Source organism: Raphanus sativus, chromosome 6, assembly GCF_000801105.2.
Source record: "Raphanus sativus cultivar WK10039 chromosome 6, ASM80110v3, whole genome shotgun sequence".
NCBI lineage: Eukaryota > Viridiplantae > Streptophyta > Magnoliopsida > Brassicales > Brassicaceae > Raphanus > Raphanus sativus.
The window spans coordinates 23,576,801-23,648,340 of NC_079516.1; the positions used below are offsets into that span (position 1 = coordinate 23,576,801).

The 71,540-nt window shown below is 33.7% G+C and overlaps 7 protein-coding genes and 2 long non-coding RNA genes across 18 annotated transcripts; 3 read left to right on the forward strand and 6 right to left on the reverse strand.

The window, feature by feature from the left end:
• Positions 1 to 1,953: 1,953 nt before the first annotated feature.
• On the reverse strand, positions 1,954 to 13,107 carry LOC108806049 (retrovirus-related Pol polyprotein from transposon TNT 1-94). 10 transcript variants are annotated; one of them, XM_056988767.1, is made up of 8 exons: positions 12,972 to 13,107; positions 10,049 to 10,104; positions 9,609 to 9,863; positions 9,372 to 9,521; positions 9,199 to 9,282; positions 8,977 to 9,114; positions 8,813 to 8,881; positions 1,954 to 4,082 (listed from the first exon to the last, which is right to left on the reverse strand). In XM_056988767.1, the coding sequence occupies exons 3-8, from the start codon at positions 9,721 to 9,723 to the stop codon at positions 1,954 to 1,956; spliced, it is 2,685 nt and encodes an 894-aa protein (XP_056844747.1). In that variant the 5' UTR covers positions 9,724 to 9,863; positions 10,049 to 10,104; positions 12,972 to 13,107. The 10 variants fall into 10 exon arrangements, with proteins under 10 accessions (XP_056844747.1, XP_056844749.1, XP_056844751.1 ...); XM_056988769.1 differs by lacking the exon at positions 12,972 to 13,107 and adding an exon at positions 10,209 to 12,566; XM_056988771.1 differs by having other exon boundaries at positions 8,977 to 9,122; positions 9,199 to 9,232; positions 9,609 to 10,104.
• LOC130496584 (uncharacterized) lies at positions 12,986 to 13,847 on the forward strand. The gene is made up of 3 exons (XR_008935743.1): positions 12,986 to 13,118; positions 13,231 to 13,600; positions 13,725 to 13,847. It is a non-coding gene; the product is annotated as an uncharacterized LOC130496584 (long non-coding RNA).
• Positions 13,848 to 19,260: 5,413 nt separating this feature from the next.
• Positions 19,261 to 21,268, reverse strand: LOC108813796 (uncharacterized). The gene has a single exon (XM_018586452.2). The coding sequence runs from the start codon at positions 21,084 to 21,086 to the stop codon at positions 19,395 to 19,397; it is 1,692 nt and encodes a 563-aa protein (XP_018441954.1). The 5' UTR covers positions 21,087 to 21,268; the 3' UTR covers positions 19,261 to 19,394.
• Positions 21,269 to 22,559: 1,291 nt separating this feature from the next.
• LOC108813374 (hexokinase-1) lies at positions 22,560 to 25,929 on the reverse strand. The gene is made up of 9 exons (XM_018585912.2): positions 25,463 to 25,929; positions 24,822 to 24,972; positions 24,545 to 24,727; positions 24,377 to 24,451; positions 24,151 to 24,306; positions 23,983 to 24,081; positions 23,765 to 23,895; positions 23,231 to 23,312; positions 22,560 to 23,151 (listed from the first exon to the last, which is right to left on the reverse strand). Exons 1-9 carry the CDS (start codon positions 25,732 to 25,734, stop codon positions 22,801 to 22,803), a joined length of 1,500 nt encoding a protein of 499 aa, XP_018441414.1. The 5' UTR covers positions 25,735 to 25,929; the 3' UTR covers positions 22,560 to 22,800.
• A 13,726-nt stretch (positions 25,930 to 39,655) lies between these two features.
• On the forward strand, positions 39,656 to 40,345 carry LOC130495663 (uncharacterized). The gene has a single exon (XM_056987094.1). The coding sequence runs from the start codon at positions 39,656 to 39,658 to the stop codon at positions 40,343 to 40,345; it is 690 nt and encodes a 229-aa protein (XP_056843074.1).
• A 1,523-nt stretch (positions 40,346 to 41,868) lies between these two features.
• On the reverse strand, positions 41,869 to 43,446 carry LOC108810107 (uncharacterized). Its single transcript, XM_056986817.1, has 3 exons — positions 42,976 to 43,446; positions 42,394 to 42,871; positions 41,869 to 42,318 (listed from the first exon to the last, which is right to left on the reverse strand). The coding sequence occupies exons 2-3, from the start codon at positions 42,519 to 42,521 to the stop codon at positions 41,958 to 41,960; spliced, it is 489 nt and encodes a 162-aa protein (XP_056842797.1). The 5' UTR covers positions 42,522 to 42,871; positions 42,976 to 43,446; the 3' UTR covers positions 41,869 to 41,957.
• A 141-nt stretch (positions 43,447 to 43,587) lies between these two features.
• Positions 43,588 to 45,153, forward strand: LOC108810860 (vacuolar protein sorting-associated protein 32 homolog 1). Its single transcript, XM_018582936.2, has 7 exons — positions 43,588 to 43,734; positions 43,843 to 43,966; positions 44,076 to 44,175; positions 44,263 to 44,348; positions 44,433 to 44,524; positions 44,609 to 44,717; positions 44,800 to 45,153. Exons 2-7 carry the CDS (start codon positions 43,892 to 43,894, stop codon positions 44,980 to 44,982), a joined length of 645 nt encoding a protein of 214 aa, XP_018438438.1. The 5' UTR covers positions 43,588 to 43,734; positions 43,843 to 43,891; the 3' UTR covers positions 44,983 to 45,153.
• Positions 45,154 to 52,483: 7,330 nt separating this feature from the next.
• LOC108805610 (zinc finger CCCH domain-containing protein 20) lies at positions 52,484 to 53,953 on the reverse strand. The gene has a single exon (XM_018577534.2). The coding sequence runs from the start codon at positions 53,872 to 53,874 to the stop codon at positions 52,804 to 52,806; it is 1,071 nt and encodes a 356-aa protein (XP_018433036.1). The 5' UTR covers positions 53,875 to 53,953; the 3' UTR covers positions 52,484 to 52,803.
• A 15,692-nt stretch (positions 53,954 to 69,645) lies between these two features.
• Positions 69,646 to 70,329, reverse strand: LOC130496524 (uncharacterized). Its single transcript, XR_008935681.1, has 2 exons — positions 70,169 to 70,329; positions 69,646 to 69,938 (listed from the first exon to the last, which is right to left on the reverse strand). It is a non-coding gene; the product is annotated as an uncharacterized LOC130496524 (long non-coding RNA).
• Between the last annotated feature and the right edge of the window lie 1,211 nt (positions 70,330 to 71,540).

A 71,540-nucleotide genomic window follows, 5' to 3' on the forward strand; every position in this document is an offset into this window, starting at 1 on the left:
TTAAAACCAAAATCATATTTTATCAAAACAAAAACATATTTCTGCTAAAAACTGTAAAATTATATTTTTAACAGTTATAAACTTACAATTTCCGCGAAAAGTCGTTAAATCTCATATTCCAACAATTACAAAACTGTTATAAAATAACTTACAATTTTATAGTATCGAAAAATTTAAATAAGAAGGAAATTTTATACCCACAGAAATAAAAGAACACTGATATAAGTATAATAACGAGAGAGAGAGTAAGTTATATGAGGAAGAAGAGAATGGTGTAAAAGTGCGTATTACAATCGATCGAAACAATCGTTTATATAGAAGTAAAAAGAGAAAGTTACTGTGTGTGCATAGTGGCAGTGGGCTCAACATAATTTACTTCACACGATCATTTTCAATGATCGGTGCTTCCTTTGTTGACATCCTATTTTTCACGTTTATAACACTCCCCCTTGGAGACCAGTGTCACTATCTCTTCTTGCTTAACGTTTTTGTTGCCTCGTTAAAAACCTTTCCAGGAAAACCCAATGGAAAAAACCATAGTAAGGTAAAAAGAGTACAACCACGTAAGCTCCCCCTCGGATGAGCAGTCATAGATCATTCCGATGACGCATTCCAATGTTATGAACATGTTTTCTGAATACCGAGGTATGAAGTGATTTAGTGAAGAGGTCAGCTGCATTGTCGCTTGATCGAACATATCTTACTTCAATCTCTCTCTTCTTCTCGAGCTCTTGAGTGTATGAGAAGAACTTCGGATGAATATGCTTCGTTCTATCGCTTTTGATATATCCTTCCTTTGTTTGAGCAACACATGCCGCATTATCTTCATATAGAATAGTTGGCTCCGTATTTTCGTCAATTCCACTGCTTGAACAGATATGTCGGCTTATTGATCTTAGCCATACACATTCTCGACTTGCTTCATGGAGTGCGATGATCTCAGCATGATTTGAAGAAGTAGCCACGAGTGTCTACTTTTGAGAACGCCAAGATATGGCAGTGCCTCCAATAGTAAAAACGTATCCCGTTTGTGATCTAGCTTTGTGTGGATCTGACAAATAACCTGCATCTGCAAAACCAATCATTTGACCCTTTGAATTTTTAGGGTAAAATAGACCTAAATCAATGGTCCCTTGAAGATAACGAAAGACATGTTTAATTCCATTCCAATGTCTTCGTGTGGGGGATGAACTGAATCTTGCTAAAAGATTGATGGCAAAAGATATATCTGGTCGAGTACAATTTGCAAGATACATAAGAGCTCCAATTGCACTTAGATATGGAACTTCGGGACCAAGTATTTCTTCATTTTCTTCGGATGGTCGGAATGGATCATTTTCAACATTAAGTGATCTAACTACCATCGGGGTGCTAAGAGGAGTTGCTTTATCCATGTTAAAGCGTTTCAATACTCTTTTGGTATATGTAGATTGATGTAGAAATATACCCTTTTGAGAATGCTCAATCTGTAAGCCTAGACAATATTTTGTCTGTCCGAGATCTTTCATCTCAAATTCTCTTTTTAAATAATCTGATGCCTTTTGTATTTCTTCTTGAGTTCCGATAATATTAAGATCATCAACGTACACCGCGATTATCACAAATCCGGTTGTAGTTTTCTTTATGAAAACACAAGGACATATAGGATCATTTGTGTATCCTTCTTTTGTTAAATGCTCACTTAGACGATTGTACCACATACGTCCTGATTGCTTTAAGCCATATAATGATCTTTGCAATTTTATTGCACATAACTCTTTAGGTTTGGAACTTAAGATTTCTGGAATTTTAAATCCATCTGGGATTCTCATGTAGATATCAGTATCTAATGATCCATATAAATATGCCGTAACCACATCCATGAGACGCATCTCGAGATTTTTATCAGCTGCTAGACTCATCAGGAATCTAAAAGTGATTGCATCCATAACAGGAGAATATGTTTCCTCATAATCAATTCCCAGGCCTTTGAGAAAAACCTTGGGCTACGAGACGAGCTTTGTATCTTGTAATCTCATTTTTTTCATTTCGTTTTCGGACGAACACCCATTTGTATCCAACAGGTTTCACATCTTTGGGTGTGAGCACAATAGGTCCGAATACGTTTCGTTTGTTAAGGGAATCTAGTTCGACTTGAATTGCATCTTTCCATTTCATCCAGTCATGTCTCTTTTGACATTCATATACAGACTTTGGTTCTGGATCTTCGTTTTCTTCATTTATTTCTTGTGCTAAGAGATATGAGAAAACATCATCAATGTCATCCATCTTATTTCGTTTCCATATCTTTCCATTATGGATGTAATTGATAGAAATCTCGTGATTTCCTTCAGATTCAATATGTTCTCTATTGTCGTTAGATTCACAATTTTCTTCTTCCAAAATATTTTCTGTTATTTTGGGAGTATCATGCTTTTCACCTTCCTTACGTTTCCTAGGAACTTTATCTTTCGAACCAATAGGTCTACCGCGTTTCAAACGTGTTCCTGATTCACGTGTATCAACTGCCGCTCCATATTTTTGTGGTATTTCAATACGAGCAGGAGTATTTACAGCTGGTATGTGTGATTTAGTTACCATTTTGGTATCAGCAAATGCATCGGGTAATTGACTTGCTATATTTTGTAACTGCATGATACGTCGAACTTCTAGTTCTGATTGTTTCGTAGGAGGATCAAGGTGTAATAAAGATGGCACATTCCATTTGATTTCCTTTCCTACTTGATTATTGTCTCCCCCTAGGGTTGGGAACTCTTTCTCATTGAAATGACAATCGGCAAATCGTGCCGTAAACACATCACCAGTTTGTGGTTCTAGATATCTTATTATTGATGGAGAATCATAACCAATATATATTCCTAACCGTCTTTGTGGTCCCATCTTTGTACGTTGCGGTGGTGCTATTGGGATATAAACTGCACAACCAAAGACTTTTAGATGAGAAATATTTGGTTCTCTACCAAACGCTAACTGTAATGGGGAATATCTATGGTACGCACTAGGTCTTATCCGAATGAGTGCTTCTGCATGCAGAATGGCATGTCCCCATACAGAGGTTGGAAGTTTTGATCTCATGATCAATGGCCTTGCAATTAATTGCAATCGTTTAATTAGTGATTCTGCCAAACCGTTTTGTGTATGAACATGAGCAACTGAGTGCTCTACTTCAATCCCTGATACCATACAGTAATCATTAAATGCTTGGGATGTGAATTCACCAGCATTATCTAATCTAACTCTTTTAATTGGATGATCAGAGAACTGAGCTTTTAATTTGATTATTTGAGTTAAAAATCTCGCAAATGCCATATTTCGAGATGATAATAGGCAAACATGTGACCATCTACTCGACGCATCGATTAATACCATAAAGTAGTAGAATGGTCCACATGGTGGATGTATTGGTCCACAAATGTCACCTTGGATTCTTTCTAAGAATTTTGGTGATTCTTTATCAATTTTGGTTGGTGATGGTCTTATGATTAATTTCCCAAGAGCACATGCAGCACATGTCATTTTATTACTTTGATATAGATCTTGGGTTTTCATTGAATGACCATGTGAACTTTCAATGATTTTCCGCATCATTGTAGTGCCTGGATGACCAAGACGGTCATGCCATAATGTAATATCTTCTGGATTTCTTTTGACCACAAGGTTTGATTCTATCGCATTAATATAAGTCTGATGTAATCCAGAAGGAAGTTTTGGAAACTTTTCCAGTACAAGATTTTTGCCTGATTTTTCAGAAGTTATATACATATATTTCTTTCCATTCTCAGTTGCAGACTGAGTTTCATATCCTTGAAGGTATATATCTTTGAAACTCAACAAATTTCTCTTTGAATTTGGAGAATACAAGGCATTGTTTATGGAAAACTTTGTTCCATTAGGCAACATAAAGTTTGCTTTGCCAATTCCCTCGATCAAATCCGTAGGACCTGATATTGTGTTTACAGTCATTTTTGCTGATTTTAAGTTAGAGAAATATCTCTTATCTTTCAGAATAGTATGTGTTGTACCACTATCTGGAATGCAAACTTCTCTGCCAATTTGCTTAGTTGTTGTTCCATTATCCATTTCTGTAATACACAATTAATATTAATAAAGAAAATAAATTTTCATAAGTAAACATTATATAATTATACATTGATTATAAGCACACACACTTATACATTAGACTATAATTATACATTAGTTGTTTCGAAAAACAATTTTATTCTAGAACTGAAAATACATAATAGTAATAATAATTTATGACATCACTGGCATTATTGGGCTTGATTACTATAAGCATTTTAATTATCTTGATGAGTGGCCTCGTCGACATCGTCCATAAAGTCAGAAGATACTCAAGGTATGTAGATGTTGTACCCTCGAAGTGCTCATTGAGATTAACTTCCTTTGCTTTGCCTTTGATGGTTTCTTGGTACAACTTACATAGATGCTGAGGAGTTCGGCATACTTGAGACCAATGCCCCTTCGATCCACATCTGTAACAGACGTTCTCGTTTTTACGAGTAGGGTTTTCTTGGGCTTCATTCCCTTTTCCACGATTGGATCGATTCCATGTGTTGGATCCCCTTCCTCTTGGGTTGTAACTCCTTTCATTACCACGATTAAATCGATGGCCACGACCACGACCGTGACCACGACCACGACCACGACCACGACCACGATAGGAAAAATTTCCTCTTTCCGGATTTTTTACATCCGTCGCATTCACTCAGGAAATGCTTTGGTTCCCGTGGGTCGGGTATTGTGATTTTTGATAAGGAGTTCATTATTTTTCTCCGCTATCATGAGCGCTACAGCGAGTTCAGAGAACCTCGTGTATCCACGGTTTCTGTATTGTTCTTGTAGAACATAATGGTTTTTGTGGAACGTTTGGTAAGTCTTCTCAAGCATTTCTGCTTCCGTTACGGGCTTACCGCAATATTCTAATTGCGCCGCTATCCTTAATATAGCGGAATTGTACGTTTCCACCTTTTCAAAATCTTGAAATCGTAGGTTCGCCCACTCATCGAGTGCATGGGGAAGAGTTATTTTTTTCTGGTTATCAAACCTCTCCTTTAGGGCTTTCCAAAGATCTAGAGGATCTTTTACCCTCGCATAGTCATGCGTAAGATTTTCATCTAGGTGTTTTCTCAGAAATATTACGGCCCTAGATCTTTCGTGAGAAGCTGATTTATTCCCTTCTTTTATTGTCTCGAGTATTTTCTCCGAGTCTAGATGAAGCTCCATATTAGTTATCCATGCCGTGTAATTTGCCCCAGTTATTTCCAAAGCCGGAAACTGGAGTTTTTCAATATTTGCCATTTCTGAATTTCCAAGACACAAAATAGTAAATTTTATTAGAATTTTATAATATTTAAAATGAACCGTTTACATTAATCATGCAAGCAATTACAAATAGAAATAGTGTATAGAAAAGTAAACCGATATTCATCGTAAATTCCCCCGGAGCAAATTCTCCAACGAATAAACCGTAAATAGATACACAAATTAGAATTGCAACTAAAATCAAAAACGCGCGAATCATCTTTCTTGGAATGAAAAACCGGAGGAGAGCGATTTGAAAATATTTGAGAGATAATGAAATGTTTGGATGAAGAAAATGAGTGAAGTATGAATGTATTTATAGATGTAAAAATACTGTTCATAGCCGTTGTAAAAAGGTAAAATTTTTGAATTTTTTTCTTTGTGACCGTTGGGGTTAAATCGTTAAATCGAAAAACAGTTTGAAAATATCGTAATAATCAGTCAATCAATTTTAGTAAATTTCACTATATATATATATATATATTTTTTTTTTTTATAGGTGAGCAAACATTTGTATAATAAAATTAATATAATACACAAATAAATATTAATCGTATTATGGTGATAGATTAATTTATATTTTAATATTGAATAAATTTTGCGGCGGCACAGCCAAGCCAAATGATAATGGTGTAATTAACAATCAAGGTTTATTAACGAGGCGACATACCGCCCGCATTAATATAGATAAATAATAGTGAATTAAAACAAACACTATAAAATAATAAACAATAATATAGGCGGTATACCGGCCATTATAGCAGGGTAAATATGATACATATAAACTTTACCGAATTGCAGAGTGATCGTGCTGATAACGTGTTATAAAATAACTTACAATTTTATAGTATCGAAAAATTTAAATAAGAGTGAAATTTTATACCCGCAGAAATAAAAGAACACTGATATAAGTATAATAACGAGAGAGAGAGTAAGTTATATGAGGAAGAAGAGAATGGTGTAAAAGTGCGTATTACAATCGATCGAAACAATCGTTTATATAGAAGTAAAAGAGAAAGTTACTGTGTGTGCATAGTGGCAGTGGGCTCCACATAATTTACTTCACACGATCATTTTCAATGATCGGTGCTTCCTTTGTTGACATCCTATTTTTCACGTTTATAACAAAAACTAATTTTTTGGCAAAGCAGTAAAATCATATTTTTTTAATCAGTACACATTTTCCATCAAAACTGTAAAATCATATTTTCACCAATCCATAAATCATATTTACAATTAAACCCAAAAAGTCTTTTTCATATTTATCATCACCACATTAAATTTCAAAAAAAAAAAAATATGACATTAAATTAATTACGACAGTTTTTTAATAAAAATATATATTTTTGATAAGGATTTTTAATATATATAAATACTATTAACTCATATATCACTATTAATTTATCTTTTTATATATATATTTGTTTTGGCAGAACTATTTATATATAGTAATAATAAATAACTCATATATCATCATTAATTAATTAAATATAACTACGAATATATATTTTACATCAACTATATATATATATATATATATATATATAATAAAATTTAGGTGATAAGTTTGCATCAACAAATATAAACTAAAGTACACTAATAAAATATTTCTTTTGATAATTAAATGATAAAATTTTATTTAAATTTCTCAGTTTACCATATTCATTAAAAAATTATTTTTACCTGTTTAACATATTTTAATTAAAGCAATTTTTTTTAGGTTTATTAGAATTGATATATAGACATATTTAAAACTAGCTGATAAAAGACATATTTAAAATAAATAAAAATTAAATACAATATAACATAAATTAAAATTTTATTTTTTTAAATGTAATCTTAAATATATTGAATTTTGAATATAATAAAAGTAAAATAGTTAAACCAAATCAAAACAAAAAAAAAAGACTACAAAAGAATACATTTATAGTTTTTTCTTTTCAAAACTGTGAAGTTAAAATATGAAAATAATAATTTCCAAATTTAAAATATTTTTTTATTAAAATTTATTATTTCTGTGCATGGCTCATGAATATAATATTATTAGAATTTTATATATACATGTATCTAAATATAGTCATATTTAAAATTAGGTGATAAGAAACATATTCAATATAAATAATCGTTATATATAATATATTATAACATTATAATACAAATTTTTGTTTTCATAAAAATGTAGTTTTTAAATCTACTGAAATTAAAAAAAAATCAAAATGAAATTGTTAAACTAAATTAAAAGAAATAAAACTACAGAAATTATTTTTATGGTTTTTTCAAACCAATAAAATCAAAATAGAAAGTTGATGTAACTTCAATTTGAAGTAATAAATAAGACATTAAAAAAGTTTGATGTAAAAAAGGTTAAAATAGAAAATTCGCTATGTTTATGACTTTAACGGCCTATCATGATTCATGATTCATGATTCCTGATACTAATCTATTAACCCGTATTAGATCTTTTGTCTGTGCTTAATCTATTTACCTTCTATTAGTTGGAAAACCTTTTGCAACAAATAAATCTACATTCTTCCAGACATTAAGTTTTGCTACATGCACAATCATATACATGTCCATTTTATTTACTACACTGAACATTTAAATAAAACTACTTGGCGGCCATGAATCAAATAAAATAGAGGGAACAAACGAACGTAGAATCTAGAACAAGTGGAGCAATCAGTTTGGTAGTATAAGCCTTTAAGACTGAGACTGGTGAATTAATCCAATCGTATGATATAGACTATCACTGATCCTTTTGTTTGTCTTGAATATGCATTTGCGTTAATCTATCACAACAATAAGATATACAGTACATCTACAAGTGTTTTCTTACAATACCTGTATTTTCCCTGTCAAAGCATTAAAGAGAGACATTTGAACGATCGACAAAAAGCAAAAACTTGAACTAACATGTCTATGTAACTTACCTATACATCTTTGCTATAATTTTTGTTTCCATTTCTGAATGTTGGAAAGTTTAAGAAAACATAATAGAGAAATCAAGAAAGATCTGTTGCACATGCTAAATAAATACACCAATGATTCAATATATCTTCAAACCATCAACGCTGTACAACCAAGAGAGTAAGGATAAACACTAGTACCACAACCAAATCTATTTTTATCAGCGCACATTAAAAACTTATGTAAATATCACTCGGACAATATAATACAATAATCTCAAGTATATATAAATTATGATGCAGAATGACAGAATTTCTCAGACATACAAATTTAATATAAGATTGCAAAGAAATGATACATGATGCAGAAATTTGAGGACATATGCAGAATGCAGAATTGTAAAGACATGATGCAGAATGCAAACATCAGAATGCAGAGTGCAAAATCCAGAATTGTGAAGACATGATGCAAGGCGGTGCAAGACGGAGATTGTTTCCATTACAATGACATACTTAGTGCCAATTCTACTACTAGAACACAAAGAACCAGTTGAGAAGATTATTAAGTGTTCCAATAATCATACCTAAAGCACATAGCCTCCACAGTGTTATGAGGTAACCATACTCTGCTCTGATTAGAACAAAGGTGCCACCTGCAAAATCAAAGTGAAAAAAAAAACCGTATAAAAAGGAAAGCTTCAACGAGCAAATCACAATCATAGAGAATGAAGTCTTTAGTAAATTCTACTTCGAGTGTCATTGCTGGTTCGCCAGAGAAAAGCTGGCTCGTCTCTGAAATCGCCAAAATTGGTGACCGGAAGCATTCTTCTAGCTACTCGTAACACATCCTCTTCACTCAGTTTAACCTCTCTCCGCTCTGTCTCTTCTGTTACCCTTTAAGATGTAACAAAACTTCAGTGACAAGCTGTTTCATCTCATGTACAAGAAGAATCTGAAAAAAAGATTGTACCTTTGGCGAAGAGAGTGTGACAAAAACGAAACCGCTGAGAAAACACTTCAAACACACACACAATGAGAGACCGCTGAGAAAACACTTCAAACACACACACAATGCTTCATCATGAATATGGCAAATGACAGAAGCTAGAAATGATCAAAATCTATAGAGTGAACTCAATGTACCTAAAGCTGAATCCTTTAGCAAAGCAAGAAGACATGAAACAAAGCACCCGAAACCGAACCAAAGTGTCGACTTTGCAACATCTCTCCACATGATTAGATCGTTGATATTCTCTCTAATCCGCTCCAAATCACCTTGACAAACATCTTCACCTGTTATTACAAAAACCACACACAGTTATTTACTACAACATAATAGCAGAACAAAGACAAGTGAGATCACTAGAGTTAGGACCCTACTTAGATCTGAAGATAGACAAGGAGGAGAAGGCAACAGAGGAACCGAACTCTGTTTCTCCTTCTTAGACAGACCCGTCTTCTTATGATTCCTCGGTTTCGCCCCTTTCTCATCCATCAACACAACATCAGGCTTCGGCTACTCCACCACCACCACCTCCGATGATCTCCGTCCCGATCTCTGGAAATTCCTCAGCGAGGCACTACCGAAAAGACCGTTCTGCCCTCCCTTCGTCTTGCACCGCCTTGCAGCGCACACTCATACAACAACCAAAATTAAATTATAAAATTACAGGAACGTATCATACGTGATCACTAAGGGTTAGTGGATAATACAAATAAAAATATCTCAGACATATAAACTACAACCACAAACTACAGAAGTCTCACATACCTACAAAATATATATCTACGTGAGACTCAACAAAATCAAAGAGACGTACCTGTCACATAAGTCTTGCTACACTTGCAATCTCCTTCGACCTTCTAAAGCACAAACCTGGAAAAAAAATCAAATTAATTAGTTTTTACTTGCATGTAGTCTTATTAAAGATTTTTTTTATTAATTTGTGTTTGATTCTAGTCTCTGTCTTGAGACAATACTTTTTGTAAGTCTTTTGTCTAAATACTTTTGTAAGCCGTGGGTAAACTTTTATAAGCCGTGGGTACTGTGAACTAGTGAAGTACATATCTTCTATGTTTCTGTCCAAAGACTTTTAAGACTTTTATAAATCTTTTGTCTTAAGACTTCTGTAAGCCGTGGGTAAATTTTTATAAGCCGTGGGTACTGTGAGCTAGTGAAGTATGTCTTTTTTGTCTTTTAAAGACATGTTTTGTAAGCCGTGGGTGTGAACTACTGAAGTATGACATCTATGTCTTTGTCCAAAGACTTTAAAGACCTTTGTAAGTCTTTTGCCTTAATACTTTTGCAAGTATTTATCTTGAGACTTTTATAAGCCGTGTGTAGTGTGATCTATTCATAAGTCTTTGTCTTGAGACTTTTGTAAACCGTGGGTAGTGTGAACCCGTGAAGTGTATGTCTTTTTGTCTTTTAAAGACAACTTTTGTAAGCCGTGGGTAAACTTTTACAAGCCGTGGGTAGTGAAGTATAAGTCATTCTATGTCTTTGTCCAAATACTTTAAAGACTTTTATAAAGTGTTAATACTTTTTTAAGTCTCTGTCTTAAGACCTTTGTAAGCCGTGGGTAATGAACTAGTGTGTCTGCTTTTAATTTGTAGTCTCTTTGTCTTAACCCTTTGATCAGTCTATCCAACTAATCAAAAAATTCTTTCTCAAGCCGTGGGTAGTAAAGACTATTAAGCCGTGGGACTTTTAATTGACATGTCTGATGTCTTTGTCTTTATACTTTTACTTTTGTAAATCTGTGTCTTAAGGTTCTTGTAAGCCGTGGGTAATATAAGGAATCGGTTTTTTATTTGTAGTCTTTGTAAGACTTGTAAGTGTTTGTCATCACACTCCATTCTATCCAAAAATAACCGAAACCGATTTTCTTAAGCCGTGGGTGGTAAGGACTTTGAAACAGTGGGTCTTTTTAACTGACAAGCCTTATACATCTTTGTCTAAGACTTGTAAGCCGTGGGTTTTTTAACTGACATGCCTTGTACATCTTTGTCTAAGACTTGTAAGCCGTGGGTTTTTGTGGGTTTTTTTGTAAGCCGTGGGTAATAAAATAAGGATCTATTTCTGATTTTTCAAGTCTCTTGTCTTATGGATTTTCTTAATCCCTTGATCCTTATAAGTTATAACTTATAGCTCCCATTCCATCCAAATATATCTTCTCAAGCCGTGGGTAAGTAAAACAAGGATCTTTTTTTTATTTTAGTCTTTTGTAAAGACTTTCTTAATAAACAGGAACCTCTCAAACCGTCGGTAAGTAAAACAAGGATCTGTTCTGTTTTTGATTTTAGTCTTTTGTCTTAAAGACTTTCTTAATAATCAAAAACAAGAACCTCTCAAGCCGTGGGTAAGTAAAACAAGCATCTGTTTTTGATTTTGTCTTTTGTCTTAGAGACTTTCTTAGTCCATTCCATTCAAAAACAGGAACCTCTCAAGCCGTGGATACCAAAATAAAGATCTGTTTTTGATTTTAGTCTTTTGTCTTAAAGACTTTTTTAATCCATTCCGTTCAAAAACATGATCTTCTCAAACCGTGGGTACCAAAATAAAGATCTGTTTTTGATTTGTCTTTTGTCTTAAAGACTTTCTTAATAATCAAAAACAAGAACCTCTCAAGCCGTGGGTAAGTAAAACAAGGATCTGTTTTTGATTTCGTCTTTTGTTTTAAAGACTTTCTTAGTCCATTCCATTCAAAAACAGGAACCTCTCAAGCCGTGGGTACCAAAATAAGATCTGTTTTTGATTTTAGTCTTTTGTCTTATAGACTTTTTTAATCCATTCCGTTCAAAAACATGATCTTCTCAAGCCGTGGGTAAGTAAAACAAGGATCTGTTTTTGATTTTAGTCTTTTGTCTTAAAGACTTTCTTAATAATCAAAAACAAGAACCTCTCAAGCCGTGGGTACTAAAACAAAGATCTGTTTTTGATTTTAGTCTTTTGTCTTAAAAATTTTCTTTATGCATCCCATTAAAAAAACATGAACCTCTCAAGCCGTGGGTACCAAAATAAAGATCTGTTTTTGATTTAGTCTTTTATCTTAAAGGCTTTCTTAATCCATTCCGTTCAAAAAGATGATCTTTTCAAGCCGTGGGTAAGTAAAACAAGGATCTGTTTTTGATTTTTGTCTTTTGTCTTAAAGACTTTCTTAATAATCAAAAACAGGAACCTCTCAAGCCGTGGGTACTAAAATATAGATCTGTTTTTGATTTTAGTCTTTTGTCTTAAAGACTTTCTTAATAATCAAAAACAAGAACCTCTCAAGCCGTGGGTACCAAGATACAGATCTGTTTTTGATTTTAGTCTTTTGTCTTAAAGACTTTCTTAACCATTGGTCGTTATAATAATTCCATCCAAATAATCAAAAAACAGATCTTTCTTAAGTTGTGGGTTAGTAAAGTCTTTCTTGTCTTAAAAGACTTCTTTTAAACCATGGGTTATATGTTTCATCTAGGGGCAGCGAAGGGACAATGTTCCCAAAATAAGAATCTGACAGAACACTATAAGATTGGTGTCTGTCTAAGATATTTTTGGGTGTCTGAAGTGGAAAACCAATACATCAAAACAAAACAAAAACAATCGATCTTAGGGTTTTGAAAAAACCATAAAATTAAAGGCTTTCTGAAATCTTCTTGTTGTTGATGTCAAAATCATCAAGACATAAGTGGTTTAAAATAAAGAAAGAAACTCAAGACTGATGGGGAATTTGTAGCATAGAAAGAGTTATTTACCTTAAAGGAAAGGTTTTTCACACGGATTCACTGCAAAAAACATTCTGCTGCTATAAAACCCATGTATGTTGTTGTTCCGCCTTTTCAGATCTTCCATCTCTCTCTCGTCACACTGTTTCTTCTCGTGTGAAGCTCACTGAAACAGTAGTAAGATACACCATAACCACTAAAATAAAACTACAAAGAATAAACAATAGAATTATTAGCTAAGAAGTTGGAAACAACAAAAAATCGCACTAACTAACCCCTTCATATGCAGTTTCTCAAGAATAGAGATCGCTTCCACTGCAATACACGCCACCATGTTTGGAGACATCCTACACATATGACAACAAAATTAGAATATCTGCATGAGCATGTATGAGATGAAAATAAGTAATGCTTACGATTGAGCTATAAAGAATTCCAAAACATCCCAGAGGCTCTCGTACTTAAAGCTTACCAGAATGTAAAAATCTCCTTGACGACCCTTGTGATGTACAGCAGGAATTCCATAACAGCTATGAGCGTACTTTACAGCAGAAAAAAAAAGAGAAAGAACAGATAAGTAGAGACAAATAAGGAGAAGAGAAACTAAGAAGGACATGTAGAACATGCAAGTCTTACTTGTACACTTGCCACTCGTAAAGGTGGGCCGAAATTGCATCCTTTACTATTTCGGTGTCTTCAAGTTTCAGAGCTACCTAAAAAGGAAGAGAAAAAAACGTTTTCAAAATATCACTCTTTTGGTCTAACCCCTATGATTTTAAACAGTTTTTTTTGCAGGTAACAAGCAGTCAGGGAGCACGGAAATACCACTTCTGGCCATGTTAGAACGTTCTCTCCTGATATGGACTCCACGCTAGGTTCTTCAAATGCACACTGTTTAGCTCACTGCATCATTGCAGACACTGCAAACAACATGAAACATCATTAGGGAAACCTTACTGTGAGATGCTTCTTTTCACTTTATAATAATACTTGGCTGTATCTGATTATCTAGTACAAGTTCCCCAACATAAAGGTGAGTGAGAAGCATACATTTTAATTGACCCTTATGATCAAGTAATACCATATGTTTACTCCTTAAGCTAAGGATCAGGACTATCAAAGCCATGGATGCTATCATGATCACTTAATTTTATCAGTCTGATCTGTCTAGGAAATAAAAAAAAACTCTCGGCCTAGGATGATGAGGGATATGTCGAGCTTATTAGAAATATCACATCCACATTAGTTTGAAAAATAATTACTCAGTTTTAGCTATAGTATACTAATCAAATTTAACGTAATCATTGTCTCAACGTTCAAGTTGATATAATACTTACTATCGTTGCGCCAAAAATCAATGCTATGACTGTATCTGTCAGGGTGTGATATAGGTGCCATGTACAACTGTCAACAGAAAGTAATTAACAAAATATCAAATGTTGCCTTGTTTCGAAAATTCATTACAGCATACTGTGATGTAGTATTTAAAAGGGATCATAATCATACTGTTGCATGTGATGGGAGAATTAAACCTCCAGGCTTCAACCAGCGATCTCTAGCTGTAATAACACTTCCCAGCATACTCTAAATCACTTCAAAAAGGAATAATAGAGAATGAGAGACCCGGGAGAATTAAGAAAAAAGTAATAAATCGGTAAGGTATCATTTGACCATCAACATAAAAAATTATACATACAACATTACAAAATAAGGAATAACCTCATACAAGAGCATGTAAACCATCCACTCTGAAATTATTACATCAACCTCCTCGTCGATTTCAACATCCTGGAGAACATTACAGCAAAGAAGAATTACTACAGAGTACTGAATGAAGGTTTGCATACAAACTTTATTGTTGCCCCAACTAATCTCTCAAATAGAGATGTAGATATATAGACAATCCCAAGATCTCTGTTACATTCATATATTTTGCACCTTTCTGGATAATGTAGAATGACACTAATTTATCTTTTTGCAACTTATATAGACATCAACCTTAAGCAATGTCTAATATAGCATGGCAAGACGAACTCAGGATTTATAACAGATAAGGTTTTACCTCCACTCTCCCATGCAAAACAATGACCTTGTCAGATAAACCGTTGGCTTTTACAACTTCCTTTGCCTGGTGATATTAGGAAAAAGGTTAAATCCATTAGTGCGACTCACGAAAGCATTTTAATTGTGATAGGGAGCAAAAACAAACGAAATCATATGCAGAGCTAAAACACAAGACTCGTAAATCGTAATAAATTCTATGTTAAATAGAACTTAGATCAACTTCACAGATCCTAATATTTCAGAAACAGTCTCAAAATTTCTTTTCTTGATTCGATTGATGTCAAGGGCGATGCAATCCATGAAGCAGTGAATATATTTTAGTTTTAAATACAAAAAAAGTGTGGGCTAGGGTCAGTAAACTGCGAAAATTTCAAGACAATAAGACGTACTATCATCACACCCTAAGCATACTGCCACTAAAGGGAACATGCAACATATTATATAATTCCAAGTTCAAGTTTTTAACATATGGAAACATGTTTTGATGAAATTACATAATCCCAAACAATTCAAATGTAATATAAAAATGCAGAGATAGAGGCTAAAGACGGTAATGATGAGAGAAATCATTTATGCCCAAGGAACATGGTAAAAGAAACATCTGGAGTAATACCTGGACTGCAATATCACTTGCATCTACAGCATATACCTGTAAGAAGATAAACTTCTGTAAGAAATACTTTACAGACAACAGACACATGGAGAAGAAAAAAACTTAATATCCATATGGAAATGCTATATTTTTTACAAAGGCTCAATATAATATTGCATACATACCCGTTTCGCACCCTTGAGCACAGAAGATTGAAAGGATGCATCACAACCTGTTACAACAAGCAATCGATGCATCAAAATATGTTTTCAAAACAGTACTAACACACCACATTAAGAAAAACAGCAGGCTAGCAAAAACTAAACCACATTCCCAAGTTAAATCCCTTTCTTAAATACCATTAGCGAAGATAAAAAAAAGAAAAAGGAAAAGAGCATCGTTCAGAAAGAGACAGCAGGGAGAGAGTATTTACCTTGCCTTGGATGAAGCTATGATGCTGCTTTATAGCTTCCTTATAAGTTTCCGTCCTAGCCCGCCCGATCCTGAGTTTCAACAACCCAATAACGTTAAGTTAAAAATCCAAAATCCCAGCAATGATTTAACAAGATTAAGATTCAAAAACCAACTTAATTTGATAGTCAAAAGAGAGACCTTGATCATCTCTTCGTGATTCTAACCCCTATGATTTTAAACAGTTTTTTTTTCTACCTCAGCTGCATCTGCTCCGACTCCGATCATGCTGGAATCTTCTTTCAGTGACGGGGCCCATGCTGGAATCTTCTTCCATTCCTTGCGCAGCAAAATCCTGATCAGCTGCCCCTCCAACTCGATTTAAAGCAGCAGCTGGACGAACCTCCTAAGGTTCAGGCTCTAAGTCAGTCAACTTGATACCCCTTCCCCTACCGGCACCTTTGGCTAAAGCAGCATTCCCATTAACTAACGACATTGCTTGTGATGTGAGACCTAATAACACAAGAATAAGAATTTGAGGAAAAGCTAATGAAAGAGTACAACAAAACATGGGTTTTCTATCGATTCTTAATAGTGAGTTTAGTACCAAAAACCAAAGACAAATCAGGATCGAATCTGTATAAAACTATAGACAGAAATCGAATAATAAAGATTCACACGAAACCCTAACATAGAGCGAGAAACCCCAAATCAATCGCGACGGAATCTAAAGAGAACGGAACCCTAGAAACAAAATCGCGATCGAAAATCCTCAGAGAGTACACAAATTGAGAGAGAGAGAGAGATCGAAACACTTACTATGTTAATGAATTGGATCCGTTTCTGCAAAATTTGGAAGAGATCGAAACACTTTCAAAGGTTGAGAGTTCTTCAAAGATTTTTTTTTCCTCCAAAGAAAATGTTCTCTCCAAATTTGAGTCGATATCTTCTGAATTCAAACTGCATTCACCACTTAAACCGAACCGGTTCCTTTTCCACGATGTAACGGTAACCTATTACGCCGTCGTTTCCATGTCTCGTAATTTGTTTGGCAATTTCCATTTTTTTTCCTTTTTTGTAATTAAAAGTGGAGGGTAGAGCTATGTTTTGCAAACAAAAATATTTTTTGTGAATATTATTTCCTTTTTTATCTATTTTCTTATTTAGATGCACCCACATCATAAAATCTTATAAATTAAATTTTAAAGGGCGGATATATATTTTTTTTAAACTTTTTTTGAGAAATTGAATTTTTTATATTTATGTTCTTTTGTAATCATATTATGTTTAATATTAATTTAATTTAATACTATTTTGGTAATTATATTAAATACGTATTATTGAATAATTATACACTTGTGACATATGCATTTTCAGAAATTATTTTTATAGTTTATTCTTAAAGTTTGCAACATATTAAATTTTTTTAATAGTTATTTAACATATTTAGTCAAGAATATTTATACCTAAAAAACCGACTCGGAATCAACCCGAAAATCAAAATCTCATACTCTTTTAGATCTAGCATATATACTTGAATGACTCTTATAGTGTTATATCAGAATATCGATATCAAACCTAGCCCGCCCGAAAACCGAACAACATTTTTGAAAATTGTTTGAAATTTTTTAATTTTAATATTTTCTATTATATATATATATGTAAATCAAATACTATTTTTCAAATCGCACTCTATTCAAAATAATAAACCAACGATTGGACAATGTTAGTGACAGAAATGGGTCTCCATTTTCGTACAGTTGCTATAAAAATGGAGTTGCAGAAAATAAATAGGGAGTTGCAGGATTTTAAATCGGGATTTTAACTTCAAACCCAAAACGTGCAGTTACAAAAAATAAAGAGTAATATTTCATTTATGAAATATATAAAATAAAAAGTTGGACACAACATATATCAATTGGTTATATTTGTGTTTTAATAGAATAGATGAAAATTTCTACAACTACAATTCAACCAATCATTTCATCATACATAAACATCAATTTTTCAGAAAATATTATGCTTATTTAAGAAGTTTTTCTTAAACTCAAATTCAACAAGATGTGATATACATTCATAAATATTTTCTTAAACTTTCTAAAGAAAATTGTTACCTAAAACTTCTGAAAAGAAAAATTCAAATAAATGTTTTCATTTTTCTAAATCATGTTAAAATTTTATTTGAATATTTATTTTATATATCAATAGAACAAAGTATAACTGTTATTTACCTCTTCAGTGAAACAATTTTTTATCATTTTGACATTCAAATACTTGTTTGAAAATTGTCGGAAGAAAAAGAATGATATATAGTTTGATTGAAATACTTTATTCAATTTCAGCAAAAAAAAATACTTTATTTAATAAATGAGAGATTTGTTGTCAAAAAAAAAAAGAATGATATAGGGGTTGATTGGAATTAATTGTAGTTTTATATTTGTTGTTGTGAAATTTTAAATTATTGAGAAGTTTGTGAAATAACTGCTTCGGTGACCGAATATTTGAGTTTTACTGGTACACATAGTTTTATATATTTCCAAATGCACTAAATTCCACCTTGAAAATATATCTTTACAAAACTCTTTATCCCGTCTATCTTCGGAAGGTAACCTGCTTTACTTATTATCTTCAACCAATATGCAGCAAATCCATGCAATGCTTGATATTGATTTCCTTTTTATTTTGCAAAGAAACATTTTTTGAAAATTTTTAAAATTTTTAAAAATAAAAAATAAATGGTGATTTGGCATATTTCTTGGTTAAAAATAATAATATGTGGACATTCTCATGATTTATTGCACCAACTCATATGTAGTATTATATTATTTGTGAATATTTTCCATATCATAAAACGTAAATTTTAAAATCACATGTTTTAGATTTATATAGTTATAATTGTTTGAAAGTCTTGAATTTTTAAATTAATAATTATTTTTCTAGTTATTTTATGTTAATAATGAAAATCTATTATTTGCTAAGTTAAATGGTATATAATGTTTTTACTTTTGTAAGTCTACCTTATTTGATATTACGTTCTATTTTATTTTGAAAAACAAAATTAGGAAATATGGACATTTTTTGAAATAGCAAATTAATAGTTGTAAAAGCAAACATCAAACACTAATGGTAGGAACGTTTTTGTTTTGCATTTACAATAAGCAGACCACACTGCGTATAATGCAAAGAAAGATTATTTTTTGTATAGATTATATATGACGCAAGTTATATATCTCTCCTTTGCTAAATGCAACATAATAAAATAGCTTTTCGGATGTAAAGCAACCAGGAAATGATCGGAAAGCCAACCAATAACAACTGAATTTTCCTAAACAACAACCAAGTTTGCTGTAAAAGTGAAATTGTTTAGAAGAACGCACACCACAGAATCAAACACTTGCTTTGTTTCCTATCAAGTGATGAAGAAACAAACCAGCTGCAACACTCACGTTCAAGCTCTCCACAGCTAAGAAAGATCTGAATCCTTCCACTTCCCCACCATCTTCAGCCTCTGTAGCAACTGGAACATCGCTAGCTATATTCCCGCTAATCCGAACTAAATCAGTACATGATCTCTCCACCAATGGCCTCAAACCAGTCCCTTCATTCCCCAGCACAAGAATCGTCGGCCTACCGGGTGAAACCTCGCTCAAAGCAACAGCCTTGTGAGAAACAGAACCACCAACCACACGCCAACCGTTCTCAGCAGAAGCTTCCAAGAACTGCATCATGTTTTTGCAGTACCTAAGCTCCATCACTTCAAGCGATCCAGCGCTTGCTTTACTCACCACCGCACTCAACGGAGCTGAGTTTTTAGCGCATACAACAACACCAGTGGCTCCAAAGAAGTAAGCAGACCTTACGATCGCCCCCAAGTTCTGCGGATCAGTGACCTCATCTAAAGCTACCCAAAGAGAGTACTTCTCTTCTTCCTCTGATGAAACCTTATCTAGCTCTTTCACTTTGACCAGCTCCAAAGGTGAAGCATCCAGCACCAGTCCTTGATGAGGTCTGTTATCAGCAACCATGTTGAGATCATGCTTCGAAGTCTCCTTGATGTCTAACCCAAGCTTCTCAGAGAGTTTCAAGACTCTCTCGAAACCTTTCTTGTCTTTCTTCTTCTTGTTGTTACTGCTCAAATCCAAACCTTCTTGAACATAGAGAGCGTATAACTCTCGTCTCCCAGCGGATAGTGCAGCTAAGACCGGACTCACTCCATAAACCACTTCACCGACCATCCTAGGCACGCTTGACTCTGTCGCCTCTTGCCACGTCCTCCTTCCCCAGCTCTCTTGCCTGTTCCAGTTCTGGTACGCTGCGTTGCCACGCCCTTCATCTCTCCTTACATCATACCTATTGAACCTATTCTTGATCTCAGGCCACCTAGCATCGTTTGGCTCTTCTTCAATCTGCTCTGTTCCCCCTTCTTCATCATCTTCTTCTTGAGCATAACTCACTGTCTCATCTTGTTTCTCCCAAGATGAACGGTTAGCTCTCGGACTCTCCTCTTTCACCGGTTTGTTGTCATTAGCAACCCAAATGGAGTTTCCACTAGCTTTCTCGCTCTCTTCATCTCTCCTAGAACGAAAAGAATCTCGCTTTCTTGTTTCATTACCGAACCTACTTCTCCTATCAGTAGAAAACGAATCGTTTCTTCCTCTGCCATCTCGTTTCTTCTCCCAAGATGATGATCCATTATTAGCTCTATCATCAGACTTCACCCAGATGGAATCTCCACGGCCGTTCACGTCACTTCTCTTCTCTCTAAAAGCTTTTGATACTAATCCAGATCTTCCTCTACCGCCACTTCGTTTGCCAAATCTCTGAGAATCAAAGCTGGAATAGTCTCTAACACTTTCAAGCTTCCCTAACATACTAAGGCGAGAACTAACTAAAAGACTCCTTTGGCTCTTACCTCCGCACGAGACATCTGCAAAGGCGCTTCCTTTGGGGTTTAAGTGAAACGTAACTGGTAAAGACGAAGACTTTGAGAGATGGAAACAGCTTTTAGCTTTGGTTTGTTGTAAGGAGACCCTAATCGCAATTGGAAACCCTTGGGTTCTTGTCAAGTTACAGTACATGTTTTCGGGTTAAAGAGAAGAGAAAAGAACGAACTCTTTTTGGGTGGAGAGAGAGATGGGTTGAGCTCTCAGAAAGGTGAATCTCCCATTGATGATAAAAAAATCAATGTTACTATCAGATTGCTAGGGTTTAAGGCAAAGACCAGAGGAAGGGGAAGATAAGAGAAGCAGCTGCGAAACAGAGAGGTTAAGCAAAACGGCATCGTTCTAAGAAAACTTACACCTTCGCGAAAAACTCCACAAACACTTTAAAAATCGGTTAGGGTTATTCAATTTTTGATTTTCGGTTAGCTAGATTAACACAAAACTGTGATGAAACTAAACAAAAATTGTTTCAGTTTAGTTCCACATTTAATTAGCTCGGTTATTAGAATCTCTACCAAAATTAACTTTTTGATTTTGGTTTAATATCAGTTAAGCTTTTAGTGTTTTTAGTTTAATTACAGTTAGTTATTTACATCAGTTCAAAAATTGGTTATTTTGGCTAGATTAGCATAGTACTGTAGCTTAGTCCTGGGAAAAAAAATACAGAACAAAAAATTGAATTGGAATCAAACCAAAATACTTAAAACCGAAATCTTCAAATATCCTAATGGTTCATATATTTCAATATTTGAATAATCGGAACCGAACCAAAAACCAAATAGATAGCTGAACATCCAAAAAAATAAATTCAATCTTCTGATATAAGGTAAAATATCAACAAGCCCATTTGAACCAGGATTCGACATGAGGAGTAAGAACATTGTTACTACCAGAAAACATTATCTTTTATCTATTTTTTGATATTATAAATATATGGCATTTTAATTTAAAATATAATAAATATTTATAAAATTAATATTTTAGTGACTCGAATTCTGGTTGGATTGATGAATATGCAAATGTATAATACTAGATCATTTAGATTAACATGTTTTTTTAACGTCTAATTAATTATGCTATTACAAGGATGAGAATATTACATAGACGATTTTACAGCCGACAATTCTACCACTCTATAAAAATACATATTAAACGGGTATCCGCAACCGGAAACCAAAGTATAAGTATCTATTGTGAGAAATACCTGGAATAATGTATCCTCTACACCCGGAATCGAATAGTTCCTACCCGAAGAATACCCGAATTCTCAGGGATAGTTCAACTCAATTATGAATTTTTCCTAAAAATGGAAAAGCAACTAGCAACCGATTTATTATCATTTTTATTTTATAATCTACTGAATTGAACCAAATTTATAACCGAATTTGAATCTGAAACAAGAAAAATAAAGTTTGGTTAGGCCGGTTCAGGTCAAAATCCCAATCCTGCTCACAGCAATGAATTTTTTGAGAATCATGAGTCCAAAAGTATTTATGAATGTAGAAATCAAGATCATCGGATTGTTTTTTATTTTATATTTTACATCAAGATCATCGGATTGTCAAATATTGCTCTTTTTTAAAAGAAATCAAACCTTTTCAAAGCAAGTGATGAATAATGATCATTTTATATATAGAACTCAGAAATATATAGTTCTACAACATTTGGCTAATTCTTCAAATTTGCCATACCCTGAAGAAGAAATCATCCAGGGTTTATTACTGTTCTCGTACTTCGATAACAGAAATAAAAAAAAAACTTTCCTCAAAAGGGCTTGACCTTTTTTCTCTCTTTTATTTGTTTAAACCCTAAAGGCAAACAAAAGAGTCTTTGATAAAGATCTTTAAACTTAACCTGTTTCAGAGTCCTCGAGGTACTGAGAGTGCGAGGCAGCGAGTAGCGCAGCTCCAACGCCAGATCCATCATTCGAATGAATCACCTCCACGCTCTCTGATGCTTCATCTCCAAGCAACTCTTTCAATGAGCTCTCCATACACTCGCTGAACTGAGTGTAGTGCTCAAACAGTCCACCGTCCATGGCTATCACAGATTTCTGTGTTTCTCCGTCTTTTGGTGTGTCTCTTCCTATCTTCTTGAGGATTCCGTAGATCCCTGCAGCTGATAGACGAGCTCCTCGGGAAGCAATGATGTCACAGAGACGGATCACAACTTTTCTCATTTTCAGAGAAGTGGTAGGGACCTGAGAGATCACCAAAGAACATTCATTAAGACATTCATTATATAGGTTAAGTGTGAATCATATAGGAGGAGATTCTAACCTCCAATATGTCCTTTAACTTGCTTCCAACAACCTTCAAATCCGGAGAAGTGTCGCTGTGCATAGCAGACATGTTTGGTGTCCTGCATATACCGTAAAGTGATTATTAGACTTCTCATTTCAAGTAAGTAGGGTCGCGGTTATTACCCGAACCGACTTGCCCAACCTTACCAATCCGAAAAGTTCGGTTCAGCTCGGCAGCGAAAAAAGTTTATATATATATATATTTCTAAACAGTACAATCTTAACCGAAATCTGGACCGAACTAACCAAAATATGAACTGAAATAATCTAACTAACCGAAATAATTTAACCAAAAAAATAGAATTTTATTCAATTTAAACCGAAAAGTTACCAAACTAAACCAAAAACTTTGGTAAAATTTTTTTGGAACTGAACTAACTGAAAACCGAACCAAAATTTTTTGATTTACTTCGGTAAGATTTTGACCGACCCGAGTTTCAAACTAACCGAAGAAACCAAACCGGCAGGCCTAGAAGCAAGAAAAACTATATGTAAAAAGAAGTTAACAAACCTTATAATGAATGGTATTCTCAGCTTAGGTGGGACAGAGTCACCAAAGAAAGCAGCCTCGTCAGCCATTTTCAGAAGAACTCTCCGCAAGATTTCTCCCAGATACATACCCGAAATGATTTTCTCAAGAATCTGCGTAAAAAAAAGCCAGATAATATCTTAGTGAGCTATAAACCGAAGATCTTGAGAAAACAAAAAAAAAAGTAGTGTTTCATATACCTGTTCACCAGGATTCAGACTGTCGAAATCAAGCAAGTGGTCGTACTCTGTCAACGGAAGATGTGATGACCTGAAGTTTCCCCACTCCATGTTGATCACCTACATTGCAGTACATACTAAGATCCAACTAGTTCAATGATCAGTTGGAAGTCAAAATTACACACACACCATTTCTCCGGATTTGGGAAGTAAGCCGTGCCATTTTGGAATGGCATGTGCACGTTCGACATAAGCTGCATTAGTGCCAGTGCCTAAAATAACAGCGGCTACAACATCCGGGTTATAGTATCTACCACCAGCTAGTGTTCCAACCGTATCATTAACCTGCAAAGTTTACAAAGAGATTAGGACATAAGCTAGGTTGAAAGAAAAAAAGAGAAGAGGAAAAACTTACAAGGGCTGTGACGTTCATGTCAAGCCCAACTCTTTCCATAGCTTTAACAAGCTCCCCCACCACATCTTGTCCAACCTACACCATCATCCCCAGCAACAGGTAGAAACAGAGTTCAGAAAGAGCACTATCTTATGTAATAAAGTTGAAATAAAATGATCAAAGCTCAACTGTATCTTCGATGGAGAAGCCTTTGGTCCACTTGATGAGAGTGCCAGAGGACAGAGATGTCTGCTTGACCGGAAACGAGAAAGTGAAACCTAACTCCCTTTGTCTACCCTCTGGGAGATGAAAGTCCTCGCCTTCTGTAGCCACGAATTTCGCAAGCGCCTCAGCTATAAAATTGAACAGTTCCTGGCTCCACAGAATATATAAATCAATACACAAAAGACATATAGATCATCAACCAAGACTAAAGATTCAAAACTATAGTGTCGTGATAACTGACATCTGAACCGCTGATCATCAAATGAGGAGGAATAGAGACTTCTTCGGATTCTTGTTTGACAACACGGCCTTCTTTGCCACCAAGAAGCACACGCATCACACGGAAGTTCGTTCCTCCTAAGTCCAGCGCATAGAAGAAACCATGTTCTTCCCTGTCAAGATTAACGACGATGATTAGATTCATTTACAGCAAATTAGTGCCAGTGAAAGTATACTAATGATGATTCACCCTAAGTTGATGACTTGTGAATTTAGAAAACCACGAGAAGCAAAAACAGCCAAAAGATAAAAAGAAAACTCTTTAAAATCCATGAAAAAAATTGATCTGAAAACTATGTTACGAATAAGTAATAATGAGTTTAACCTAGAGTGTCATGAATATTCACAAACGTCAGTTTCAAGAGAATATGATTCAAAAGTAATCGGATCTTGATTCCATCTGAATCACACCAGTTTCATGCCATACTCATTAAAGTCGATAACTTTCAATCGTAATCAATCAAAACCACAGAGACCTGATCCAAAGGAATCATAAAGCATGAAACTTTATCCAAAAAAACAATTATCTAAATCTGACCAACCAAATTAAAAAAAAGAAAAATTATCTTTAATTAGGACAAAAAGGAAGAGTTAGTTAGTTACCCAGAAGGAAGATTATCGACGTAGCTGATAAGCATCTTGAGCTTGCTCCCACCTTCAGACGCGAGACCCGCGTGCATCTCAACCGTCATCGCATCAGCCACTTGTCTGAGCTTCCCGATTGGCGTGGCGCAATCCTCCTCCAGAACCTTGAGGATCTCAATCACACGCGCCCATTTCCCTGAGCTCTGCATCCGCCGCCGCACGATGTACACAGACGCCGCGCAGACCGCCGCAGCGCAGACCACCGTCGCACCAACAGCCACTTTACCCATTTAAGATTCGATCTAAGACAGAGAGAAAGACAAGACGAGTTTTTTTTTGGATCTATATAGGATTGGTTCGTGTGAATGGTATTGAGATTGGAGACCACGTAAGCAGCGCTCTGTTGTCTGTAAACTACGGAAAGAAAGATCAGAGTTTTTGATTTTTTTTATTTTTGATTTTTTGATTTTAAGGATTTTTGGAATTTTCTTGCCGGGTTTGTGTTTTAATTTTGCGAGCTGAGAAGATTGTAATGGATTTTTGAGTAGAATGACGGAAGTGACCCTGTCTGAGATTTTGGTTTTGGTCTTTTCTTTGGCCGAATTTTGTGGAGGATGCTGTGTGACTGACCGATAGATAATTCGGAAAAACCTAATATCTAACAAAACTATGATCTAACGTTTGTAGAAAATAAAGTCCTCTTTTGTAAATATGCACCTTATTTAATTTTATTTACTAAAACAGAAGTTATGACTTTTTTTATTTGAAAATGCATTTATATTTACCTAATAATATTCCAACAGTAAATCTTCGTTTAATACAAATTTAACGCCTTATTTTTAAAAAAAAAATTGTAGCATTTGAATTTTTTTTAATCTATTTCATTTATTTAGGGCATCCTCATTAGACCATCTCCAATGTATTTTGCTATTTTTACCTCTAAAATAGAGGAACTCTATAATAGAGGTGAGATATGCTCCAATGTATTTCTCTATAATAGCAATCTCTATTTTATAGAATAAAAAAATAGAGGAATGCTATTTCTTTCTCTATAAATAGAGGAAAAAATAGAGATCTCTATTATAGAGGAAGAAATAGAGGTGGGTTGGAGCAATTTCACTTCTAAATGCTATTATAGAGGTGAAAATAGCAATGGGTTGGAGATGCTCTTAGTAAACTCTTTGAGGAGTTCATAATTTTAATTTTTTTATTATTATTTTTTTAAACTTTTCGTTTGATTTTCTTTTAAAAAAAAAATTAAATTGACCAATCGCGAGCCGCCACGTGACGTGGGGCCCGCGTAACAGTGGGACGGAGAGAGACGGATTCACAAATTTGCAATTAGTTTAATATTTTTTTCTCTCGATAAGCGTGTGAACTTCTCTCCTGAAACTTCAATGCACATGCTCTTAGACCATTTTTAATGGGAGTGCTTGGAGCGGGGGTGCTTGGGCTCCAAAAAAATATAAAAATCGGTTCCAACAGCTGCAAAATAAGCAGCAACTTTGGTATGTTGTTTGTACTATTTGCGGATCCTACTGACACGTGGCGATCCGCGATTAGTTTCCTTTTTATTTTTTTAATTAGATAAAACAAAAAAAATTAACAACCCAAAAGAGATTTTATCGTTAATGGTGCTCTTATATTACTATATTACATTGGTTGTTTATTTTGCATCGATAAAACTAGTTTGTGTGAACCCAATTTAAAACATAATTTAACCAAAATAACTGGCTAAACCAAAAATTAAACCAGAATTTTATTTTTGACAACCCTTTCGTGATCATTATATAATCACTACATTCATTGTTTATATTCTTACAACATGTTTTATTTATTTAATTGTTTTGATGTCAAACTGAATAGTTAAACATATATGTGTATACTGCATTTCTATCATATGCAAAGGTTTATAATTTCCAATAATTGAATTGCTTAATATCATATATAAAGGTTTATAATTTCGTATAATTTATATTGCTTATTTATATTATATACGAGTATGTTGTATATCATATTAATTTGGTTTAGTTTAATTTAAATAATTGAAATAAGTATATCACCATTATAAATGTCAAATCTACTTGGTTTTGATGAAAGCTAACTATTAATATTAGTAATGAGTAGATTGAGGTATTATTTCTTTACCTTTTAATCTTTTATAATGTCATGAAATTTCCAACAAATCTTATATGCGTGTAATGTGCTTGTAGAGACAGACAGTTGACTAATAACACAGAAAACGCAAATTTAGTTTTGTAAAATGTTCCACAAAAAAAGAAGATTACCATGGGAAATGGTCTATAGGTTAAATATCTGCTAGGTGTTCTTTGGAAGACATGCGATAAAATTAAAAAGATATGCTAGAGCTTAATCCGCACATTCATGCGGATTTGGTTTTGACATTTTTATAAATTATTTAATAATATTTTAAACATATAGATTATTTAGATATTTTTAGATTCATATAAATTTATCCAAATTCGGAAGAATTCAAATTAAACACTATCCGAAACTTTTTAATATTCGAACATAGTTTAATTTTAAAATCCAAAAACATGATACTCGTAAAATCGATATATAACATATACTTGAATGTTCACGTCTAACTGATTATGTAAATAAATAAAATAATTTTATTAACCGGTTTGAATTTTTGTCACTAATGGATCTATAATGTATACCTAAATGTTCATGTCTAACTTATTATATAAACAAATAAAATAATTTTATTAACCGGTTTGAATTCTTGTCACTAATGAAACAATTTTATTTAAACATGTGAAATTATTATGTTTAATACATAAAATAAATATCATCGAATTATTGCGGTAGATATAATTAATGAAGTAGTTTGGAAGAGTGTAAAAAGAATGTAAAATACTCCCTCTGTTTTGTTATATATGACGTTTTGGAGCTTTGATTTTGTGTCAGAATATGTGACGTTTCCAAAATCCTATGCACAATATAATCACTTTGGACTTCATTTACCCTTATCTTTGAGTAATTAATAATTTATGATCAAAAGGAAATTACACGTTACAACAATTAAAGAAGGAGATAATAGACATTGGATTAACTTTCTTAAAATTTGTGAAATCATTCAAAACGTCTAATAAAAAAACAGAGGGAGTATGTAATAAAACACTTAAATGAAAACAATAAATGAACTGGTTAGAATCAGTCGAAAATGAAATGAAAATCTGTAAGAATCCACTTAAAATTATACAACTATTATTTTGTACTTTAGTTTTAATATAATACTAGATTTTGACCCGCGCTTCGAAAGCGCAGATATTATTTTTCACTTTTATAAAATATATTATTTATTTGTAATTATTGAATTTATTTATTTTAATAAAATTTTCTTTATAATAAATTCGACACATAGAGTCTTTCTGGTAAACTATGTATTCCTCTAGTTTTGTTTTATTCGCTCTTCAATCAACATATTTATTTGACTTGTTGTTAAACTAAATGATTATAGACTTTGATCTCTGCACCTCCGCGGATGTATATTTTAAAAAATATGATGATATTTGTTTTTCATGTAATTATTAGGGTTTGGCAAAAAGAATCCGAGGAACAGAATTGATACCAATCCGTAAATATAGTACCAAACCTGAACATAAATTGATTAAATATTCGAATTATTCAAAATTTTGTTAGTTAGAGAACCAAATCGGATTCGAAACGAAGTATTCGTATACCTAAATTTATCTAAAAATAGATTTATATACTGATATATTAATTCTTTTTATATTTAACGTATATAAAATATCAAGAATGATACTTTTAAATTGGTTTAAAATACTTGAAAATATATATAGATAGTCAAAACAAATATCTGAAATAGTTAAAATATACTCAAATCACCAAAAATACTTAAAATAATTATTGATTTTGTATCCAAAATTTTAAATCAAATCAATTGATATGTTAAGCTTAGGTATTCTGACATATGTTATTTAAATTTATAGGTAATATATTACTTTATTTGTAGATTTTGAAATTTTTTAAATATATAGTGATTTAAATCTTTAAAAATAATTTAAATAGGTTATCCAAATCCAAACCAAACTCACAAAGATCCGAATCAAATTCAAACAAAAATTTAGAAACATTCTAATAGGACTGAAATCTTTGACCTCGAAAACCTGAAACGCAAACCGATCAAAACCAAACCCGTATGGATGTCTGAAAACCCATCCTTAGTCATTATTATATATCGTATAATTTCATCATATAATTAATCGTATTTTATATGTATCATTATATAAGTAATCATAAAATTAATAGTATTTAATACGTATCATCATATAAATAATTACATATATTATTTCTTAAAAATTTAATATGAAATATAAAAACCATAATTTGAGTTGGTATTTCAAAATTGGGCTTTGTATTGTATTTTTCTTATATATATTGACAACATTATTTTATAATAGACTTAATAACTCAAGCCCATTATTTTTTCTGTTTGATATTACTATCTTTGTTTCCAAACAATTTTTTTTTTTAAAGACTACAATCCAAATAACCAAACACACCAATTTTTTTTAATACTCTTATCCAAGTATCCAAACACACCGAAATTGTACTTCAGCTTTAATAAGATAGATATATAAAACTAGTATTGCCCTCTGTTTCATTAAATAAAAACATTTGACAATTTTGTTGTTACTCAAAAACTTTATTTCAATACAAACTTCTTGAAATATATATTAAATATGAATTGTATAAAAGTTGTAATATTAGAAGTGAATTTAATTATCAAAATAACTATTGACTAAATAAATATAATTATTAGGATATAAAATAATTCATTTGAAACCGGTTGAGTATAATTTATGCTTATATAGATAATATCTATCAAAAAATGTCCAAAACAATTTATCAAAATTAAAAGATGAAGGAGTTTTCTTTTTGCTCTGAAATCGAATCTCTCTTGTATAAAATGCAGTTTAAGACAAAATTTGAATTTTCAAAAATTGATTTCTGGTAGAGAGATTATAGATCGAAGGTCTTAGAGAAAAGAAGACCAAACTGATCTATCTGAATGTCCTTTTTAAGTTCGAGTGCATCTTCTCCTTACAATCAAAGTCACTTTGAACTTTACATAAGTAGGAGAAAGCAGATAGTTTGGTTCTCAATTGTCCCTCAGCCACTGAGTCTCACACTTTTTTAGATATTGTGTAGTCTGCGTTAGTATAATTGATAAAGTGTTAACAACACCACACATTCTTTAACTTTCTAGTTCTCTTTAAGTCACTTCTTATACTATAACTATGCAACATCCTTCATTGTCAAAAAGAAAAACTATGCAAAATCCTTGTCAAAACCCCTGGTGGTCGTAGTAGACATTCCATCAAAATCGAATGGAACAAAAATAAAGGAATAATATTTTCAAATGACCAATTAAATTAGACAGAACTATTTTAAAAAACTTTTGAAACACAAATTGAAGGATAGTTGCAAAGAAATTATTTAAAAAAAAACATAAAAGTGCTAGAATTGATTTCTCCTTTTGGAAAATATTAATTTTAAGTAGGGATGATGAATTTAGAAATCAGACTGGACTTGAAGGAATTTAAGTAGGGATACTAATTTTATGGATTATTTTTTGTTTTTATTTGTGAAGTTCACTTTTCACGATAAATGGTGATTCCGGATTGTTCAATCTAAATTTTGGTTCAGTTTCAATTTTTTTTTTTGGATTTTCGATTTATAACAAACAGTTAACATATTAAAACTATATCCACTTTGATTTAGTTTGGGTTAGATATCATTTGTTTTTAGCTTATTCGGTTTTATATCAAAACCCATAAATTTATTTATTTTTATAATATTTTGTGAATTTTATTTCAGATGATTAGATATCGGCTTTAATAAAACATGAAAATATTTCATTTTTAAATAGTTATTTTTACTATTTAAAATAATTAGTAAACATATTAAGTTATAATGAAAAATAATTTTATAAAATAAAAATAAAAATTAACAATCCATAATATTATAAAAATTAAATACTAGCACAAATATTTGTCAACGAAAAATTAAAAATTATGTTTTGTTAATTTGATAATAATAATAAAATTTAACTTAAAACAAAATATTAAATTACTAAAATCAACATTTAAAATATAAAGATCATATCAATAAAATAAATTATAATATATTACTAATTATGCTATATAATATATAATTACATATAGATATGCTATTATGTTTTCATTAAACAGTTTATTCAGTTTAATCGGTTTATATACTAAACTATGATTTCTTAAAAATAACATTCATTCAATATATTTAGTATTCCAAATCCAGACAACTTTCTATATTTCGGTTTAATTCGATTTTAGTTGGTTTGATTTTACCATATACTGAACATGGTGATGAATCTTATCTGCGGTTTTTCATAATTGTGTCAAGACCCGCACATTAACAAGTCAACATTCATTATCTAATCTAAATATTTAAATATTTTTGATCGAATATATTTTGAAAAAAGTGATAGTTATTAAATTAGAATATTCTAAACAATTTCACATGGACAACATATTGGCCGAGATCATCTCGGAAAAGACTCACACTACTCAGCCTAAAAGATGACTTATATGATATGTATAATGGTTTCTACTACTCTAGTCCTCTAAAAATCCAAATTATAAAGAAAAATAAACAATAATGGATGACAAGAAACTTTTTTGCATTATTATTACATAAAAAACAGAATATATCAAACATATTATACTTTGTAAGCCAGTTATTTTATAAAATAGAAAACATTGATACCTACCCAAAAAAACATGTTTAAAATACAATTATGTAAATTGAAACTCAAAATATAAAAGCGTGTGGTTGAATATAGAAAATATGTTAGCAATCTTTCAAATTGTTATGAGATTTGGATTCAAGACGTGAACGGAACTAACTTTCACAGCTCAAAAGAATTGTAGTTTCAAAAAAAAGAAAAGAATAGTATTTAACCATTTTGTATCTTAACATTTTAATTAATATTTTTGCTTACGCATCATATGTCGTTTGGAAATAAAACTAATAAAAGTGGTCCAGAACCAGTTCAGAAACAACGGTGGTGGCATAAAGATGACTCATTCTGAGATGTTCTTTAGTCTGACATCGCATGCTAGAGGTTGCCCTTTCCCTGTTACACCCTCTCTCATTTTTTTTTCCTTTTAACAATTACAAATTTGTTTAGTCAAAAAAAAAACAATTACAAATTTTTTTTTCTCCTTTCCATTTCATATATATATATAATGTTTTCACATACGATAAGAAAGGCCAGCTCAATAGGCCCTGTTCGTTTCGTGAACTGGATGAGAATTCCAGACGCAGTATCTGTACGCAGTAATTGGATGCAGCAATCAGATATCGTTCGTTCGCGATTCTGTAAATTTTGGATCATGCGTCTGGAAACTGTATTTAGATGCAGTTTTGTTCGTTTTGTATTCTATATTTTTGAATATAGATGAGTTTTATGTCAAATGACCAAAAACTCCTTATCTTTTCTTTTGGTCTAAACATATATATAACTATATCTAAAAGTGAAACTAACTTGTAGAAAAAATATATTTAACTACAAATAAAATTGAGATAAATAAAAATGAACATTAAATTCAATTTTTCATTTAAAAAAAAAAATAAAACAACTAAATTTTCATATATTAACCTGTAAAAAGTTTTGTTTAACTGCAAATAAAATAAACATAAATAAAAATAAATATCAAATTCAATTTTTCATGATTTATAACATTATAAAGTAACAATAATAAACACTAAAGTCTATTTTCATGTTTTACAACAATGATAACATCAAACTCAAATGACTTTTACACAAAATATTTAACTAAGTCTCGGAAAATTTGATTCTCGGATTTTGGCAGGAAAAACTCGATTTTCGGGTTTTGGCCAGAAAACTCGGTTTTTGGGTTTTGGCGAAAAACTTGGTTTTTGGGTTTTGGCCGGAAAACCGGATTTTTCGGTTTTGGCGGGAAAACTCGATTTTCCGGTTTTGGCGGGAAAACTCGATTTTCCGGTTTTGGCGGGAAAACTTAATTTTTTGGTTTTGGCGGGAAAACTCGGTTTTCGGGTTTTGGCCGGAAACTCAGTTTTCGGGTTTTGGCGGGAAAATTCGGTTTTCGGATTTTGGCCGGGAACTCGATTTTCCGGTTTTGGCCGAAAAACTTGGTTTTCCGATTTTTGTGGGAAAATTCGATTTTCGGGTTTTGGCCGGAAAACTCGGTTTTTGGGTTTTGGTGGGGAAACTCGGTTTTCGGGTTTTGGCTGAAAACTCAGTTTTCGAGTTTTGGCCGAAAACTCGATTTTCGGATTTTGGCCGAAAACTCGATTTTCCGGTTTTGGCCGAGAAACTCAGATTTTCTAATTTTGGCCGAAAAACTCGATTTTCTAATTTTGGTGGGAAAATTCGGTTTTCGGGTTTTGGAGGGAAAACTTAGTTTTTAGTTATGGCGAGAAAAATCGTTTTTCGGGTTTTGGCGGGAAACTCGATTTCCCGGTTTTGGCGGGAAAACTCGATTTTCCGGTTTTGGCGGGAAAACTCAATTTTTTTTTGTTTTAGCGGGAAAATGCAATTTTTTGGTTTTGGCGGGAAAACTCGGTTTTCGGGTTTTGGCCGAAAAACTCGATTTTCCGATTTTGACGAAAAAAACTCGATTTTCCGATTTTGGTGGAAAAAATCGATTTTCTGAATTTGGCGGAAAAACTCGATTTTCTGGTTTTGGCCGAAAAACTCGGTTTTCTGGTTTTGGCCGAAAAACTCGGTTTTCCGGTTTTGGTCGAAAAACTTGATTTTCCGGTTTTGGCCGAAAAATTCAGTTTTCCAATTTTGGTGGAAAAACTCGGTTTTCGGTTTTGGTGGGAAAACTCGATTTTTTGGTTTTTCGGTTTTGGGGGAAAATTTGGTTATCTGAGAGAGAGAGAGAGATTTGCTTTGACGGGAAGAAAAAAAATTAGGTTTAGAAATCAGGTAAAACTTTATAATTCATAGGATAAATTAAGGGTATTATTGACTTTTAACACTTTTGGATGAGTTTACTGTTTCTGGAAACGTTTGAAAACTGCATCCAGAAATCCTGAAAAATCTGGATGAGTTATGAATATACATCTGCAGAGGCGGACCCACATGTACAGATGGTGGGTCAGTTGACACACCTTAAATATTATAAAATTCCGTTTTGTTAAGCAATACCAATATGATTCGGTGGTTCTGATGGTTCAATTTCCTTGCGTGACCCCCCTTTAACCCGAGTTCGACATTCCTTTGACACCTAATTTTTACTTTTTTCCCTTTTCTTTGTTGGATTAAAGCCCATTTAAATTTTTGACCCACTTTTTTTCCCTTTTCTTTGTTGGATTAAAGCCCATTTAAATTTTTGACCCACCTTAAAAAAAAGTCTGGGTCCGCCACTGTACATCTGGATGCTGCGTCCAACTTAATCTCCTATTTCGTATCAAACGAACATCGGTCCGCGTCTGCATCTGGATGCCGCGTCCAGATCACGAAACGAACAGGGCCATACTAAAAAAAATACAAATCTGAACATTTTCATGCTACTCATACTTACCAACGTATCAAACATTTTTTGACACCAAATGCTTGAACTAAATTAAATACCAAGTAGGCTCGACCAGTAACAATAAGATATGCAATCGACAGAAAAACGATAAGCGAAAATAATTAAAACATAATGAAAGATAGATGTGATAAAAAAAGAAAACAAGAGACCCGTAGATAAACTTTAATTGAGATCCCAAGACCATTGTTCAGAAAACAAGAAGAACTTAATTTAATACCGATGTTGATATACCATTGTGTTGAGAGTGGTTGAACACCATCTCTGACAACGCTCGACAATTGGCCGATAAGAGTTTAATTCAAAATCCATGGCCAATGGTGATGTGATAAGGCCTTAGAAGCTTGGATTTAAAATTGACAGTTCAATGAGATATGAGACCTTGAACACTGTAGACAATTTTGTCATTTTGAATGGGGCCAAGGCCCATTCCAACTATTGAGGCTTATGCAGATAGATCCGGGTGACGGAGTACCTGCCGGAGTGGTGCAGTCACGGGATCCCCGAGAAGCAGAGACTGACGAAGCAGATGAGACATTGGTGGTGAAGGAGCGATGAGGTGAAACGACTGTATGCGGAGGGAGGGGTGTGCTGGAGGTGGAGGAGTTGTGGCATGAGGGTTGAAGGGATATGGAAGTGCAACAGAGAGTTGTCAGTTCTGGGTCTCGAGTTGGTGAAGATAACATATGGCGCAGCAGCGAAAGGACTTCTCGTCCAAAGGTGGCTCGTTTCGGCGAGGGGAAGAAATGACTCAGAAGAAGATGAGGCTAGATATATCATATGGTTTTTATAGGCTTTAAGGATGATATATATGTCATAATTTAGAGTTTTGGAATATGTTTGCAGTCGTTTTTAGAGCTTTCGCAGGTTTATTGTGTATGTTTTAGAGTATTTTAGAGATTCCAGAATTATTTGGAGGTTGGAAAGAAGTGACGCTAAGAGCATGCCCATTAGTGGTTCTTAAGGGGTTCATGGGCTCGGGTTCATAGGGCCGGAAGAGAAAAAAAATAGAAAAATGGGCTAATTAGCGTGACCCGTCTCTTAGCGGTGATCCGTCCGTAGCCGAGTTCAAGGCACGTGTCGCGCTGAGATTGGGCCCGTGTTTTCGAGTTGAAGCGGAGTAATTCGCGAAACCTTTCATTTTCTTTTATTCCGCAAAAGCTAGGGTTTTTTTCTCGTCTAGGCGATTCAGAGGCGATTCTCGTGCGACGCCGATTCCCGGAGCTTTTCACCATCAAATCGACGACGAACGGTTTCCTCCACGAGCTCAGGTTAGTATCTAGTACATTCGCGGTTATTTTGAAGCGTTTTGGCAGGGAAGGGTTGTCGGCGATTCTTAATCGATTTAGGGTTTTCGTAGTTGGGTTCAAAATCGTGTTGGGGCTTTCAATTAATCTTCATGCGGGGTTGTATTAACCGACTCATGGTTGGTTTGTCTGGGATTAAAAATTGATTTGGGGATTTAGGGTTAGGGTTCGAAATTGATAAAGGGTTACGGTTCTTAATCCATTATATGGGTCTCGTTTAAGGGTTTTTAATCGTCATGATGGGTTGATCTCATATTTTTCTATATACTTTGATTTGTTTGATGACTTTGATGACTTTTCTTATTTTTTTTTTGTGTCTGCTACAGATGGATCCCACAGCAGAGAGAAGAGACATGAAGAGGAACATTGAGTACAACAACAGCTTGCAATATGTGGCTGATTCGGAGTACGGGATACCGACAAAGTGTTACTGTGGTGGGAGAATGATTGACGAGGTTCAGGGGAAGGAGGAGAGAGACACTCTTCCTGGGAAGCGCTTCTTCACATGCATAAACTACCAGGTAATAATCTATGTTTCTGTTTATTTATGTTCTTTTCCTTATACTGATTTTGATGAATTGTTTTTTTTTATGGTTTAACCAAGGCTGATGGGCTCCATTATCGTCAGCCTTGGGTTCATGGTGTCCAGGAGGAGATCGAGAAGCTCACTAACCGCCTGCAGGCGGCTGAGAAGGTGATCAAGGAGGTGTCCATCCTCAGTCAACAGATTGAGTCAGTTGAGGTAATATCTTCTCTCTTCATTGCATTGCTTATCTCTTTTGGTGTTTCATTAGTGAAGAAAACGTATTAACTCATTTTCTTTTTGTTGTTTACATGTCCAGGAACAGGTTAAGAGGCTCTCTGGCCAGGTGGATGTTCTCAGTGTGAAAGTCGCTGACCTGGAGATCGTCTGCTTCGATTGAAAAGCAAAGGTAAGACTCAACTCTCGATTACTGTTTGTGTGTCTTCGTTTCCTGCAATTGTGTTTATTCTTTTTTTTTTAATATGTTAAGCGTATATAAACTGAACTACAAGTAGTTCAGTTTATAAACTATAAACTAGAAGCTTAAAGTATAACTAGAACTACAACTAGAAGCTTAAAGTATAACTAGACCTACAACCTTAAACTACAACTAGAAGCTTATTAAAATCGATCATAAATTCTATCTGTTTGTTGGTTGGTTGCTGTGGTGTGATTAATATGGAATTGTACTGAGGTTTTAAAAAATGTTTGCAGTGATTTGATAGTTAGAGTTTAATGAAGTTGTTGTGTGATCAATGTTTGGTAGTTAGAGATAAATGTAGTAGCAAATAGTAGTTTAAAAAGATAGCAAAGCCACTTCTAAAACACACACATATCAAACCCAAACCGAAACCAAAATGGAACCTTTAGCCCAAAACCCCCAAGCCTCTCCCGTTAACCAAAGACGCAAGTGGACAACCAAAGAAGACGTTGTGCTCATCAGTGCTTGGTTGAACACCAGCAAGGATGCCATCGTCAGTACTGACCAGAAGGCCGGAGCATTTTGGAAGAGAATCGTCGACTACGTCAACGGAAGCCCTCAGCTCAGTGGCGCCGTCCCTAGAGAGTAGAGTCAGTGTAAGCAGAGGTGGGGGAGAATCAACAAGCAGGTGTGCAAGTTTGTCGGCTGCTATGAAGCAGCTGTGAGGGAGCAAGCGAGTGGCCAAAACGAGAATGATGTCATGAAGGCTGCCCATGACATCTTCTTGAATGACCTTGGCATCAAGTTCAGCCTTGAACATTGTTGGAGAGAACTACGCTTCGATCAGAAATGGAAGTCACTCGCTGTGCCCAAAGAAGGTCCCAAGGAGAAAAGGAAGGAGGTGGTGGCTGAGGAGGAAGCTGCGGATGTTCGGCCTCCTGGTGTCAAGGCTTGCAAAGCAGCCAAACGCAAGAGGCAGGGTTATGATGAAATACATAGCATGCTTGCTGTGAAAAAGGAGATACAGCAACAGAAACTCCTTGAGCGTCTCCTTGCCAAAGACCCTACCCATCTAACTGCAAGCGATATCACCCTCATGGAGAAACTCATTTCTGAAATGATTTGAGATGGGTAATATGATAGCTTAACTTGGATAATATGATAGCTTAAGTTGGATAATATGATAGCTTAAGTTGTGGTTCATTTGGATAATATGATAGCTTAAGTTGTTCGTTTGATTGCTGTTTCTTGTGGTTCATTTGGTTACTTGATCTCGTGGTTCATTCATTTGCTTGATCTTGTGGTTCATTTGGTTGGTTGATCTCGTGGTGATCTTGTGGTTCATGTTGGTTGCTTGCTGTTTGCTGTTGTGCTCATCAGTATATATTTTTTTTTCTTTTGTCTTGCAGGTCACGGGCTGGAGTTGAAGTTGTATGGCAGGAAGGGAATGCACATGTTTATTAGCTTTATGGTTGTTGTGTTTCACGGGAAAGTGTAGAATTTTGTTTCTTTCTACACTTCATTTCAATTAACTTGTCTTGTTTCTTTGTACTTTGTACTTGTTTGGTTGCTCACGGGTAGCAACCACATGATTTGAACCTGTATCGGCAATGTAGTGTCTTGACTCTGCCAACTCTATATATATCGGCAATGTAGTGTCTTCATAAATTTGAACTTGTATCGGCTATACCACTCTGCTCTCTATCACTCTTCTCTCCTCTCTATTTGAACTTGCAAAATTAATACCACTCTGCTCTCTATCACTCTTCTCTCCTCTCTATTTCAACTTGTATCGGCTTTACCACTCCTCTCTCCAACAACCCTATCAACAACACTCTTCTCTCCAACAACACAATCAACAACAAGTATACTCTTATTAAACTTGTGAATAATTTATTTTTTTTCCAAAAAAGTATTGTTTCTTATTAAACTTGTGAATAATTTATTTTTTTTTCCAATAAAATTTATGTTTCTTATTAAACTATTGAAGAATTTAATTTTTTTTCCAAAAAAGAATTGTTTCTTATTAAACTTGTGAATAATTTATTTTTTTTCCAATAAAATTTATGTTTCTTATTAAACTATTGAAGAATTTAATTTTTTTTCCAAAAAAGAATTGTTTCTTATTAAACTTGTGAATAATTTATTTTGTTTTTCCAATAAAATTTATGTTTCTTATTAAACTATTGAAGAATTTAATTTTTTCCCAAAAAAGAATTGTTTCTTATTAAACTTGTGAATAATTTAATTTTTTTTTCCAATAAAATTTATGTTTCTTATTAAACTATTGAAGATTTTTATTTTTCCATTTTGGTTTTGTATGAAGGAAGAAGTGTTCAAGTGATGTCTTTCTCATCAGATGATGCAGCAGATAAACTAATTGAAGATACGGTTGACCAACATGTTGATAATTTTATCGACCAACATGTTGATAATTTTATCGACCAACAAATTAACAAGCCGAAGAGACGAGCTTATATCGAAAGACATAGGGAGCAAGGCCACGAAGACCTTTGGAACGACTATTTCAGTGAAAATCCTACATACCCACCAGAAATGTTTAGGCGGCGTTTTCGAATGACGAAGCCATTGTTCCTTTCCATTGTCGATCGCCTGAGTAATGAAGTTCCATACTTTCGTCAAAGACGAAATGCTCACGGAAGGTACGGTCTATCTGCACTTCAAAAGTGTACTGCGGCTATACGTATGCTAGCATATGGTCAATCGGGAGATACGTATGACGAATATCTCCGACTTGGTGAGAGTACCGCACTTCTATGTTTGGAGAAGTTCAACGAAGCGATAATACAATTGTATGGAGATGAGTATCTACGAAAACCTACACCAGCTGATCTTCAACGATTACTCGATATCGGAGAGGTACGCGGATTTCCGGGAATGATAGGCAGCATCGACTGTATGCATTGGGAGTGGAAAAACTGCCCAAGGTCTTGGAGAGGGCAGTACACACGAGGTCACGGAAAGCCGACCATTGTCTTAGAGGCTGTGGTATCACAGGATCTTTGGATATGACACGCATTTTTCGGTTTACCAGGTACCCTCAACGATATTAATGTTCTCGATCGGTCACAAGTTTTTTCTGACATTATACAAGGTCGAGCTCCTAAAGTTAATTTCACGGTCAACGGCCACAATTATCGTATGGCGTACTACCTTACAGACGGAATCTATCCGAAATGGTCAACATTTATCCAATCCATCCCACTACCTCAAGGTCTTAAAGCTGAGCTTTTTGCTGAAAAACAAGAATCCGCCAGAAAAGATGTCGAACGTGTTTTCGGAGTTTTGCAATCGAGGTTTGCAATAGTTAAAAATCCGGTTCTACTATGGAACAAGGAAAAGATTGGAAAGATTATGAGAACTTGTGTCATACTACACAATATGATAGTAGAGAACGAACGAAACACATATATTATGTCTGATACATCTGAGTTCGAGTCGGGAGAGTCAAGCAGGAGTTCACAGGTGGAAATCTCGCAATCTACGGACTCCCCTTCCAACTTTGTTAGTAGGCATGGCATTCAAGCTCAAATTCGGGATCAACAGAAACATGATCGTTTGAAAGCCGATTTAGTTGAAAATATATGGCAAAAATATGGTGATCTAGATGAATAATCTTTGTATGTTTTTGAATTTCCATTGTATTAAATAAAAAAAATTACAAATTTAAAAAAAAAATTAATATTATTTTATTCTTATGAATCCTATTTTCGGGTTCACTAATGGAAGAACAAAATTAATACGGGTTCGTCACTATTCACGGACCCACTTAAAAACAATAAAAAAATCCCTATGAATCCCTCCTTGGGGTTCACTAATGGGCATGCTCTAATAAGCTGAAGTAAAAGTCAAACATTAAGACCGGTGTCAATCTCTATCCACCATGGTGTCCGTCAACAACTATGTAGACAAAAGCAAACCCGACGAATTTAAAGCAACTTATAAGAATTACAAGTTTTGTCCAAAAAATATTCAACGTATTTACAAAGGAATCCTATACTTGATTCATACCTATATATAATTATCTTGACTTATTGTTAGGTTATAATTTATTTACTTTTAGAGAATTTTGGAGAAACAAGTATGAACTTTTTTCAGAGATTGATTTCGGACTCTTGTTTTTGCCACTTTGATTTATCTATGCAATTTATTCAGACTTTGATTATGTGGTCTTTGATTATGGCTGAGTAAACCATATGTTTGATTTAGGGTTAGTAAACCACATGTTTGATTTAAAGTTTTCTAAGGTTAATGATGAATTGATAATTGATGGAATTGCTAGGGTTATCTATAAATTATTCATCTTAATTGTTTTCAGTACTAGATTTAGATTGACAGCATGAATCTAGATCATAAGATAACTGGTAGAAGTGAAAGTTTTCTTGATTGCCAGAATTTATTAGGATAAATAACTATAATTGGTATAAAAAAACTATCTTGTTTTTGAGTCCAAATCCTCGAACTTAATTTTTCTGAATAATGTAGAAATCTAATTTTAATTATATAGTTGTATGATGGAAATACAGTTTTAATTATGAGCAATTGCATCTAATATACAAGAAAAAAAGATAATTTAGCTTTTTGGTAAAATACTGTTCTCTTTTTAAATATCCCTAAAAAGACCCTACATCTCGAGAAACTGTTGATACTCCCCTAGTTTGGTCTCTATCCCAGCTTGCTGAAACTCCATCGCCATTTCTTCTGCCGTCGACGAAGCTGTTTCTTCGCACAACAGTGATGAAGACGACGTATACGTCAAGTAGCTACTCGAGGAAGATAACTGCGTCTCCGGGACTACGGTGGTGGGATCGGAGGTCACGACGGAAAAGCTCCGGAGAGAAAAGTGAGACCTCCGAAGGTCATCAAGACTTTCCGACCAAAGAGCCTTGTTACGGTTGAACCGAGGAAAGAAGCGAATATAGCAGCGAGGTAGAGGGAGGAGGTGAAGAGAATGAGAAGCTCGTTTAGTATTTGCAGTACTCCTCCTACAAACAAATATGAGAACATAATAAAGCAGAGAACATGACAAATATGGTTTCTTGGTTGGCAAGAAAACAAACCTGAGATCGTAACCGAAGAGGAGACTGCCCATTGCAGCCACAATGCAGGCAACAACGACAAAAGTTGTTACATGGCCTTCTTTGTGTTCTCCATGGCAACTATCGGCTACAAAAAATCCTCCTCCCATGGACGTAGACGATTAAACCAAAAAAGATGCAGCGGTTCAGGGGCTATAGATGATGATGATGATGATGATGATGATGATGATTATGGTTGTTCGAGCGATCAAGAAGTTAAGAACTCAGAGTTTTCTCATCTTTATAATGCAAACTGATTGACGGAGAAGATGTATGACTCGGTCATTGATACATGGGTTTTGACTCAGTGAGTGATTGAGAAGAATACGTACGTATAGGGTTTTGACTCATTGAGTGTTTGACAGGTGTGTATACCATTAAAAGTCCCTCCTCTACTACCACCACCACCACCACCACGAGGACTCTGTTCTTCTCTAGACATTGCTCTCTTCACATCAACCTAATAAGAATTAAAAGGTTAGATTTTTATCATGGTGTAACCCAATTTGGAAACAAGCTCGAATTCGAGTTTAATTAACGAAAAAGTTTTGAACTTTTTCTTACATCTCTATTGTCGATGTGGTGTTTGCTCTGAAGAACCCTATCGATGACGGCGGAATCTGAGAAGGAGACGAATCCGAATCCCCTAGGACGACTTGTGGCTTTCTCTCGCATGACTGTGACCTGCGAAACCTCGCCGTAATTGCTGAAGTAGTCTCTCAAGAGATTCTCGTCGGTGTCCCATGAAATCCCGCCGATGAAGAGCTTTCCCTGATCCGATTCTATTGATTTTTAGTCTGTTTCGTTGTTACTAGAGAACCTATAGATTCGACACCGTGTGAATCTCTCTGGTGAAAAAGAGAAATTAGGGTTTGGGTTTGTGAAATCGAGTTAGAGAAAGAGATAGAAGACAGAGTTGGAAAATGGCTATAGCCTCGGGACACTTGTGTAATTTAGCCATCGCTGCACCATCCGAACACCAAATTAAAATTTTTGTTGCATTGATGTGCAAATATCTTATGTTTTATGGTTTTCTAGCCAAATACCTCTTTAATTATTAACTAAAAGCAAAAGATTTTTCTTACAAGAGTTCTACTTATCACTATCAGGAGTTCTACTTATCAAGTCTATAAAGAAAAAAAAGAAATATATATATGTTTTTTTAAAAAATCATTAGTAGTATTACAAAGTAATAAAGGATTAGGAAAACCAAATCACTGGAATTTATATAAATTTGCAACAAAAAAAAACTTCAAACACCGTTTCTTCTTCACTCGATTTAATCTCTCTCAATCAGGCAACCTTAGCATCGAAATCTCTCAGGTTTGTGTTTAAGAATCGATTAAAACACCTCAAAACCTTGCTTTTTCTGTAGTATAATCTTCGGCTAGACAGGTTGGCATGTGATCTAATTTAAAAGGTTTTCTGTAGAGTTCTCGAGTGTGATTTTCGAGTTATTACTAATCAAAACAATTGAGCAATGTTTACTCGGCTATTCCGTAAACCTAAGCAGAAGGAGACAAAAATTCTCCAAATATTAGAGAAGCTTAATGAGGTATGTTGGTTCTCTGTTTTCGATTCTCTTGCGTGAGGAAAAAGTTTCAATAGTGGTTTGTATATTTGTTCTTTCAATGCTTATTTTTATAATAATTGTTCTTCCTCAGACTCTTGGCATGCTGGAGAAGAAGGAAAGTTTGCTTCTCAAGAGAGCTGCTCAAGAGGTTGAGAGAGCAAAGCAGTTCACCCGTGCCAAGAACAAACGAGGTAAAGACCCTAAAATCTCCTTGTGATTATTATTATGAGAATATTCTCTGTGTAGAAAGATTCAAGAATGTGTTTGTAATCTTGCAGCGGCTATGCTATGTTTGAAAAGGAAGAGGGTCTATGAGCAACAAGTTGAACAGATTGGAACTTACCAGCTCCGTATTCATGATCAAGTAACCCTTCTTCTTTTTTAACTTATGAAATTTGTTACTACTACAAGGTATATTTTGAAGGTGTTTTTCTTTTGTGGTAAATAGATGATTATGTTAGAAGGTTTTAAAGTAACAACAGAGACTGTAGATGCTTTGAGGAGTGGTGCTTCTGCGATGAAAGCTATGCAGAAAGCAACGTACGTGTTTATTTAATCTAGCTTTATGATTGAAGCAGCGACTCAGTGTGTACATGTTTTTTAACACACATGTGCGTTTTGCAGAAACATTGGCGATGTAAACAAGACAATGGATGAGATCAATGAGCAGGCAGATAACATGCGACAGATCCAGGACGCATTGTCTGCTCCATTTGGATCTGATTTCGATGAGGTAGACTTTCCCTTCATTTAGAAAACACACACACAATCTCTTATCACCTTTTCTCAACATGTCTTTATTGGGAAAACTACAGGATGAATTGGAAGCAGAACTTGAAGAACTTGAAAGCGCAGAGCTAGAAGAGGAACTTCCTGAGCCAGTAAGACCTGTTCAAAACCTTCCTAAAGGAAAGCAACCGGCTCGTCCTGCAACTCAGAAGAAACAGACTGCTTATGAAGATGAGCTGGTTGCATTACAAGCTGATATGGCTCTCTAAAAGGTCTTCAACTGCAAAAGTTAAAGAGAAACTAGGGTTTTGTTTACTGCAGCGGAAGCTGGTCGTCTTAGAATATGAGGTTTGTGTGTGCATTATTTAAACACAGAAGGAAGAAAGTTTGAATGTGTATAAGGATCCGAGTCAAATTCTTTTGAAAGTTTTTTGTCTAAATTCTTTTATTTATCTACATGCCTTCAAAGGTTTCAAAAAAAAAAAAACTACATGCCTTCAAATTCAATTAATCAAACACTATAAACGGCTGTACTTCCTAGTGAGTTTCTTTCAACTAGTTGATAGTCTTGAACTCTTGATCATTATTATTATTCTTTTTGAAAGTTTTTTGTCACATTCTTGATCATTAAACATTATGTGTATAAGGATCCGAGTCAAATTCTTTTTGAAAGTTTTTTGTCTAAATAACTTTTATTTTAATACTTGGCATTTGTCTTGTAATTTCAAATAATTTAAATAAATTACTTAATACGTAATTTGATTAAACCAAATATTCAATTTTACGGGTTAAGTACCGAGTAATGGGGCAGTAAGAAGTGATTTTGCCCACCCCATTGTCAACCTGTAAAAACGTTTTACTTCACCTCCTTATTCACCTATCGGAAATCACAAATCAACACTACTTGTTCATCTTCGGTTTTTACGGGTTAAACGGGTCGGGTTATTCGGTTTACGGTTCATTTGGTATTGGAATTATCACACCCGAAATAAACCGAACTAAATTTCGGTTTGGTTCGGTTCGAAAATCGGGTTTTTCGGTTCGGTTTTAAATATTATTATGTAGCCCGAATTAAACCGAAGTGATACTTTCTCGGTACATTCGGTTATTTTTTAAATATTTTTTTCGGTTTTCACAGTTTTCTTGGTTCTTTCGGTTATGTTTCAGTTTGTTCGGTTTTTATGGTTTGATAATAATAAATGAAAATTTCAGATTTGAACGATCCATATTTTTTTTGGTTTCATAATGTGATGTCAATACATTAGAGTTTTTTGACAGAAACCACCAAAAACAAAACACATCGTTCATACAACTTCATATTTTAAACCGAGATTGAAGAGGTAGACCAAAAACAAACACCATCTCCTTCTCTTCATACCTGTCGTTTCTTTTAACACCAAAAACTAACATCATCTCCTTTTCTTCATAACTTCCCTAGCTTCACCTTCACCAATCACAACAACATTAAAACCAATAAGAATCAGCAGCAGTAAAAACATATTTTTTTTTAATAAAAACAGAGCATGAACATGAACCCAAAACAGAGCATGAACATGAACCCAAAACAGACAAACTGAGTACCTTTCACATACCTTAGCCTAACTTGGTCCTGTCTGTGAGTTCCGAGAGTCTATAAAGGAAAAAAAAGTCCATTAGTTAAGAAAATTAAATTTTCGATACCATTAATAACTCATAAGTAAGCAAACTCCATTTGTTTTAAAACTTCCCCAATGACTCAAAGAAGTCAACTTCTTCCAACATTTGAGCCAAGGATGCAACCGGTGGTTGAGACTGATTTGAAGACCGCATCCATTGTTGTGTGCAAATCAAAGCTTCGATCATGTAAGGAGTCAAAGAACTCCTATAAGGATCCAAAATTCTCCCACTGGTGCTAAACGCCGATTCAGAAGCCACAGAAGAAACTTGAACAGCGAGAACATCTTTGGCAAGTTCAGACAAGACATGGAACTTTACACTATTGCGCTTCCACCCGGACAAAACATCATAACTTAAGCCTAAACCGTTGTCCCCTTTTGGCTCAGTTTTCTCTGTCAAATAAATTTCCAACTCACTGCCATTGTCACTTCTCCTCTCGCTAGCCATCTGGCTGTAAAGAGAATCCATCGTCTCATACCCATCATCATCATCTGATAAATCAAACATAGCACTAGACAGCTCAAGGTCTCCATGGTCGCTTGTGTCTTCCACTGCATCAGTCTGGTCTGGTTGTCCAAACATGATATAGTATTCATTATACAAGTTCTTCAACACCTGTGTCACTGAAGTGTGAAGCTTTTTACATTCTATAGTGCCCTTACCATAGAGCTTCTCGAAGCACAAAAAAGCAAACTCCATCTTGTTTCTTGGATCAAAGACACTACCAATAATCACAAGCGGATTCATATTCATCAAACCATCCCAATATTTCTCAAACTTGTCCCTCATGATGTGTGCTTGCTTTCTGATTTCCATATCACCACTGCCGCACTTGGATATCAGATTCCTCTCTATGGTAACAATTTCATGGTAACAGATGGTAGAAGTTACCGATTTGGAAGCTGAAAATGCTAGAGTGCAGTTGAAGAAGATCTTTAGAAACTTTTTCAGCCTTTGCACTTCATCCCAATCTGAAGAAGTTGGTGGACCAACTCGTTTTTTCTTTTCCTTCTCATCATCTTCAAGGAAGTAGTCACAGTACAATTTGTCCTCACCCAACATCTTCTCAAAAGCCACCCGCAACTTCAGAGCAGATTTCAACATAAGATATGTTGAATTCCAGCGAGTCAAGCAATCTAAAGGCAGACTGCCTCTTGAGACTTTTCCTGTCTCACACCTCAGCTCAAATGACTTCAACCTTTGGAAAGATGATCTCACATACTTAACAGCATTTCGGATAGCCACAATACTTGGTTTAACCCTTGCTAAACCATCCTTCACAACCAGATTTAACACATGAGCACTACAACGCATATGTAGGAAATCACCATCTTGAACTAATGCAGCAACTCCTTTCCACCTCATAGCTTCTGCAAATAACCTGACAGCAACATCATTGGCCTTTGCATTATCAACTGTAACTGTAAACACCTTCTCAATTCCCCATTCTTCAATGCAATCAATTAGCTGTCCTGCTATTGTCTCTCCTTTGTGATCAGTGATTGGCTTGAAACTGAGAATCCTCTTTTGAAGTTTCCAATTTTCATCAATCCAGTGACATGTTATCACCATGTAGTTGTAAGAAGTTTTAGGTGATACCCATATGTCTGTAGTAAGTGAAACTCTCTTCTTACCAACACCAAGCAAATTCTTCAAAGAAGCCTTCTCTTTCACAAACATAGCAGCAATTTCTCTAGTACATGTCCTTCTTGAGAATGTCTTGTACATTGGTAACACATTGAAGCAGAAACGCTTCCACCCTTCAGATTCAACAAACGAAAATGGCAACTCATTGATAACAACCATCTCATTCACTGCTCTCCTAAATCCCAGCGGATCGTACCTGATAGCCTGCATATCACCGTTATTGTCCATACCCAACCCCTTCTGCTTATCACTTTCTGTAAAAGCCTTAAACTGCTTGCAGCGACCAATGTGACCTCTCATTCCACTAGTTCCCGCCGATTTTGAACACTGCTTATTTCTAAGCCACAATAGCGACAACTACTCTTTCCTGCAGGGTCTTCCAGTTCAATGAAATGTTCCCATACATCAGCTCTTTTGGGAAACTTCTTCTTTGGCTTTGGTGGTAAACCAGAAGCGCTTGGCCCCTGTGTCTTTGTTCTTTTGTTTCTTGTGGCAGGTGGTCCTTCAGCTTCCATATCGATGTTCTCTCCAGCAGACATCTAAAAGTGTACAAAAAAAGATTAGAGAAGTAGATTACAGAACAAAGCAAGATAAGAACTGAAAAAAATTACAGAACTTTATAAGAGAAGAAGATAAGTTGAACAGAGTAAGATAAGAACAAAGTAAGATCTATAGATAAAATCATAAAGTACAAACTTGATAAGAGAAGAAGATTACCTCAGACAAGATCGAATGAGATGATGAAATCAAAGTGGAAACTTGCTTTACGTTTTCTGATCTTTAGAAAAGTATTATAAAACGTTAGAAGGATGTTTGTCGGCTGAAAAGAAACAGAAGGTTAACACTTGCACACATTTATATATGAAACCAAAATTGATTTTCGGTTTAGGTTAACCGATCGGTTGGTGTTTGCCGAACCGAACCGAACAGTAAACCGTTGTATTTTAAAAAGATGTCTGATCGGTTCCTGGCTTATCTTCATGGTGAAACCGAAAACCAAGAAACTCGGTTCAGTCGGTTCGGTAACATTCGGTTTCATCCGAAAGCCCAGGACTAGTTTAATGTATTTACATCCACTTACAGTCTTATGTTTAATCTATTTACATCCATATTTGACCATTAAAAATCTATTTTGTCATTTTTTTCATTTTTAGGTTTAATGGCGCGAAAATAATCAAACTAACCTTGTTTTCAATCTCTTGGCTTCAATTTTACAGTTACTTTTTTTTTTGCGATTTTGGTAGTTTTTATTATAATTTTGTATGTTTTCATCCAAATATACCAAATTTAAAGCATAAATATAATTATGAACTTAAATCTATAAAACGGTGATATAATTCAATCTTTCTATTTATTACCAGAATATCATCAAAATGCCTCGCAACTATTCGGCTGTGGAAACCGACTTTTGAATAGAGATTAGTAGTTTAAAAAACATAATTTTAAATATATGTTTTAAAATAACTCATATCATAAGAATAAATATTACTTAATACCATATATATCTATCTTCTATATATATAAAGTATACTTTTTTCTCTTCTTGTGACATGTGGAAGGAAGGTTTGTTGACATGTGTCCCATTTTTTTTTTTACATTTTAGGTCTTTCTTTTTAAGATTATTGCAATTTGACTTATCACTTTCTAATTATACATTATCTAATCCTTTTCATACTAATCTTTATCGTTTAAAATTTGATAATCTATTTTATTGGTCACAAAATGCAAGATGAATACAGAAATAAGTAAAATAATATAAATATATTTTAAATATTTAATTTATTCCCAACTAAAGTTAACATAAACTTTCAATATTTTATTATTTTTATTTTATAAACAGATTATATATTTATTATAGTATTAAATAAACTAAGAAGAACAAACTAGATAAAAATTGCATAATCTAAGCATAAAATCTCCATAATCACATTAAAGAAAAAGGAAAATGCCAAAAACACTAATTCAATAAAGGTTTAAAATTAAAAAAAGGTCAAGAACGAAGACTAATTTACCTCACTTAACATAGAGTATCTTGGTTAGAACAACCATAAGTCACAAAATGGAGAGAGGACGAAAACATCTTAAAAGAAAAAAAATTCAAATAATTGAACAAAATAAAATACAATTTTTAAATATTAAAACTCTTAATTTTAGAATCAGCAAATGTCTAAATGTAAATTTATTGAAATCCAATATACTTTACATCAGATATTCACTTCACCACTAATAAGTTTACTATTATACAACCAAAAACACAGTATTGAACAACCAAACACATATTATATTAACAAACACATTATTAAACAAACAAACATATATTATATTAATATATTACCTATTACTACATAACACAATAAAAACACCAAATATTACTCTTAACAAATAAAAACATAATTACATCATCTAAAAATCATATTTAACAACGATAAAACAATAAGCGCGGAACACGCCCTAGTATATATTATTTTTGCTGAAGTCTCTTACAGTAGAGCTATCAATCTTTTCTCTAATCATTTTGTCATGGATTATGGTATTGATGCCGACCCAGAGAAAAAGAAATAGTGTATGATGATGATTACAATTCAGATCCTATATCGAATTTGCATCACACAATTTCGCTATAATTTTAGTTAATATTTAACCAGATCATAGTTTCCATTTTGCTGATAAGATATATACCGGAGAGGATAAAAACATAACAATTTGCTTCCACTTATAATATTATTAGTTATTACCAATAATAACGATGACTAATGAGTCCTCTAACGTGTTCGTACAATTGATAGGTTTCTTCTTTTCTGAGTCACTTATTATAGTTGTCTAGACTAATAATGACTATGCAACTCTACCTGGTTAGACTTTTCCTCTATTGACTTAACCACATAGATTCATTTTCGCCATTCATAATTACCATAGCCTTTGAATGTTAAACGGCATCCCGCACCGCAATTAACAGTAACAAAATTTTTTACATATATCATATATCTATATATTTTTATAATTATTAGAATTGCACCGCAGTTAAACCGATTGTTTCGCACCGTTTAATCCGCAGTCACCATTCGGAATTAGTTGGGTTGTAGGAAGTTAATTTAGCTTTAATTTTTGTCTACAACTCTAAATATCACCAATTATATTTTATATTAATTTTTAAAGCTACAACCAAATAAATAAAGTTACAAAAAAAAAGGCTTTAAAAGTCTTGTTTTCTAAAACTTCATTTTTTTAGCTGTAGTAAATTTTAAAGCTACATCCCTTAAAATTAAATCAAAATATTCTACTAAAATCTAAAGTAATTTTTTTACAGTTATAGCTGAGTCAATCACCCAATATAGTTAGGTGTGTTTCATGAAAATAAATAAATACGGATTCCGTATCTAACAATGGACCTACATGTCCCCTTAAACGATATAATAAACATTATAAAACTCTATTTTTATCTAATGTGCGTTGCCTAATCCCATTCGGATAAGATCTATGACTATTTTGAGAAGTCAATACGCAAAAGCATATAAATATTTGAGTTTAAACTTTGAAGCGAAATATAAAAGGGAAAGACATCGTTAAGAGTACGTCGTTATCATTAAATTCATGTTGAAGCAATTGACAAACACAGCATAAGAACATAAAGAGGAAGTATCCCATTCTTTAACCAAGAAATACGACACTTGTTTTTCGTATTCCACAAAAAGGTTATTAATAGCATCCTCTGTATATAATTGTTTTAGGAGTTGTTTTTCTAAACCAGGTGTGTATCTTTAATACCATCAAACAAGAACGTAACTCGATCGACCAACTTCAACAGGTCTTTGTCAAAAGAAAAAAGTCTTCAACAAGTTAACACGAAATTAACAAACAGGAAACAGTAGAATAAGAATAAGCTGAAGAAAATGTAGCTGCACAAAAAGAGTTGAAGAAAACGTAGTTGCACAAAAAAAAAGAGTTGAAGAATATGTATTTCGAAATAAATCCAACATCCAACTACAAGTCGCACCAAATTAGATTTATTTTCGCAAAAAGAAATAATAATAACTTGACGAAGATCCATACAAAATTCCAATTAACTCCTACTTAAGAAGACTAAATATCATGTCTATTTTTTTGATCAACAACTAAATATCATGTCAGTTATCATATTTCATACAGGATGGGTTCAAAACCGTGCAACGTGGTCGAGACTTATTGAGATCCATCAGTTAACTTATTATAATTTCTCTTTTAACTTCTTGTTTACTAAAAGTTGATTACTATTTTTCTCCCCAAAGGACACACGAGTACAACGACCCATCCCAAACTCGACAAGACATAAATTGATCACCGACTTGTTTAAAACATAATCACACCCTCCGATAATAATGTTTCCGGACTTTAATCACATCGCAAAAATCACTTCACGCATGCCTCTAAATAAATAGAACCAAACAAATCACTAGTTGAAAAGAAACATTAAATAAATGCACACTTAAGTGATCATAGCAAAAATAATAATTTACATACTCATTACGTTCATTAATGATAAATTACAAGAGTTGCATCCAGCATAATAAAATAAAATTACAAAAATACTCAATATTTTATACTAGAGTTTAATCATATAAAAATCCTAAGCATCTCCTATACACTGAGAAAATCTCCCCTGATGATACAATATTATATATTAGAAATATGAAATCCGTGAATAATATTTACACATTTTCAGAGAAAATCCACGATGATGATTAATAATTCTTTTAGTTAATCCTTATCCACGACATTCAGATATCCGAGGGCATCCGGGTCGGGTCAAATCACATCACCAGCTCAGAGACCCACCCGACATCAGGAGCTTCACCTGAACCCTGAGACAGATCCGGGTCAACCCGATCCATGCAGTTTTCCTTGCTGAGCTTCTCGAACATCTTCGCTCGCAGTTCACGACCCGACTCGACCCGCTCCATCGCCGGTTCTTCCTCCAAACCATTATCCCAAATGTCCACATAACCGATCTCCGGTCGGGTCGGGGTATTAGGTAGGCTCCGAAACCCGGGACCCAAGACTGATCCACGTGGCGATCCGAAACCAAAGCATCTGAACTGATTGCCGGAGGAGGAAGGAAGTGATTTCACTTTATTAAGCTGCAAATTCCTCATACAAGCAACGACGTCGTTTACAGAACCACCAGACCCGAGTGAACGACTGAACAAAGAAGAAAACTCCGAGTCGTCTCGTGGACTCACCGGCGGCGAACCACACGACGGAGAAAACGAAAACTGACACGCCCTACGTATCGGAGACACACCGTCGAACGAATCAACTCGATCGGGGCTTTGGTTCGGCAAAACCCTAAGCTGATCCGGCGAATGAGCGAAGAAACAAACACGACGGCGACAGTTACCACCGTCTTTACACGGCTGAGTCCGGTAACGCGCCGGATGGAGCCAGCACTCGAAAACGCCGTGAGAAAACTCACACGCGTCCCCTTTCTTGCAACCGCCTTTGCGAAACTCAGGACAAGCCGTGCCGGAGTAGTGGTACTTCCTCGGATCTCGACGGCGAGCTTTCTCTCCGGGATGAGCGTAAGGACACTCCGTCCAGTCGTGGCTTCGGCCACGAGTGCATCGCCGGACCTTAAACTCGTACATCCGGAAATGATCGCATGAGTAAGTATCGATTGCTGAATCCGGACCCGAGAGTTCCGGGTCAGAATCCGGATCTGGCTCGTTCGACGGAAGATAACGCTGTAACGCAGCCAAAGCCTCGATCATGCTATTTCCGCCGTCAGGACTTCCGTAAATATCAACCGCCGTTAGATCGTCGTTAAGTGGCCATGGAGGAATCTGAACCGTTGGATAAGCACGATGAGTTTCTCCGATCATCATTTTTTTTTTTAGTTTTGAGAAGAAATAAAATCACATTCGTGAGTTTGTTTTGTGTTAGCTAAATCTCCGGCAAGGCTTTGGTTCTATATAAACTGATGCTGAGTAGTGGGATATGCTTAAACCACGATGAGGTTAAACACTTAACCATGGTTAAGTTAAGTTATCTGCTTTTTTCAACCGCGGTTAAATCCAAAGTGAGTAGCTCGCGTGACGAGTCGGTGAGATAGGAGTGACAAAACAGCGGTGTGAGACTTTACCACGAAGCTTTATTGAAGACGTGGACGAGTTGTATGTTGCTTTATGTGACAGCTCCGTGAGCGAGCGGCTGCGAAATAATACAATTGATTTCTTTTTAACTCTCTCTTTGAGTTCCGAAGGCGGTGGAAGGATCCTTTGGTTACGCTGAAAAACGACAAAAATTATTGTTATGATCCAATTATAATGATTGTTTTAATTTTCTTTGTGTTTCTATTTTTGGTCGTAAACACAAAATTAATACATAATGCAATTATCATAAAAATATATTACACAAGTTTAATCTTTCAAAAATATAAATTATAACTGTATACAGAATTTTAGTAAAATGAAAATAGTTTAAAATATCAAGATATATCAAAAACAATACTCCCTCCGTTTCATAATACTTGATGTTTTACCATAGTGCACAAAGATTAAGAAAATTGTATTTTTTAATAAAAAATATTTTAAAGATATAATTTTAAAATCAATTAACCAATAATAAAAAAAAATTGTGAAATCTAATTGGTTGAACAGTTTCCAATAAAGTTAAAGTAACCTTAAAATCTCAAAACTTCAACTAATTTGAAACAAAATTATCTTTCTAAAACATCAAGTATTATGAAACGGAGGGAGTATATAATTTCAGAAATCATAAAACCAAGAAAAAAAACGTATATCATTAATTTCATAACCATCTCCACACCTCAACATTTCCTGTCCAAAGTAAAATTAATTGGTTAGTAAATTAAGACATGAGTACAGATTATTGTCAAGAAACTAATATTTTCATTAGAAAACATATACTAATGATTGCCAAATTTTAGCAAAAAAAAAAAAAAAAAAAACATATACTAATGATTTTGAGAATTTAGATATTTTTTACACGGAAGAGAAGGATAAAACGTAGGTGTCTGTGAAGAAGAAGACATGTTGGAACAAATTGGGAATAGTAACGTTAAAAGACATTAAAGGAGACTCTCTTATGCTTCTTTACTAAAACTAGAAGCAATTCCACCGCTGTCTCTCGTTTATCCTCTTTTCATTTTCCCTTTCTTTTTCGTTGGTTTTTTACTCAAATTTTGTTAGGTGTATTTAAGGGAAAAAAGACATTTGGTCAAAACTCTTTTATATTGAAAAGTGTTTCATATAAAATGTTTTGCATAATAATAAAATGAAAACTGCCAAACAAACTTTAAGTTTCAAAATGCAACAAAAAAATTATGAGCTTTTACTTAGTTAAAACCAAATTTCATTTTAATTTTCGTATTTTTGTTGGTTAAGCGACTTTTAGTATTTGAAAACAATTTTCGATCTAACTGTTAATTTTTTTTGTATCAAAAACAAAACAATTGAGTTAATAGAATATATAATTATAATAAATAATTTTTGAACTAAATAAAATTCATGCTTTTGTTTTAAAATTTAAATTTTAACAATTTTGACCTAAAAATAGTTATTTTGACTTAGTTACTTCTTTAAAATTGTATCTTCGATTCAATACTATATTATAATGAAAATAATCCAGTACAATGATCACATGAACTTGTAACTAATGTCCTAACAAAACCATTCTCGAATGTTTTCTTTTACAAGTTACTCAGTGATCTGATCGAAATTAAACCAAATATTATGCAAATTTGATTCATTAAACCAAAATTACATAATTTTAATCTATAAAACTGAAATCAGATATATCAAAAATTATATGAAGCAATCTTTAAAACTTAAATTCAGCTAAGATCATATTTAATATATATTACTCTACTCTTTACACTAACACGGTGTTTAGACTGTAAAATATATAGAAATGCTCTAACACATGCATGTTTTTACTTATTAATTGACAACTCCAGAGTAGCTCAATAATACTCCATACCAAACCATTTTGTAAATATTAACGGTCTCAATCGTTTAATAATAATTTTGTCAGGACAAAAATCATTTCTGATTTATTAGGCTGTGCTATTTGTTAGGTTTGGGAATTAAAATCCGACTCCGCGATCCGATCCGGTATCCGCTCTGATTCTGTCCGAAAAGACGGGTATCTGAGGAATAAGGATCCGGTAGTGTTTCTACGTATCCGACGGATTTGGATACGGATCCGGGTAGTGAAATTTTAGGTCCGGATATCCGAATCTGAATCCAGACCTATTATATATTTAAAATATTTATAATTATATTTATATGTGTATACCATATATAGTTTACATAAAAAAATAACTAAAATTATTATTTTATTAAATTTAAATAATTTTTCAATTGTATTTTTTAAAAATAAATTTAAATAGACTAAATAAATGGTTAATTAGCTAATTTTTAATTTTTTTTTTTAAAAAGTTCAGATCCGGATATCTGCGGATATTCGGATTTTAGTCCGGATATCCGAACCCCGGATACCCGGAAGACACGAATCCGGATTTAGATAGCAATTTCACGGATCCGGCGGATGTATCCTAATATACCCCGGATACCCGATCCGTCCCACCCCTACTATTTGTATCCTCAATATAATAATAAATCTATTTTACAGGAAAACTAAAAAAAATTCAGAAAATTAAAATATATAGCTACAGAATAAATAGCTATTAAGAGGTTGATTGTTTTCAGTTTCTAGATTGGTTTTTGGTTTTTGTTTCTTCAAAAACCATTTTCTAGCCATTCAAGTTTTGATTCACTATAAATTAGGAAAACTAGTTTTGCAAAAAAATTGTTTCATAACCAATTAAGATTTTGACAAAAAAAGCTTTCCTATAAAATAAGGAAACTGGGTTTTAGATGTTTTGACCAAATTTCCAAAAAAAACCAAAAACCATGTTTTGGTGGTTTTGTAAAAACTGTAAGATTACTTTTCATATCTATTTATTCTTATTTTCTTTTAAATATCAATATTAAACACAAGACTATTATATGAGGTTGATTGTTTTCAGTTTCTAGATTGGTTTTTGGTATTTTTGTTTCATATCTGTAAAATAAATTTAGATATGTATGTATAATTTTAACTAACTGTAAGCAATTAGTTATTAGATTATATAATTAGAAATAACAAACAATTTTAATAACTATTAGACACAATAAAAATAACTAAAACTAGAAAAATATAAAATATTTTTAATAAAATATAATATTTTAATCTAGAAAAATAAAAAGTTGTCATTCAAGTTTTAAAATTTAAAATAAAGAAGATATTTTTATTATTTTTATTTTAGTATAACATAAGGTTTTTAAAAATATAGTAATTAAGAGCATGTTAATGTATGTTTATGTTTAAGTAATAATCACAATATTTTGATCAATTTTAATAGTAGTTTCTAAATATTTGATTGCTGTTTTGTTCTATTATTTTAAAGTAATATATTAGTTATTTTCGAAAAAACTAAAAATATACTAAATCAAAAACCAAAAACCAAATCTAAAAATCAAAAGCTAAAACCAAAAGCTGAAAATAAAAAACAAAAAACTGAAAATCAAAAACCAAAACTAAAATCTAAAAAGCAAAATCTAAAAACGAAAAACTAATAAAACATCATCACCTAAGTATTGGAAAAACTACAGCATATTTTTCAACAACAGAAACATAACCCTATATAATATACCTTATTGAATAATATATATAATATACCTATTATCTACAATAATATATTACAAATCTAAATATTTTTTTCTTAAATCATTTATCCTTTTTTTGAAATTATTCTTTATTTTTTGATCAAATTTTGATTCCATCAGTTATCCCTCTTCCAACATCTTAACACCAATCTTCGAACAAGTATGGTTTAGTATATCCAGAACTGTCTAGCCAATAAATATGAACCTAGAGCTCTATTCGAAGGAATTGCCTTCAACATGGTGTTTCTGGCGCTGCGGTTACATAACAACTTTACAAATTAAGTTTTGCCAGGATTATTAATTAGACCGTATATGTAAACAGATTTTGCTGATTATTCTCATCCAAAGTCTTGTTCTTGTGATTGTAAATTTTAAGATTTCAAATTGGAATAAAATTGAAACATTATTTGGCGATAATCAAGACTGTAAGATAAAATTGAAACATTTCTTAATTGATGATGTTATAGGGACTCTAATTTGGGAATTCTGATACCAAAAGTAAACGCCTTCCACCTTAACCATTGATACATGAGCAAAGAAGGCCTGATTTATCGTAATTAAACCGGAGAAGAAGTAAATCTCGATGAAACAAGACCCTTTGCCGGACCGTGTTGGAAACTCCAGCAACTCTGAATCTCTTCATACACAGTTCAAGGGAACCTTTAAAACTAAACATTCTTCCTTCAGAGATGCTCCGTAGTCTGCCATAGATGGCTACAATAAAGATACGAAGACTGATTCTTCTAGTAAGAAATCTAAGGAGCGATAAAGAAAAAATTTGACTCAGTATCAAAACGGGATATAGATTGATTACAGAGCGAGAAACAAAACAAAGACTCGATTTTATTAATCAATTCAGTAAGACAGAGATAAGGAAGAAACATGAAGTAAAGATCATGTCCTAAATCGATAGAAACACAACAAAAGTCGCCACGCGAAGAACTAATCTGACAAGCGGAAGAAAAAAGATCGCCGAGTGAAGACATATACAAACAAAAGACAAAAAAAAAACAGAAGGGGTGGTGACCGACGGCAACTCTACCGGAAACTATCACTTTTGTTGAGGACGCTAATGAGAAGTTAGAGAAAACAAAGAAGAGAGAGACTCAACCGTGTCTTTTAATTGAGATATTGTTAATCCTCGAGCATATTAGTCCAACCAATTTCCAAATAAAATTGATAATAGATAATAATAATCTAAGATGGTAATTGAAGATGATATCTGAATATATAACTAATATACTTAAGTGAAAATATGGTTATTGAACATGGCAAAAAAGATATTTAATGATTTATGCACATTATTAAAAATTAATTATTGAATAAGTTGTATATGATACAATGTTGAATTATGTTATTTGTGTTATTTTACAATATATTCCTATCTATCTTAAAATAGAAGTACACATATATAATACCCCATAGTTTTCAGTGTTATTTACAATTACATACCACTGAGAATTAAACTGAATTTCCTATTTTAATGCTTGTTTTTTTCAGTTATATTAATGTGTTTCTTTTTCTTTCCTATTTTAATGCTTATCTTTTTCAGTTAGATTAGTGTGTTTTTTTCCCTATTTTAATGTTTGTCTTTTTAGTTAGATTAATGTATTTTGTTTTTTATTCTTCAATAATTAATGATAATTTAAAGTTGTCTTTTTGTCAACTTAAAGTTGTATAAACCATTTGAAAATATAAAAATAGTCAAAAGTAAACATATAAAGTAGATAAACAATAATCAAACACCAAAAATATTTAAAATATATATTTATTCTCCATCCAAATATTGAAGTTCAACCTGTTTTTTAATTTTTAATTTAGGTATTTTGGTTTACATTACTCAAATTTATATGTTTTGAGAAATTTAAAGTATATATAAATTTTGAAAATTTTAAAATAATTCAAACGGGTTATCCGTATCCGAACCGAACCCGCAAATACCCGAATCAAACCGAAACCAAAATTTATAAATATTTGAATGTTGCTGAAATCTTTAAACTCGAGAATCTCAAACCCAAATAGATTTTAACTGAATCAGTGGGTATCCAAATATACATCCCTAATGTAGTCAATGTAAAACGATCAAATATTATAAATACATCATTTAGTATAAATAAACAAAAACTAAAACAGAAAATTAATACTCGGTCGCACGGGTCAAGATCTAGTTAATTATTAATCTAAGTGTCTAAATCTAAAATGACACGATAACGGAGGCGATACATAACACTTTTTAAGAGAGAGGTGAGAGAAGGCGATTTTTTTTCTCTCTCTGTTCTCTCTCTCCCCAACACTTTTCTTCTCGGCCAGATCTCGTTATCTTTTTCCTTAGGTGGCCGGCGGAGGGTGCTTCCCATCGGTCCGCCACCCCTTCTCTCCCTTTATCCAATTTCCTCTTCCTGTTCGTGTGACGGGCTCCTCTCTTCCTCCTTGCTTCTCTTGCTCTGGCTCTCCCCGGATTGTGGCCAGATCCGGTGGGGAATTGATGTTTGGGTGCGTTCCCGGCGTCTCTGGAGAGAGGGCGATGTCGAGATAGTTCGTTTGCTTACAGGAGGCGCCATCGATTTGGTAGATCTAGGGTTTGTCTGAAGGTGGTTCTGGGTCAGTTCCACCACGGGGATGTGTCGGAATGAAGTGCGTCGCTGCCTCTTCTTCCCCGGCTTTCCGTCTCCTCTGCTCTCCCTAATCACCTCCGTCGGCCGCAATTGTAGAGTTTCCCCCGTCTCACTCCCTTGGTCTGAGACGAAACGGCGAGTCTGAGGAGCTCGTTGGGGACCTCTCCCTTAGCTCAAGTGACAATAACCATGGTTTCTAGGGCGATATGATCGACTCCCCCTCTTGCTAGTGACGTCCTCTGCTAGGGTTTGAGGACAACCTCATGTGGAGTCGCGCAGGCTTTTCGGTGGAGTTCTCTATTACCCGGTGCGATGCTTTTCGGGAGAGTTATGTCTCCTGCTGTGCTTCATGCCCCTGTCCAAAGCTCCGACAAGTTTGGCATTGTGCTCTTTCGAAGTTCTGCTGCATCTTGTGTGTCGCGTTGGCGGTTTTGGGAGCATGTTTGTACCGCCAACGCTTGACCGTAGCTCGAGCTTCAGTGTCCCGCAGCGTTGCAAAGGCAGAGTCTTTGTCTCACAGTCGAGATAGTTTGGTTGCTTGGTTGAGGTCCTCCTCCAGCAGAGCTCCGGGGCGTATGCCAAGCGCTTCCGTCGATGCCTGCTTGGAGCCACTTTGGTGAGTACTCGACTGAACTTCACTGGCTATTCTCTTGCTTATGCAAGAAGGCTTCCATTAGGGGATTAATATTGTTGTTTTACTTGAGCTGAATCCTATTAACTTCAAGACTCCTTTGTGTGTAGCTTGGAGTTAATTTTCATGTATCCTAGTGTTTTTTTTTTTACTTTTTTTGCGATCACTAGGATCAAACTAGCTCTGGCAAAATGTGGTTGCAGCTAGCGTTGTAACCAGATCTTCATTGACGTTCAATGATATTTACCATTTAGCAAAAAAAAAAAAAAAATCTAAAATGACACATAATATAAATGTAATCTTCCGAAGTTGTATTCTGAATATGGTTAGAGCAATCAAACGCGTTTGCGTATACATATTTTTACTTATATCTGCTTACTTATTTATTGTATACACATCTATATATCTATATCTATACTATTAAAATAGAATCCTATTTTTAAAATTTAGGATTTTGTCCTTGGATTTTGATGATATTTAAAAGACTATTTTACATTTACTAATTTTAATAAATAAATTTACAAAACATGACAAATATGAGTTTTCAGTTATTTAATACTTAACAAAAATGATTTTATAAATAGCATATATATTTATTGAATATTCACAAATATAGGTTAGAAATTATTTGTACAATTTTTGATTTCGTTTGATCTATGTAGAGGACGATTCACTTTCACAATGTAAATTTTCCAGTGTATCAATTTTCTTATTAATTTTTATGGTTTTTAACTAAATTTACATTATTTTGAACACACTAAGCATGTCAACCGTAGATACTAAGCTTTTTATACATGAATTACATTGATTTAACTTTCCATCTTGCTCAAAATAATAAATCTAAACAATGTTTCAATTTTTAGAAATGAATTAAATATTTTAAAGAAAAATAAAATACAAATATACTTTTAAAAAAAAATTAAATGATTTTAGTCACTCAAAATAAACCTAAACCGGTCTAAATAGATGACCAATACAATTACATGAGTTTAAATGTATAAAATTATTGATAACTTAAAAGTAAATGAGTTCAAAAAGTCAAGACGTAAATGTGTTCGCCAAAAATGAGACGGATTTAAACAAGGTGGATTTACAATTTTATCATCTTTAACAAAACATTTGATGAATTTTTATTAGATTTTTATAATGTATAATATCCCGCGTTTTTAAAACGCGGGTCAAAATCTAATCTATAAAGTAGAATCCCTATTATGATTATGCCATTGGTTTAAGTTATTTAAATGATATATCACTCATTATTGTAAATCTTTTCTTAAAAAAATATCCATAATAAATACATTCCTAAAATTATGGCATTTTTATTATTCAATCAATTTTTAAATTCTTTAAAAATAGTTTTAGGTAATAATCTCTATTAGGATTTCTGCCTTTGGTTTTCTAAATTATTTACAGTGGTATGCTACGCATAAATACATTCATAAAATTATGGCATTTATTATTATTCAATCAATTGTTTAATTCCTAAAAATAGTTTTAGTTAATAAACCATATTATGATATAATCCGACTGTGCATATTAAGATTTTTTATAAATTATGGTTAAAGGATTTTATAAATTTCAAATAATAGATCTAGAAATATTTAAATAAGTAAATAAAATCAATATTTTAGGTTCAATAAAGGCTCTTGGATATGGAGGAAGATTCTGAAGTTAAGGCCTGTAGAATATCAGTTTATCAGGTTTGAGGTGAAGGACGGGAACTCTGTGTTCTTCTGGTTTGATGATTGGCTACAAATGGGGAAATTAATTGATATCACAGGGCCTGTAGGTCCTTGTCATCTGGGCGTTGCGCGTAATGCCAAGGTGATTGAAGCTGTCCGACATTCTGCATGGAACATAAGAGGTCAGAGGAGCCGCTACTTCCATGATCTCCATGAGCGCATAAGGACTGAATCGGTTCTGCAGGATACTAATGGAAGGGACATAGTCTTGTGGAGGCATGATGCAAATAACTCAGCTTCTCTTCTAAACTAACATGGGAGCAGATAAGGGAGCACAGAGCTGCTGTCCCCTGGAGTAAAAGCGTATGGTTTGCACAGGAAGTTCCGAGGTTCTCTTTTATTGTTTGGTTGGCAGTAAAGAATAGACTGTCAACAGGGGACAGGATGCGAGCGTGGGGCATTCAGCAAGGGTGTGTTTTCTGTGGGGAGCGAGACGAGACGCGAGATCATTTGTTTTTTGCATGCCCCTACAGTTTTACAGTGTGGGATAAGATGGCAACTCGTCTGACTGGAGGCAGAACAGACCCGGACTGGAATATCACTCAGCAGTTTCTGTGTGCAAATTCACTCAGCCACATGGATAAAATTCTTCTCAAAATGCTGTTTCAGAGTTGCATCTATTACATATGGAGGGAAAGAAATGAGAGAAGGCACCAAACAGGGTTCAGAACAGTGGAACAACTTTGTCGCACTGTTGATAAGATCATTCGTAACAGGATCAGCTCTCTGCGATACAGACCAGAGCACAAACTGGCTGGGTTAAGGCAAAGATGGTTCGAAGTGCAAGCTTGAGTCAATAGGAGATAGTGTTTTTTTTCTTTACCAAATTTTTTCCAATGTATAGCTTCTACTCTCTTCTTTAGTTTCACACAGCTGATGTAAATCCTCGTTCTTTTACATGATCAATAAATTTCACATTTCATCAAAAAAAAAAAATCTATCATAGATTGAATATGATTTAAGCCTAATAAACTGAATTCTCTTTTTAATATTAAACGTTTAAATATATGAGCTTTGGATTCGAATTACATTTGGCAAAAAGAATAATTATTATTTTCCCAAAATTAATATTTTTAGATATTGATCATGGAAAACATATAAATACTATTAAATACTATTTGTTGCAAATAACTTTAAATAATATTACAAAACACATTATTTAAAATTTAAATCCAAATTTAATGTCATAAAATTAAATATTTAAAAAATAGAATTTTCCGGATTTTTAAGGCGCGGATCAAAATCAATCTATACTAATAAAGCATAATTTACCTCTCCGCCGGAGGCTTCACCGCCGATGGTGTGAGAGGGTTCCGTTTTCTTTTTTTTTTCTTATTTCGGTGGTGCTGATAGCGGTGGTGGTTGCATGATTAATCCGAAACTCACTCTCCTTTTCCGGCCGTGTGAGGTGTGGAGACCGACGGATGTGCGATGGCGTGGATGATGCTTTCGGAAACGGAATCTCAGATCTGGTTTCTCTTCTTCCATATCTGCTAGAGGACGGTGGATGGGAGAAGGTTTTTTCTCAGATCTGGTGTTTTTGTGGAAGTGGTGGAAGCCGTGTCTTGTAGTTTCCGGTGAGGTCATTGGAGGGTATACACGGTGAGTCAAGATTGGCTTGAGAAGGTCGTCTGCCCCGGCGAACTTCTCAGCTCCGGCGAGGTTCACAGGAGGCTTCTATGGGTCGCGCTCCCCAACGCCTTTGTGTGGTTGCCGCCGGAGTGGTTACAACTGGCCGGGAGAGCTCGAGATATCCGTTGTTGAAGGCGGCGAGCAGGCTCTGGAGAAGGCGGCGGCGGATGTTAGGGGACGACTGAAACGGCGCACAATCTAGGGTTTTGCTTGGATCCGGGTTACTGCGGTTTACTTTGGTTCGTTTTTCGGATTGAAATTTTTAATGTAATCACTCAACCAATTCCGGTTTAAGCGGATATTAATATAATATGTTTAAAAAAAAAAAATAAAGCATAATTTATATTAGGATTAGACTCTTAGGATTATGCCCTTAGAGCATCTCCAATAAGCCCTTTAATTTTTTGTGGGTTCCACCTTTGAAATAAAGGGTTGAAATGGTGATTCTCTAATAGTGACCTTCAAAAATTTTTCTCTTAAAAGCTTATATTTACACTTTAATCCTCAATTTCAGTAATAGTTCATTACAGTCATTAAATTTTTATAAATTAACAATAAACTCATATTAATATATGGTATTGACATAATTAGTAAACATATTTAATTATAACATCAAACTACTTATAATAAAAGATAATAAAGAACACAAAAACATAAAATTACATATAATAATAAAACATAAAGAATTCAAATTACAATATATATATATATATATATATATATATATATATATATATATATTTTATATATATATATATAATACAAAACTAATCAATATGATTATTTCCATAATGCTCCCAAATATGCTCAATCAAAGCATTTTTAAGTGATAAATAAACTTCCTTATTTTTTATTCGAAGATTAGGTGCTAAAATTGTTGAAAACACATATCTTCGTTTATGGCCATCTCAACGTTTCTGTGCAAATGAAAAAAAAATCCTAGATTTCTTGAAAGAAAGTGTATCATCTTGAGAAAAAACTTATGAGATGGTTCAGTTACACATGCAAAATCAAGCAAAAAATTAGCTCTGAAAGAAATGGAGGCTAAAAATAAAATCCTGTTAAAAAATTTAAACTCCAATGATGACATTAACACTCGCCTGTTTTATCCGATCTGAAGAAGTAAAAATCGTATAAAAAAGAACTCAGCAACAAAAAACCGAAGAGAATGCACGAAATTTATATCGAGAATACTTTGATGATTTTGGAGTTTCAAGACCAAATTTACCTTAATATTAGTATTGTAATATATATTTCAATGTGTAATATTTCAGCTTATGGATTTACCTGAATATTAGTATTGTAAGATATATTTTAATGTGTAATATCTTTTTCTCAGATCCCATCTAGCTTAGTCGACTCTTATTTCTTAACTCTAAAGTCAATTAAAAAAAGCAGTTCTACCAATATCTTTTTCTCAGATCCCATCTAGCTTAGCCGACTCTTATTTCTTAACATACTTTTTTAAATGTTACATAGCTAAAAACCTCTCAAGTCAATTAAAAAAACAGTTCTATCAGTATATTTCAATAACTCTGCCTCATAAAAAATAATACTTACTCAAAGGTAACCTAACCAGATACGATCCCAACCCTATTTAACATCTTAAAACAACAATTAAAAGTTGGTAATACAAACCTCCAAACCATTTCGAGTTTAAGGTGGTGACTAAGAAACACGTGCAGTGCCTACAGATGCTTTAAACTTTTCACAGAACTCAAAGGCAGCCTTGTCCCAGAGGCACAGCTTCAGCACGGGAAGAAGATAGAGATTAACTTACTCATGTGTTTGAACATGAAGATCAACTCGGCGGGATGCAGCTATCTCTGCTTCATCAAGAAGAAGACTTTCATTGGGAACCTGCTCATTCACAAGTTTGATGCGGCCAACATAATCTGCAAGAGAAAGACAATCAAAGTCAATGTTTTATATTTCATAGTCAAACACTTCAGAATCAATACAATATTTAATCAGATGATAACATAATATTTAAGATTAGATTAAACTATTATCCAATACAAACAGTGATGGGGGTGTAACGATGGTGAGAACTTACCATAAAGATCACCTTTCAAGTCGCACGCAGCTTCAAATTCTTTGTACCCATGGGTCCAGAACCGAACCTTAGGGAAATGGATCGAACTGTCCTCGAGAACAGAGAGAACAGAGTTCCATGAGAAGCTAATAGTGACACTTGGTTCAGCTACCCGGAAAATAGTCTTACTCTTGATCCGAAAAACTTGTTGAGTCAGTAAGTAGCAACAGCTTTCATGTGATGCAAATAAGTCTCAATCCTTCCTTGGGGGATGAAGCCCTGGATAACAGTTTCCTATTGTTAAAAGAGAATCAATTAGAGAAGTTAGTCAGGATATCTTTAGTTGAAAACAAAAATAATTAAGATATTTAACCCGCAATGAACAACAAAAAAAAATCTCATGATGGTGCTAACAACAACTAATTATCTAATCTAATCAATCTATTTTGTTGCTAAAGTAATCTCAACTAGTAGTGTTATGATATCATAGCATTTCGACCAAACAATCTTTCTTGTAAAAAAGATCTCGGTTTATACTTATTCATCGATGAGAAGCATATTGAGGCTGTTAAGCACCTTCGTCAAAGCATTCCAAGCCTCCCAAATGTGGATCAATCGAAACCGTACCTCGCCTTCATGGGGCCTGAATGTCACGTCTTTGAAGGTAATCACCTCCCCTACGTTGTCGGAGATGATAGTTTTGCCATTAGCGCCGAAAGAGACAGAGGCTTTGCCCCTAACGCCGATGTTGAGGCCATAAGAGGCACCGGTTTTGCCGATTGGTTTGATCGGACTGGAGGAGATGCCGCTACGCCTTTTGATTTCATCGAATTGACATCGCCGGAAGAGACACCGGATTGGGCGACAGATTTAACCGAACTGGAGGGGACCGCCGCTTCGCCGTTCGTTTTTACTGAGTCGAGAACACCAGATAACGTCATCGCAATGTACATTCGAGAGGATAGAACAACTTTTGATGAAAATAAAACACCGAGTAAGAGATTTATATATAATCTCAGAGGGAGAAAACAAAAAGGATCCATAAAATTTCAAAGGGAGAAAGCGAAAAAGATCCATTAATGAGATTAAAGAGTGTACAGGAGTGGGGAGGGAATTGATTGTTCGTAGGTGGAAGATTCGTGAAGCGGAGGAAACGAAGAAGAGGAAGAGGAAGGGTTGACAATCGATTTTGCAAAACTAGGGTTTGTACTTCGCGGAAAGGAGGAAAGGGAACTTAACCGTGAGATGGGTTTCACGGGCTTCTCGAATTTGAACGATGCCGGGCCGGTGAAATTTAAAGCCCAAATGACGTAGGCGAGACCTCTACCGTGGCAAAAATCTATTTTCCTATAGGTCAGATTTGTTTGGGACATGGACACATTCTCTATGGCTTATATTTGTTTTTAGTATTGTATATATATATATATATATATATATATGTATATATATTTTGTGTTCAGCATATTTTAAGGTGAATGAAAAAAAAATACAGCCTAATCTGCATCTTATAAAAAATGCATTTATAGTGCCGGTCAGCAGAATATTAAGGCTGAAAACATATTATAATTATGGACCTGTATAGTAAAATATAACATACATAGAATAAAAATCATTACATAACGTTCGAACCTCTCACCTTGCTTGAAAATAAAATCATTATTTACCATCTATGCTACCAAAACTTTTGCATAATAAACGGCAAAAAACGTAGATATTTGAAAATTGGCTGGAAACACATGCTTACATGGCTGTATGTGATCTGTATTACTATGGAAACACATGCATAGTACTGCTTTTCAGGGCCAGTACTGACTGTATTTGATCTGTGTTCCATTCAAACCCAGATTCGACAATATTCTGTGATGCGTACATGCAAGTGCAAACGTATTGTTCCGATTGAATTTCGTTGCCAACACATATACGCATAAGTTAATGTAGATACGGATGAATGTACGACTGGATACATACACGTGTCATCACTCATACTGTCATACATATGAATACATGATAAGAATGCCACCTTCAAAGGAAACAGTGCATGCTCCATGCATGACCGACCATTAAATGAACTTTAATACTCCCTCTGTTTTTTAAAGATAGATGTTTTAGAAAAATAAATTGTTTCACAAAGATGTATTTTTTATGTTTCCTATACAAAAATTGCAAATTTCAATAAAATTGATTGAATTTATTGAAAGACTATTGGTTAAAATGCATTGGAATTTGATAATTTCTAAAAATGATGTATAGTTAATGTGTTTTCTTAATATGTGTGAAAACACCAAAACATACATCTTTAAAAAACAGAGGGAGTAGTATCTTGTACGATTCCATCAACCATTATATACCATCATGACTCCTACGTGATCCCATATTAATTCGCTTTATTTTCTTTTTCTTTTTATATTAAAATCCTTTTTAAAACTAATACTCCTTCTTTATGTCAAATTATTTTTACCTAGAAAATATTAATAAAAATATAAAAACTACTTATATTTTCAAATGTTAAAAACTACATATATTTTGGAAACATCAAAAATTCTCCTAAACATCTTACATTTAGAAACGGATACTCTCTCCGTTTCATGTTGTAAGAGCATCAACATTGCAAGGTCCTTATGATTTGGTCTTTAGTATACACATGTGTATATGTATATATTATATATGCATATGTAATTGTTTGCTAAGGATTTTACGGAAACTGAAACCGAAAGTTCCTTAATTAAGGACTTTTGGTTTCGGTTTCCGTAAAGTCCTTAGCAAACAATTACATACACATATATAATATATACGTATACACATGTGTGTACTAAGAGCATCATTATTGGTGGGCAGAGCCCTTAACTTTTTTTTTTTTTTTTTTTTTTTGGTCATCAAACACTTAAGGGCACATAAGGGCAGCCCTTAGATAAGGGCTGCCCTTATGTGCCCTTAAGTGTTTGATGACCAAAAAAAAAAAAAGTTAAGGGCTCTGCCCACCAATAATGATGGCCTAAGGACTAAATCATAAGGACCTTGCAATGTTGATGCTCTAAGTAGTTTTAGCAAAAGAAAAATTGTTTCAAATATAAATAATTTTAACGTTTCAATGTAGCTTTTGCATTTGTTGTAAATTGTGTAACCAATAAAATATGTTAGTTTTGATATAATTGGTTGAATGTATATATTAAACGATACTTTTTAAAAGGTAATAGATTTTTTAATATTAGTGTTTTTATCTAAAACTATTTACAAATTAAAACAGATGAAATATTAAAAAAGATTTCTAACGAACGTCAGAAGAATACATGTCTGACAGGCCAAAAACAACTAGATTACAAGCAATTTGGAACAATAACCAAACACACAATTCTAAGCAAAACAAGGAAAAAGTAATTGGAAATAAGGCCAAGGATGTAATCATCCTCCTCCAGTGAACACCAGTAAATTACCAGTTTCAATTTTAGGAACTTGACAAAATCATGATGTTTAATCATGTACAAAATCTGTTTCCGCTCACTGTTACCACAGCCATCCACAAAGCGTCTCGCGGCCACTAATGTTGGTTCGACACCAAAATTCAACTGTAATTTTTATCCATTCAAAACGATGGAAAAGACAATTATGGTCAGAGATTCAAACTTAAAAGAGAATAACATTCCATAAGAGGAAATCTGTTGACACCAAAGAGCTTCTTTTCCATCGGAGACAAACATCAGTCCTTATGGATGACTTGTGATTTTCTATTGGCCTTTCTTACGTCCTCTAATGGAAATCTAGCGACATATTCTAAACAAACCACCAAAGCGTGTACCTTTTGTGGGGGGTCGGTTGTGTCAAGATCCACCCAATTCGTAAGGAGAGAGAAAAAGAACCACCGAAAAACACCAGATATGCCGTCTTCATGGAGCAGTTCTCCAGAGAGAAACACATTTTCGAATACCGGTTAGACCGCCGAAAGTCACATCACCTCTACCAAAAATATGTATTTGAAATATTTTTTAAAATGTATATTTTAAAAAATCTTCATGAATATGCATATATAAATACCTTACTTTTCTTTTTGAAATTAACACTTATGAATACCTTACTTAATTTGAATTATATGAATATTTAATAATATTTTTTGAATATGTATAACATCTTCTTAACATTTTAGGATGATTTCCATGAATTTGGTATATAAATTTTATAAAGACGTTATACATATTTATAAATCTTCATAAATATTAGAAAATGTTATATATTCAGCAATGTTTTTCAAAATATGCATTAAAAATATGTCATACACATTTAGAATACCTTCTCAAATGTTATACAAGTTTACATTCTGAAAGTTCAGTTACATGTTTATAAAGGCAATTCTGAATTCTAAAAAAACGTTTACACATTTAGGAAGATTTTTCTTACAAAAGTTTACAAATTTAGAAAGATGTCATACACGTTCAAGAAAGTATTTATAGACTCTTTTTAAAAAGTTATTTCCTAGAAAAAACAATTTGTTTTTTATTATTTTCAAAATTTTAATATTTGTTTGTTTTATATTTGATAAATAATTAAGTAAAATTATAAATAAAAATATAAGTGTTTTCATCCATTAATGATATAGTTTTGGGTCTTTTGTCCTTTAAACTATTTAGGACAAAAAAGAGTAAAATGACTATTTAGAAAATTTCCTTTTGATTTATCAGTAGTAAATATGATTTAGTTGCCTTAATATATATGTTATATGCATTTAAAATGCAGCATGATAAGTTGTAACAATAACATAACTTATTTGTTTCATATTATATATTGATGTAGATTTTCATACATATTAGAAATATAAAAATATTTTATTATTATTTGATTTTCATTTGATATATTTATCAAATAAGAGAATATGGTTGAAACTGAAATTTATGTAACATATGAACCAATATTTAAAATATAAAAATATAAAACGAAAATAATAAAACAAAACGAGTACTTAAAATTCTTTTCTAAACATTTGAAGACTAATTGGTTTAGAATTTTATTGGCAAGAGTTTTAAAAGCTTTTCGCAACCAAACTTTTTTCTAAAACATAAACATATTTTCCAATCATGACCTATAATTTTCTTAAAATTACAGTGATAAAATAATATCTACGAGTAAAATAAACAAAAATCACAACCCTAATACAACATAAAAAAAATCTAAAGCTA

Bases quoted from the DNA above. Each gene is read 5' to 3' on its own strand.
- LOC108806049 (XM_056988767.1), bottom strand. From the start codon at position 9,723: ATGGATGAGAAAGGGGCGAAACCGAGGAATCATAAGAAGACGGGTCTG. The intron at 9,283-9,371 runs GTACATTGAGTT...GTGTGTTTGAAG, and splicing joins GCTAAAGGATTCAGCTTTAG to TGTTTTCTCAGCGGTCTCTC. The intron at 9,115-9,198 runs GTACAATCTTTT...AAAGGGTAACAG, and splicing joins TCACACTCTCTTCGCCAAAG to AAGAGACAGAGCGGAGAGAG.
- LOC108813796 (XM_018586452.2), bottom strand. From the start codon at position 21,086: ATGTACTGTAACTTGACAAGAACCCAAGGGTTTCCAATTGCGATTAGG.
- LOC108813374 (XM_018585912.2), bottom strand. From the start codon at position 25,734: ATGGGTAAAGTGGCTGTTGGTGCGACGGTGGTCTGCGCTGCGGCGGTC. The intron at 23,896-23,982 runs GTATATGAAACA...TTTTTTACGCAG, and splicing joins GTCTGAATCCTGGTGAACAG to ATTCTTGAGAAAATCATTTC. The intron at 23,313-23,764 runs GTTTGTTAACTT...CGGTATATGCAG, and splicing joins AGAATACCATTCATTATAAG to GACACCAAACATGTCTGCTA.
- LOC130495663 (XM_056987094.1), top strand. From the start codon at position 39,656: ATGTCTTTCTCATCAGATGATGCAGCAGATAAACTAATTGAAGATACG.
- LOC108810107 (XM_056986817.1), bottom strand. From the start codon at position 42,521: ATGGGAGGAGGATTTTTTGTAGCCGATAGTTGCCATGGAGAACACAAA. The intron at 42,319-42,393 runs GTTTGTTTTCTT...ATTTGTTTGTAG, and splicing joins CTCTTCGGTTACGATCTCAG to GAGGAGTACTGCAAATACTA.
- LOC108810860 (XM_018582936.2), top strand. From the start codon at position 43,892: ATGTTTACTCGGCTATTCCGTAAACCTAAGCAGAAGGAGACAAAAATT. The intron at 44,525-44,608 runs GTACGTGTTTAT...TGCGTTTTGCAG, and splicing joins AAAGCTATGCAGAAAGCAAC to AAACATTGGCGATGTAAACA. The intron at 44,718-44,799 runs GTAGACTTTCCC...GGAAAACTACAG, and splicing joins TTGGATCTGATTTCGATGAG to GATGAATTGGAAGCAGAACT.
- LOC108805610 (XM_018577534.2), bottom strand. From the start codon at position 53,874: ATGATGATCGGAGAAACTCATCGTGCTTATCCAACGGTTCAGATTCCT.